At 47.0% G+C, this 67,406-nt stretch overlaps 3 protein-coding genes across 5 annotated transcripts in view; 2 read left to right on the top strand and 1 right to left on the bottom strand.

Annotated features, from left to right (window-relative positions):
- The window catches only part of Armc8 (armadillo repeat containing 8), an 88,376-nt gene extending 83,612 nt beyond the window's left edge, over positions 1 to 4,764 (top strand). For all 3 annotated transcript variants that reach the window (XM_028788051.1, XM_028788054.1, XM_028788052.1), the window contains one exon: positions 2,374 to 4,764. In XM_028788051.1, coding sequence (XP_028643884.1) covers positions 2,374 to 2,407 — 34 coding nt within the window. In that variant the 3' untranslated portion in view covers positions 2,408 to 4,764. The remainder of the gene's footprint in view (positions 1 to 2,373) is intronic.
- A 1,962-nt stretch (positions 4,765 to 6,726) lies between these two features.
- Nme9 (NME/NM23 family member 9) lies at positions 6,727 to 29,751 on the bottom strand. Its single transcript, XM_028788045.1, has 13 exons — positions 29,719 to 29,751; positions 26,601 to 26,658; positions 21,848 to 21,951; positions 21,051 to 21,122; positions 19,061 to 19,177; positions 17,005 to 17,026; positions 14,877 to 14,918; positions 14,252 to 14,269; positions 13,813 to 13,895; positions 13,326 to 13,415; positions 12,252 to 12,406; positions 11,105 to 11,241; positions 6,727 to 6,794 (listed from the first exon to the last, which is right to left on the bottom strand). The coding sequence occupies exons 1-13, from the start codon at positions 29,749 to 29,751 to the stop codon at positions 6,727 to 6,729; spliced, it is 999 nt and encodes a 332-aa protein (XP_028643878.1).
- A 17,014-nt stretch (positions 29,752 to 46,765) lies between these two features.
- Positions 46,766 to 67,406, top strand: part of Mras (muscle RAS oncogene homolog) — a 53,924-nt gene continuing 33,283 nt past the window's right edge. Inside the window, exon 1 of the mRNA XM_028788073.1 lies at positions 46,766 to 47,183. The gene's annotated coding sequence lies outside the window, so the exon portion shown is untranslated. The remainder of the gene's footprint in view (positions 47,184 to 67,406) is intronic.

The raw sequence follows: 67,406 nt of genomic DNA, 5'->3' as shown, positions 1-67,406 counted from the left end.
ACTTCATAGGACGTCAGGGTCTGCAGGAACTGCTTACAGACTTCATATGATGTCTCGGGACAAGAGGTAGGGAAGGTGCCGCCTTTAATCCTGAGCAACTGGGTAGAGCGCGTTATGCTTACTAAGATGATGTGGATTTCGGTTTGCTAAGATGAAGGGAATTAGGTTGGGATGGACAGAATTGAGTCCTTGTTTTGACATGCTGACTCTAGGGTGACTGTTCAATATCCAAGAACTCAGAAAAATGTGACTGGGATGAAGATTTGAATGATGTTCAAAGCCATAGCTGTAGAAAGTCACTGAGGGAGAGTCTGAATGATAGACGTGCTAAGAACTGAGATTTAGGACCCCCAACATTTAAGGCAGATGAGAAAACTTCCAGCAAGAGAGCAGAAGGGACATCTAGTGGGATAGGCAGCTATGCAGCCGTCCTGAAAGCAAGGGCAGGAATGCTCAAAGGCAGCTAGTCTCCCTTCAGAGCTCCCGATTCTAAGAAGGCATGCCTCCTCGGTGACTATGCCAGCACCTTCTCTGCTCCTGTAGTAGTAGAACTCTGTCACACTGTCCCAGTTGTCAGGTTGTCTAGTGATTTGACCTTCTACACTTCCAAAGCGTACAGAGCGGTGAGGGCTTCTGCCTCCTGAAGATTATTGTCCCATAGGTTACAGAAGATGAGGCTGAGACATTTGTAGCCCCAGGCGCCCATCAGATGAGCCTAGGACTAAAGGCAAGAAGCCTCGAGCCACGTGCTGCAGGCTGGAGCCTCTGCCCTCCATGGCTACTGGCTTAGATGGTAGACTTTGTTAGCCTATCTCTCCTGACTGAAAGCCAGGCTGCTAATTGGGACTTTTGCTCAGACTTCTTGGAAATAGAAAACAGTTCTACTGAAAATTGTCCCTAGGAGTCCAGAGTACAAAGAAAGGCCTCATCAACATGAACAGAGTAGGTTTGGGGTCTAGCCTGTCTTACTTTAGGCCAGTCTAGTACTGTTTCTCCAAATTTACATGGCACATAAGTTTTTGGTACTTAGCACACAAACCTCTATTAAAAGAAAAGGCAGCTGTCTGGGAGTGGGGATGTTCACCTGTGATCTCAGCACCCAGGAAGCTAAGAGGAGGGTCAGGAGCGTGAGGCAGCTTGGGCTGCAATGCAAACTGGCTTACGTGGCAAGACACTGCCTCAGGAAAGAAAAAAAGAAATGAGAAGCGAGCTACTCAGCCTGTTGGTCCCCTAAAACCACCCGTCTGAAAGACTCCTTAGACAACAGGTAGTATAAACACAGTAAGCACTCTGGAGCCCAGGAAACCAAATAGTCTACAAAGACCTAACACTTGAATCATCAGGTTCCCTTGTTATTGAGGTGGGAGGCTCGTGTTTCACCCTGTAGCCCAGGCTGGCCCGGGTCTCGTGATCTCCCTCCTACCCCCACCTCTCTACTGCTAGCATAGATGTTCATAGATAAGCTCAGTTGATAGCTTTAAAGACTAACACAGAATTTTAAAATGGGTTAAAATGCCCATGTGTGCATAATGGCATGCCACAATAGCCTGTCAGCTAAGCAGGGCAATTCTTGGGCTCTACTTTAAAGACTGTAGATTAACATGTAATCCCAGCACCGGGGAACAGGAGCAGGAGGATTGTTGAAAGTTCAAGGCCAAACAAGCTACATAATGACTTTGAAACCATCATAGATTCGAGAGAGTGAGCCTCTGTGTGTCAAACACATACAGAAAATAAATAAAACTCTCTAAGACTAAATCCTTGGCTTTACAGTAGCGGCTGTAATTGAGTCTAATTTGTCACTGGCCTCATCTCCTTAGTACCACTTTCATCAGCTAATAGCAGCTGTAAGTTTTAGCCTTGCCTTTCTGTAAGCTAGTCGGAGAGACCAGTTCTAAAACTGGACTTCCTGACTCCATGGTTGTATCTTTATAGTTTGCCAAACTGTAGGCTTCCTTCGTAGTTCTGAGGCATTTGAACCAGGAGGCAGCTTAACTCCGCAGGCTCATGGCCCCTTTTCATGGCCTCAGCACCTTTGCCTGTATCAGTCCCCGGTGTCTTCCCTTCGTCCTGGGCATTACTATAAAAAATCCACATGGCAGTTAAGAATAAGGCAGAATTCCAGACTCATCTCAGCTGTAGGAACACTTCAGACTGTTAGCGTATGCCAGGGAGTGAGTGTGGAATGTTGCCAGGCAACAGTAGGCTCAAGAGTAAGAACTGTCCAAGGGGAAAAATGCCTGGTCACCATAGGTCTCTGCCCCATAAGGTATGCTCAGTTGGGCTCAGCCTAGTTCACTCCCAACTCCACTAGCCACAAGGGTTACCCCTGCAGTTGTATGGTGGTAGCTAACAGGAACTTTGTGATTTCAGGGCAAAGACGGCGCTGCAGCAGTACCTGGCATGACGGGAGAGCCCTGGGCACCTCCAAGCACCCCACACCTTTGTAAAAGGAAGTACAGGAGCTAGCCTCATTTGACTCCTTCTATTTGCACATGTCACCTTGGACTGCAGGGAGCTGTTTTGCAAAGCAGTTTAGTAGGCTTAGATCTCAAATTCATCTTGAGAACATTTTTTGAGGTAGTAATTTCCTCAGAGGACTGTTGTGTTTTGTTTTGTTTTGTTTTGTTTCTGAGCTACCTGGACTCTTTATTAGAACAATCAATCATTTCCTTTGGACCTACAATTTTTTGCCTATGCTGCAGCCACTTTGTGAGCAAGAATGGTGTGTGTGTGTGTGTGTGTGTGTGTGTGTGTGTGTGTGTGTGCGCGTGTGTGTGTGCGTGTGCACACGCACGGGAGTTAGAATGAATGACTGTGTGGGTGAGGGATACCTCAGATTTTTCTTTTCTTATTTTGTGTGAAAATCTCTTTTTTACAGATTTTCCAGGGTTTAAGCATTGCTTGCTGTATAAAAAAAATTTACTGAATTATATACAGTTTGAATGAAATGTTATTTTAAAAGCAAAACAATTGTTTAGTGTTCCATAAAAGTTATGTTGAATTTTGATCAGATGAATATTTGTAAGTAAAAAAATATATGCATTTCTGAACCTCAACTTACATAGATTTTCTTTATAAAAACAAAAAAGACAAAAAAGATAAAGAAAACGTTGGCTACAGTCTGCCTGAATAACAGGCACTGTACATGGTGCTGTGCAGATAGTAAGCTAGCATCTTGCTGCCATCAATATTAGCAGGTACAAAGCCTTTGGGTTTTGTTTTATTTTGTTTTGTTTTTTCTAGCCTAATTCAATAAGTTCTCAGGCTTCCAAGTCAGAAGGATGGTAGAATGGAGCAATGTAAGAAACGGTCACTGTAGGTTTTGAAACATCAAAGGGAGAGAGAGGCTGGTAGTAGAAGCCTAGCGAGGACCAGGTGGGCTGGCTTTGACAGGACTGGGGACCGAAAGCCTCCTAGCATCCCTAAATCCTATCGTTAGTATGGCAGTATCTGTCTGGGTCTCAAAGCAAACCTGGAGAGCAGGTTGCCACTTCCTGGAAACAATCCAGATCACCGGATGCTTCCTGCATCTTCGTGTGTTGCTAGGAGACTAGCTTGTTCTGCAAACATGTCCTAAAAAGAAGCTGCTTCTTAAGTGTTCCAGAAAAAGGCCATGCAGTAGTGGGGGACTGCCGGGTGATGCGCTTACCTAGAATGAAATAGGAAGTCTTTTCCTGAATGAAGCTAAAATACTTCATGTTGAGAAAAGGGAGGAGAATCTCCCTGTAATGACTGAAATGCCTTTTGGGCGGGGTAGGGGAGCATCTGCTTTAACTTCTGGTCCCTTCAAATTGAACTCAACAGAGGTAGGAACAAACAGCCTTCCTTCCTTTGACCAGGAGGTTGGAGGCATGGCAGACAGTGTGTGTAGCTCCTGGGGCCCACACCCTCCCACCTTCTGACAGGGCTGCCCCCCTGAGAGCTGGTCTGTCACCAGCCTCCACCTTCCTCGGAAGACTTAACTATGGTTGATTGCAAATGAATGTTTTTAAAATGTTGTATTTAATGCAATGCTTCCTGTTCTCCATATGGCCACCCAAGATACAAACACAGAGATTTCCAAGTTGTTTTTTCCAGAACATTACTGACTTTAAATAAGCTGTCACAACAGAACTTGGGTTTTGTGTAGACATCAGAGTGCTAATGTGAGAACACCTGGGAATGAAGCCTTCCCCGGGCCACTTATTGCCGCTGCTGGTGTTGAGACTGCACCCTTCAATAGATAGCGTTTTGCAACAAGATGCTTCAGCACCAGTTTTAGAAAGTACCAGTAAATATAAAGAAACCAATAACACGTTGCTGAGACAATCGTGAACCCAAATAGCATGAGAGGGCTGAAGACCCCTTGAACTCTGTGGATAAATCTCGCCTGTGGGTATAAGCAGTGGTCACATAAAAAGTGCTTTACTATAATTAATTGTTCTGATTTGAATGAAGGGAAATGTATTTATTAAAACAAAGCTGTTTGCTGCTTTAGGCAGGTGCAGTATTTGGTCAGTAAGGAAGTGGGGAGAGTGGGGCGTGGTCGTATGTCTACACCCAAGTACTTAATGAAGCTTCTGCCTCCAATACTGCATTCTGTTTCTTCTTTTGTGCCCTGATTGTAACCCAAAATTTATAAACTAGAAAAGAATGTCAAATTTAATAAGTTGCATTTTTTTTCCTTAAGCACTTTATTCAGAACAATACATGTTCTTCTGGTAGTGTTTGGATAATATGATTTTAACACATGCTAATAAAAGCCAAGAAAAGTCATGGCAACTTCTTTAAAGGAGTCTGTTTTCCAAGTGACTGGAACATTAGGAAATGGCGGAAGAGAATATGGACCGCTCTGAGAGGCTGTGGTTTGTGTAAATGAAGGACTGTGAGATGGTTTTTGCATTGTGGACTGGAGGCCAATACCTCACCAGTGTTGGCTCTCTCAAAGGCACCTGAATTGATCTGAGGGCTCCTCTCTCTGGCCCCTGGAAGGGCCTGCAGACTCTAGGTGCCCATTCCCAGCCACCAAGACCCATCTCCAGCCTGCTATGTTGTCTCTCCTCCTTCACCCACCCTTTATCACCATTGCCACCACCTGCTAAGCAAGACTGAGTTTGACAGTTGACCAACTGCTGTCCTCTGGAGGGACACACAGGTGTTCCTTCCCCACTTCCTTACTGTGTTGCCCCCTGAATCTAACCCTCACCACAGCTCCCAGTTCAAGGCCTTGATAGAAATAGAAAGCCAGGGGTACCTGCCCCAGAGCATAAGGACAGAAGAGGAAGACAATGAGGTCGGTGTTAAGGGATGAGAATTTTGGTGGCGTGAGTCTCTGGGGTACTCAAAGTGACCATAGATGGATGGCCAAGTGGCCCCCTTTTCTTTTATAAGTTCCCTAGAGAAAATGTGCAAGGCCTAAGGAAGGGGACACTGACACTCCAGGTCTCTGGAGAGACCCAGCAAAAGTGGTCCAACACCTGCTAACTGGGGTAGGTCTGGCACCTTGCCCTGCCCCTGCCATCCCCTCATCTCTGATCAGAGGCTTCTTCTTTTTCGTGAACCATGTTTTTCCTCAGATCCCATCCTCAAGGAAAGCTGAGGGGACTGTACGGGCCATGGTGTAGATGACAGTGCCACCGACTGTCTCTGCAGCTCCAGGATCCAGCTTGGTTTTGCCAGGCAGTGGGGCACTCAGGGAGAGGGCAGGCCACAGTCAGCCCTTAGAGTAGAGCCAGCCCTTTACCACCTTCCTTGAACAGAGGAAATGAGAGTTCCAAAACGTCTGTTCCAGAAGCTGCCTTTGGCTGATTTCTGTTAGGGAAGAGTTACAAGCCAAAGAATGGTCCCTTCTAAGAGTGCTGTTCCCAGAGAGTGGCCCTACATCAACAGCCGCTCACTGGAGCCTCTTGCCAAACTCCATTGTTATTTTTTATTTTTTATTTATTTATTTTGGTTTTTTCGAGACAGGGTTTCTCTGTGTAGCCCTGGCTGCCCTGGAACTCACTCTGTAGACCAGGCTAGCTTCGAACTCTTGAAGTCAGAAATCCGCCTGCCTCTGCCTCCCAAGTGCTGGGATTAAAGGCGTGTGCCACCACTGCCCGGCTGCCAAACTCCATTATTAAGCTGTGAATCTTACGGATTCTTCAAAACAACACAAGGCTGAGCTACAACATTCTCAAGGCCAAAGCAGTAAAGGAGTGTGTCACCATCACTGCATTGAGCTCCACTGTGCAGCTACCTCCTGAGAGGGGCTCAGGTGGCTATAGCAACCTTCTCACGCTCAGACCCACCCCACCCACTCTTCCTTCTTTCCTAGCTTTTAAAGACCTTAACTGCTCCAGCACTCCTCTTGCCAGAGATGAGCACCCTGGCATCCTGACTTTGGGGAGATGGAGTAGCTACCATGTGGGTGCACTCCTTCCTACAGGTAGTCTGGAGCTGTGCTGCTGCCTGTGGTGTGGAGAAACCATAACATGGTAGGCCTCTCAAGCTCATACACAAAAAGAGCATGGCCTCACTGTGCTCCACGTGCCTGGGGTTTGGAAGAGTGGATCCTAACTGTAGCACACAGTGTCACAAGGGAGCCCGGGACAGCCTGAGGAATATCAGGGGAGTATACATCAGAGGTGACCTAAGATCATGGAGCTTTGCACCATGTTTCATGCCTTTTTCATAAAAGCCTGCCCCATCCTTTTCAGAACCAACAGAGTGCTCAACAGAGTTCTTAGACAGAACATAATTCCCTCAGTGAAGAGCTGGCTTCTGAGAGCAGACTGCCCACTGAGAGCCTGCAGCCACAGGCGTGAACTCCTCTAGAGAAGACCAGCAAGAGGGTGTAGGCATTTTCCTCATGGTGTGGAAGAGCACAGCCTTTCCTGAGTGGAGGTGCCTGGGCTGGGCCAGCTCACAGATAATGCAAGAGCGGGGTGGTTGTGGATAGCCATGTATGTATGGTAACGTCACAGGGTCCTAAATGCCTCTTTATTGAAACCTTAAATCCCTCAGAAGAAGGGCAGCTGAGTCAGCAACTCAGTGAAAACTGAAGGCTGCCTGGCCCCACAGGAACACATGGTCAGGTCTTAAAACTGGGCTTCAGCCCAATCAGAAGCCTAAGAAATAGTCAAGTACTCATTAGGAACGTGCCCCATTGTGTGGTGAACTCCACCATTAGTGACTGCCCTTGCAACCTGAAGGTAACAGGCAGCACCGAAGCCAGTTGATGCCTGTTCTGTGGCGGTAGGTGGCAGTGTCATAACTATCAAGCTAATTTCAGATCCTTGGGTTACTGAGTTGAGGCTGCCGAGATGGCCCAGCAGGTAAGGTTCCTGCAGCATGCCTGATGACTTCTAGATACCCAGGTTCCATGTGGTGGAAAGAGACAGTTGACTTCCTTAAGTTGTGCACGCACCACACACATACACCAGTAATAAATGTTTTTAAGGTACCAAGCTAAGATCAAAGCAGTAGATTTATTGTTGAAGAGACTCAGTGTCTTCTGAGGTGACACCATGCCTCAGCAGACTACAGTGACTAGAGAGTAGGGTATGTTCTACAGACTATTTATTTAATAAGGCAGGGAAGTATGGACAGTTGTTTTCATTGTCCACAAAATAGGGTTAAACCAAGAACACATCTGTGCCCTGAAATCGTCATCTGCGGGTCCCTCTATGTACCAATGACTCCTCTTGTGGCCTCGTGACCTTGATTCTGGCAGAAGACAACCCAATCATCAGATACACTCAGATGCAAAGGTCCTCCACAGGCCCCACCATAGTTTGAGCCTCAGCACCTGGGGGGGGGCAGGTAACATTGTTCTATAACACCCCTTAAACAGCCAGACCTCCTGCCACCACCTCCCCCCAAAACAAACAAACAGAGATCACAGCTGGAATTTGTTGGCAGGTGAGATAGCCAGGGGATTCCTCATGGGTGTGTTAGGAGGGATGATTACAGGATTGTAAGAATGAACAATTCTGGTTGGTCAGTTACAGGTTAGCTCTTTCTGTCCTGTCTCTTTTCATCTTCACAACTGTGAGGAAGATGGTGGTTTGGGGGTTTTAATGGTCATATCATTGTCTCCATTTTACACAAGAAGAAATGGTCCCAGCGAAGGTAAGTTCCAGAAGCTGTTCAGCTGATGGTCAGTGGAGACAGGATGTATCTCCAGAGGCCAGAATGGGGGTGAGGTGGGGGTGGGGTGCTGAGTAAGTGAAGGTGCATCCTCTTCCCACTGAGGCTGCATCACAGAAGCCATCTGTGATCTGGGCTCAGTCCCTTCTAGATCCATCCCCATCGCTCTATCAGCTGAGGCCAAAATGTCAGATCCCAGATCTCCAGCACCCCCCAGGAACCCTGGTCGGCTCTTTCCAGCCAGTTCACTTCCACCTACCCTAGGCTGGTCCAGATTTACACCTTTATGCTTCCAGTCATGCCCCAGAATGGACAAAGATGTATCATGGGCTCTGAAGGAAGCTGGCCTGGCAGGGCTGTCCACCAAAGTGAGAGGACCAAAGGACACATGTGCTTGGCTGTGTGAACTTGGGTCTCAGGGCCCCCCACAGAGCCATACTCCCCGGGGTTTCCTGGCTCCCTGAACTGGTGCTCCCAGCGTGTTCCTCAACTCCCACCCTACCCATTCTGACATCCTGAGTTTTAGATCTTGGTACCCTAAGCACAGCAAACATTTAGGCAAATACATGGGTTAAAATCTAAGCACAGGCAAGAAACACTGGATCTGTGTTGCAGCCTCCTCTTTTTTTTTGTTTTTGTTTTGTTTTTTGTTTTTTGAGACAAGGTTTCTTTGTGTAGCCCTGGCCATCCTAGAACTCACTCCATAGACCAGGCTGGCCTTGAACTCAGACACCTCCCTCTGCATTCCAAGTGCTGGGATTAAAGGCTACTACCACCACCCAACTTCCCTCCTCTTAAGAAACTAACCTTCACAATCTTGGGCTTTTCCTAGACTGTTCATTTTGCCCTCTTTCGCTCACTGTAGCCTCAGTGCTAGCCAGACCCAGTTCTTGGGCTAATTACAGAATCAGTGTTCTGTGCACCTTGGACTCTGGTTTCTTACACTTATCTGGAAAAGGTGATAGCCTGGCCCATCTTGCCCAAGCACTGTGTCTCCTATGGAGGGATAGATAGAGATAGCCTTCATAGCCCACTCTAATATGGGCTGAAGGGCAGGAGGCCACAGCAGGCTCTAGAAGGAGCCCTTCTGTGCAGTCTGGTTTCTCAGCAAGCCTGTCAGGGAAACAGAGGGCCCGGGGACAAGAAAAGAACATCTGACTTTGAATAAGTCTCAGAAAGTTACTGAAGTCTCACTTTTAAAGGTGCTTGACAAACTTAACCATTAAAGAAATGCAGACTAAAACCACTTTAAGATTTCATCTCACACCAACAGACTGGCTTTTGAGAACACCAGTAGCAACTAATAACAAATGGTGGAGCAGATGTGGGGACAGAAACCGTTGTACGCTGTTGACAGGAACGTCAACTATGGCAGCCACTCTGGAAATCCGTCTGAATGGTTCTCAAAAAACAAAACAAAAACAAAAAATAAACCGTACCACTCCTGGGCACGGACGCAAAGGATTCTAGGCCCTATGACAGGGATAAGAGCCCTTGTTCATTACTGCGCTATTCACAGTGGCTAAGAGATGGAAGCAGCTGATGAATAATAAAGGTTTGTACATACACAGTGGAATATTGCTCGGCTCTAAAGAAAACTGAAGTCTCCAAGGAAAAGGTTAGGATCGGAGAAAATTAAGGTAATCCAGGTCCACATGGACAAATGCCATGTGCTCTCAACAGGGACCACAGTGTCCACTGTTTAGTACAGTTTGTAGCACATGGACAGTGAAAGCGGGGAAGTAAGGCGGTGTGAGGCAAGGATTACCTTAAGGCAAAGCATACAGTATAATATAATTAAATAGAAGGGGGGCCAGCATGAGCGGAAAGGTTTAGGCAGAGAAGGAGGCCTTGAGATTGGGGAGATGAGGGTCTGGGATGGGCAGAGGATTAACATCGTCAAGTACGAAGAAGCCAGCCATTAAAGAGCAATGTGTGCCCAAGTCCTCAGCAGCAGCTTGACGGCTGATAGAATGGTCATGAACCATCTGCATGGCTTTAAGCCCCTCTCCAAGAGGATAGGACCAGTGCCTGGTGGCCTAGCTAACAACCCAGGTCTGGGGAGAAGTAGGCCTGTGAGGGGAGTGTATTTCTCATGGTTAACTAAACTGAATTATTAATAACTGCCTTCTGAGTACCAGTGCTGAGACCAATAGACAAAGGTGCCACTATTCAACCTTAATCAGAAACCTCTCCTGACAACAGTGAATAAAGATTCATGGCTGCCCGGGATGCAGAATGTGAGTGACAGGAGTGGGCCCAGCCCTAGGTAAATCATATACCACCCCCTCTAGGGCTCTGGGAATGTCGTGAAAGAGAGGCCCAAAAGGCTCCATGCCCTAAAACTGCTGTAATCATTAGCTTGCATCAGCTGCATTACCTGCACTGGGCCCTCACGAGGTCAACTTCATGAGGTTCCGATCTTTACCTCTAAACTCCCGACTGTCAGTAGATCCCTCGAGAGAGGGAATCACTGTCTTTAGTGTGGTGTACTCTCTGAGTCCTCCAGGCATTCGCTAACAGATAGCTTCGAACCCATGATCCACAGATGGCCCTGGTTAATCTTGGTGGATGGCAAAACAAAATGAGCAGACAGGAAAGGAACACTGGAGAGAGATTTGTGGGGAAGGGAAAGTGGGTGGGGGGTGTCAGTGTGCAAAGGACGCATATGTGAAAGTATACAAATAAACTTTTAATTTGTTTAAAGTCATGGGATTTTCCCCGTGGTTTGCAGAAAGAAAGGCAAAGTGTCTTACTAGTGGATCTAGGACTCCACAATAAGCGGGGGTGGGGTGGCGGGGGGGAGGCCCAGTGTGGTATTAAAAAGCAGCCCTCTGCTCTGTGAGGCTTAATGCTGACGCCAGTTTCATGGTGACCTGTGTTTCAGAACAGGACTTATTGGCTAATTAGGAGGCAAGTCATGAGTTTCACACACAATCATTAAATGGCTTTCACCTCAGATTTAATAAAGAAAGCTGCCTTGTCAACTTACCCTGTGGCCCTTCCATGTCTTTATCTGCAAACTTGAAACTGGGGAAGAGCAGGGCCAGCTCTCTGTTGGCGTCCTCTCTGTCCCGGCTTCCATGCACAGCATTAAAAGGCATTTCTGTGCCATACTGAGCCCGGAGACTAGGAGCGTTGGTACATTGTAAAAGAAACAATTGTTTCACTTGAAGAGAAATGCTTTGCTCTCTGGTAGCAGGACCACCAGCTACCAATTAGCACAAGACTGCTTTGCTCTTTGTAGAGAACCGGAGAACAGTCGCCATGCCAGCAGCTGCTGCCCAGGGCTGTTAGACACAGGGTCCGGCTTCATCTCACTTCTGCCCAGAGAGAAACTACAATTCCCACTGTGTTGGGTCACTGCCGAGTTCTAGCACCTTGCATCACGTCATGCAGCTTTATGACTGATCTTGATAAGAACCATAACCCTGGTTGAGCTAGGTAGGATCTATGTGCTGAGAACCTCTATAAATATGTCTGTCTGCCTGAGGGTGGATAGTCTTGCTTTACAGCCTAGGGAAGTGAACTGAACTGAGCAGAAGCTGAGGAGGGACTTGACCCTTTAGGTGGGAACCTAAGGTCTGAGCCCTTGGCCACTTTGCTTAACCCTGTTGCTTCTTACACACTCTTCTCCCTCAGGACTGCAAAGTACAGCTCTAGAGCTTTGGGATTTGTTTGTTTGTTTGTTTGTTTGTTTGTTTTGCTAAGTTCTCTCTTGTTGTCTGACCATGGCTCTGTCAGCTTCAAAAGCCAGGACCCATGTATTTGGTTCAGTTGACTCCAGGCTAGCTGCTCACTGAGTCACAGAGCAGGCTGAGCAGGTCTAGGTAGGTGCGCTGAACAGGAAGATGACTCCAGACAGCTGTGGCTCTGGGAGATGAGTCCACAGGTCAGGTGGTACTGCTGCCTTTGGCTTGGCAGGCTAGACTGGGTCCCTGAGACCTGTGCCTGAGCCAAACTTAGCAGCAGCCTTTAGAAAGCATGGGGCGGGGGAGATCCCATGTTGGGGAGTAGGAAGATGTCAAAAATTTCCCAGATATATAGAAAGGTGCCTCCTGGCTACCAGAGAGCTGGCAGTATCACCCCTGATTCTCAACCAAGCTTGAGGTATTTGAAAGGACTACAGCTGTTGTCACCTTTCAGGATGTTCCCTTCTGGCCACATTAGGGTCACAAGGTCCCAGGAAGGTTCGCCAAGCAGTGACTACATCCTCGGTGCCCTCAGTCTTGGTGATGATCAAGAGGTGGCTGGGTCCACTGCACATGTGATGGATTAGCTTCTCAAATGCCTCCTAGGCACAGGGAAGAAATCAGTGACTTGGGGTGGGAGCTACTGAGACCTGAAGCAGGCCAGTGCACCCAGACGACCCACGTACTGGAAGGGAGAGTTAGTAAGCAGCCTTGTGAGCTCGTGGACACTCAGCCATGACCTGGCCACCTCTGCCTGCTTGTGGTAATGAGGACCAGCCATGCCCCAGGACCTCAGGAAGGTCAGCCATGGTGGGACATGAGTTAAGTTGGGTAGTGGCCTGCTAGAAGAATATGTTTGGATACGTAATATGTGGGTGTTGGGTCTCCAAGGGCACAGTGTAGATGGCACCACTCCTCCCCATGCCCTGTGGCCCTTCTCCTTCAATACCAGTGCTGCGAGTATCCTTTCGGGAAGACCCCTTCCTCCATTTCACTTGTTCCTCATTTCACAACCATGATGCTTAGCAGCTATCACACCTCTGACCTAGAAAGTGGTGCTATGGCCCACAAGCCGTCGGCCATACTCCCCAAGTAGGCAAAGCAGAAGCAGAACCAGCAGAAAAAGCAAGTGGACCTTAAGTGGCAGGTGGTGACGTCTTGAGTGGTTTGCCTAAGGCTTTGGCGCCTGTGGGCCCTAGACTTTTCTTGGTTCCTCGTCTCTCCAAGCCTCTTTGTTAACCCTTTTCATTCTGTGCCATCAGTTCTGGGAGTTATGGGGCATCCTTCTAATTAACATCTTTATTCCATTGCTGACTGTTAAATAGTTTCCTGGCAGCCATGGCACTTGAGTGGTACAGGCTCTGATCACATTCTGAGTTGCAAATCCATTACCCACCCACCTGCTGTTCGTGTTCTTGTTCTTCATGTTATTTGCCCCGAGCTTCTATCAACCTATCACCAGAGTGTTGGAGGAGGAAAGAGGAGAAAAGGAGGTGGGCCAATAGAAGCCAATGAGCTGACCTCTCTGGCTTGTTGATAAAACGCTTGCACTTCTGCCTCTGTCAGGGTTCTCTCTTCGTTTAATAGTATGTCAAATCCTGCTTCCTGAATCTGCAGAAGATATATCATATATATATATATATATATATATATATATATATATATATATATATACACACACATACATACACACACAACAAATATATTTATATATTTATATACACACACATGCATACATAAAATTGTGTATTCTGCCAATGTGACTCCAGGCCACGTTTGCAGTGATCTTAATGGAAAGATAAAAAGAAAAGCAATACAGGTCCTTAGCACCCTGAGCACCCACCCCCGGATCTAACACTGTCGAACCTTGAATAGAATCTGAGTTAGAACTCATCAGAAGTCTTCTTTCCTTGGTGCACCACAGCTCCTGCTGCCCCCCCCCAATCCCTGTGCATCTACTGCAGGGGACCCGAGGACAGTTATGCAAAGTACGTCATGTGCCTCCCACCTTCATGATGATCTCATCAGCCTTCCCGTGGGCCACTGCATCTGGCTTAATGATGCCTAATGTACAGGTCTTTCCTGATGACGCTGAAATTAACCAGGGGAGTGCTGTCAGATGGTTGGGAAGCTATTTGCAGGGACAGTGTTGTTTCTATGCCGGCTCCATTGCAGCAAGTACCAGGTATAGGCTTGGGCCCCAGGTCTCCATAGACTCAGACTCTAGGGAATGGCACCAACCTGGCACTAGACCACAGCCAGAAGCCCCAGCCTGACTTTGGTGGGCAGAGTCTAACTCTCTGAACTCTCTGGTCTGGGAGAAGCAAACTTAGAATGACTGAATGAGCTGCCTGGAGACGGGTTGAACAAGGAACACAGGAGCAGAGGTAACAGGCCTGGCCACCCTCAGGCCTTCCTATCCCCCTCTTGTGGTCCTCAGGTTTAACTGCTGTCTTCTTGTTCTCCTGATTCCTTTGCTTCTGCAAAATAAATTTATCTGTATGGATATCTTTCCTACATGTATGCCTGTGTACCATGGCCATACAGCACCCACGGAGGCCCAAGAAGGCACTGGATCCCCTGTGACTCAAGTTACAGACAGTCGTGAGTGCTGGGGAAGAAGCTGAGTCCTCTGGAAGAGCAGCCAGTGCTCCTAACTGCTGAGCCACTCTACAGTCTCCTTCCGGTTTGGCCTTTCTTGCGTGTGACAGAAATAGTTTCTCCGAGCCCTGCATCTGAATTTTGTGCTTCTTAACTGTAGCACAGGCTACCAAATCACAGCTTTAAACCCCTCTGTGCCCCTTCAGGTTTCCTGCGAGAAGGAGTTCAGACAGAGCATCTTGGGCCTTTTTAGTTTGTTTCAGTTTTAGCTTTAATTTTGACAGGCTTGGGGTCAGCCTTGATAATCAGAGGCCACCTACATCCAAGCTATGGGAATTCTGTAGGGAGCAATTTATGTAGTTCAGGAGCCCATCTCTATTGGGCTCCTATGGACAGGAACTTGCCCTTGGTAACTTATCTGCATCCTCTACAGAGTCAACATTTCCCACCATCTATTTTCTGCTTCTCAACCTTTATTTCTGCCATGCCACCATGAAACAAAACTATCATTATCTAAGGAAGGTTTCTACTGGGACTATCTATCTGTAAAGCCTGCACTAAATAGATATATGTTATCCATTGAACAAATGTTGCCTAAGGACCCTTGGTCCCCAGCCTGTGGCCTTGTTGGGAGGTGGCTGAACTCTTGAAAGATGGGGCCTCCTGACAGGCAGGTGGTGGCACTCTTGCATCTTTGCTTCCTGGCTGTGAGGTAACTGCTCAACTGTGTGTTCCTGGAGCTGCTCTAAAGCCTCTGGACCAGCTGATCTTGGGTGGAAGCCCCCAGAACTCTTGAGCAAAGGAAATATCTTGCCCGTATAAGATGATTATCCCTAGTATCCTGAATGGTGGCAAAAGCTGACTTGCATGGTTTATGTCACCCTAAGCAACAGCCTGTTCATTTTTCTATGGCTGCCATTTCTGATAAGCTGGGGACACTTGATGTTAAGGCATTCCTATGACTGAGTCTGTGTTGAAGTGGTGGGCTCATGAGATCACCTAAAGGGTAGAGGGAGAAAAGGCGAGTCCCTTGCAGGCCTCATCTTCAAATTTCAGTTCAAAGGACAGAACCCAGGAAAAGAGGCCAGAGAAAGAGAAAGATGTTATCTCAGAAGCTGGATAGAGGGGACTTGAGCTGTAGCTCAGAGGTTGAAACATTGGCCTAGCAAGTATGAGGGCCTGAGTTCTGTCTCCCAACACACACACACACACACACACACACACACAGAGAGAGAGAGAGAGAGAGAGAGAGAGAGAGAGAGAGAGAGAGAGAGAGATAGATAATGGGGCATTGAGAAGGAAGGCACATGGGAACAATGAATATCAGCTTTTTCTGATTCAAGAGACTGTGGCCGTGGCTGGACAGCTGGCCCAGTATTAAGAGCACTGACTGCTCCTCCAGAGTTCCTGAGTTCAATGCCCAGAAACCACATGGTGGCTTACAACCATCTGTAGTGGGATCTGGCGCCCTCTTCTGGTGTGTCTGAAGAGAGCAACAGTGTACTCATACATTAAATAAATAAATAAATAAATAAATAAATAAATAAATAAATTTTTAAAAAACAGACAAAAAAGGAGACTGTGGCCTTTGTCAGCAGGGTGAACCTTTCAGGAGTGTCCTTTGAGGAGCAGTTCAGGGCCAGGCCACAGCAGGTCAGCAGGAGTGGAGGTGAGGGGTGGCCCCAAGATGTGAACAAAGTTCACAAATCTTAGCTAAGAGGAAGAGAAAGGGTTTCATGTGGTGTTCTGGGTCAAAGAGACTTGACCGCGGAGGATAGAACAGAGGAAAGAAGAGGCAATAGTATAGAAAGGCTATTTCCTGTGAGAGCCAAAAATGGCAGTTGGTCTTCTCCATGGTTCCCTGGCTTTCCTAAGCCATGCCTGTCAGATTCTGATCCCACTGGTCCTTACTGTGCACCCATGAGAAACAGCCGTGTATCTCGAGCTTCCCTCCACCAGCTGTATCCAGTCCTGGTTCCCTGGCATCTTGGCCTAGCATCTTGGCTGTTAATGCAAGACATCTTCCCAGCGGCAGCCTGCCTAACTCTCTGGTCCTCAAATGCAGCTGGGCCACTCTTCTCATAGGAAGGCTCAGGAAGGGACACAGCGCAGTGCCTATGAGACTTATGGCTGATAGCAGCTAGAGAATGAAGGAGAGAGTGGGTGGCGCTGTTATCAGAGGATGTGAGGCTGTGGAAGGGACGGCTTCTGGCGTTTTAGAGGGAGACAGTAAGGGAAACCTGAACTCTCCAGCTCAGACAGAATTCATTTCTCCTCTTCTCCACTATTACTGAAATTTCTAGAAGGATCATTTCCTGATGGCCAGTGATTGCCACCCAAGTCATATTTGAGTATCATCAGACAGCTGTCAAATGTACCTATGATGCCACCAATGGGCAAAGGGAGATCTGATACCATTTGTCTGAAGCCAAGTGATTGAAGACAAAATGCTCATGGCTAGCTTCCCAGAACTGAGATGGCCCAATAGCCTGGCGATTCTCTTGCTTAAAATGCACAACAAGTTGCTCATCAGGTCTACACTTACCTATGTCCCCATCGTTGCCACCATCCTTTTTGCGAGGAGGCCACTTGGCTACACCCAAAAGATCCTCATCAGTAACCTAAGACAAATCAGTCACTGAGAGAAAGCACTCAGCCAACGCAAGTTATTGTGAAGACTTTTGACATCTTCAGAAAACAGCATCAAAATACAGAGGTTCAAAACATGGAGCACAGTAAGCCTTGGGGATGAGGACAGGTGATCAGAGTTTGGGCAACAAGGGCCTTTTTAGTACTGTGTGTGGGGTTGGGGGTGGAATCCTTGCTGGTCTTGAGTTTTAGAGTCTGCCTCTTAACCCAGTGCAAGTAGAGACTAAGGAACAATAAAGAATGGACAGTTGGTGTGATGGTGTGTCACTATGGGTATAGGCTTTAAGACACTCATCCTAGTTGCCTGGAAGCTAGTATTCTGCTAGTAGCCTTCGGATGAAGATGTAGAACTCTCAGCTCCTCCAGCACCATGCCTGCCTGGATTTTGCCATGTTCCTGCCTTGATGATAATGAACTGAACCTCTGAACCTGTAAGCCAGCCCCAACTAAATGTTGTTCTTATAAGAGTTGCCTTGGTCATGGTATCTTCTCACAGCAGTAAAACCCTAATTAAGACAGTTGGCATTCAAATACAAGGGATGAGCCATCCAGTGCAGAGAACTCAAGGGACAGCCTATTTTCTATGGCAGTGTGAGCCTGTGGTTTTCCTTCGTAGGGAATATGGCCAGTATCCTTAGAAACATGGAAGTATGACCTGATTCTGTATGTTCTAGAAAGGGGCTGTGCTCTTTGGAACTCAGTGTGAAAGCATGGACAATGAACACCCAAGGGTGGGGTGCTGGACTCTCAGCAGATGCACAAAGTGCCTGGAAATACCTCCCTACGCCTATGCTGCATAGACGTTTAAAAGACTGCCAGTTAGCTGTGATGATGGCGCAGTCTGTATTACTGTGGGCATGGTTTCTCAAAGCCACAAGGTATGCTGATCCTGCCATGGTAATCAAAGAGCTAAATTTCTACACTAAGGAAATGGCTTAAAGAACTGTAGGAATCTGAGTGTGTGTCACTGGGAAACATTTCACCATGAGGCTGGGGGAGGGCCCTCCTATAATTTGTTGTATTTTAGGTTTTCCTCAAAAGCCTATGTTTTTTTTAATCAGATATTTATTTTTATAACTACATTTATCTTCTTTCTTTTTTGCATCTTGACCATAGTTGCTTCTCTCTTCTCTCCCGAAGTCTTTCCTCTGTCCCCACGTCTCATCACTCCTCTGTTTCTCTTCAGAAAAAGGACAGGCCTCCCATGGATAGCAACCAAACATGGCATAGCAAGTTACAGTAAGACTAGGCACCTCCCCTTTCTCCTTGTATTGAGGTTAGACCAGCCAACCCAATAGGAGGAAAGGGTCTCTAAAGCAGACGAAAGAGTCAGAGGCAGTCCCTGCTCCCACTGTTAGGAGTCCTATGAGAAGACCAAGACGGTCTCATGCAGGCTCCCTGATTGGTGGTCCAGTCTTTGTGAGCCCCTATAAGCCAAAGTTGGTTGATTCTGAGGGTCTTCTTGTGGTGTTTTTGACCCCTCTGAAAGCCCAGATCTTAAACTCACCCTGGGAAGGTGAAGAACCTAGAGAGATGGACTCTAAAGGTCACTAAGGGAGTGAACGTGAAGGTGACTGACCCACTGGGACCAGCAGCCTTCCCCACGGGCTATCTTGACAAGGGCTCAAAATCAGCAGACCTAACTGGCCATGGACCAAAGCCTAAGGTGTGAGCCAAAATGAACCTTTTCATCTTAAAAAAAAAATCAATGGCCTCAAGTATTTTGTTATGGAATCAAAAGGCTGCCGAAGTCACTACTCAGTTCTGTTGATTCTTCTCCATCCCTGAAGTCTTTCCTAAGAGTTTAGTTGTCACTGAAAGGAGAAATGGATGGGAGACATTCCAGGGACTCTGGAGAGGAAATAGGATCACTCCTGAGAGACTTCTAACTGTACACCACCACCCCCAAAGCCCTGGGTGAAGAAAAGGCCCAGGTCCACATGGAGAGGGGGTCCCGTGTGAGCGTTCTTGTGAGCCCGCCAGTTGGACAGGCGACCTCCACTTACCATGTTCCATTCCCGGCCTTCAGCTAGAACTTTCTTTTCAACCTCCAGCTGCCGTAGGATGGTCTTCTGAAGCAGGATGGGGTTGGCTCCCTTCACCACGGCCACCAGTTCTCCTCTCTGGAATGTGACAGGCCACGTGAAATCCTCCTCACAGCTGGTCATCACTTTCAGGAGGCTGTGCCTCTGGTCAAGGTCCATCAACCCTAGGCCCACATCCTCCGCCCTCACCCCAGCTGCTAGTTGCTGAGGCCCATCCCAGGTGAGGCCCTCAATTTAGCTCTTAGCTCTTCAAACGATTTCTCCCTGATCTCCACCTTCTCCCTGACGTCTCTCTTGTCAAAGCTCCCTTCAGGGCAGCCAGGAGTTAGTTAAGGGAGGAACAATCCACAGAGGATTGTGTGGCTAAATGTGACTTATAGGTGGCTTATTAACAAATATTTGTTGAGCTCTTACTATACCGAGCACTCAGGGTGAGGCACAGAATATAACCGCTAACCTTAGAAAGACACAACACCTCAGTGAATGTGCAGTGGCGTGGTCACTCCAAACACATTAAACAATGACTGCAGTAATAGGGGACTCTGTCTGAAGCTCACGAACATGAATGTGGAAGAAGGAATTCACAGTGTGGGCTGTGGTAGTCAGGGAAGACTTTTTCACAGTGGTCGTGCTCAGTGTGCACCTGAGTTTTCGGCTCTTGCTTTCTCTATGTACATCACTGAGAAATGAGTCTGAAGAGAAGCTCCTGTACGGTGGCCCTGATTCCATCTCTCTCCATCCCTCTGTGAACTGCCATGGGTTGGAGACTGTGGCCTGAATCCCCACAGATGATTGTTGTTTTAACCACCATTGGCCTAAGCAATCAAATGGCTTTGATCACGAGTGTGCTCCATGACAGCTCTGAGGGCAGCGTGGCTGGATGGACATGACCGTCTCCTTCCTGCCCAACATTCTTTCTCCCGCCAACCACAGCCATATAGCCATCCCAGAAGCTGGGTCTCCCTCCTGAAAGACAAAGCTCAGGTGGTATCTTAGCCCAAGTTGTTAATGTGGGGCTGGCAAGATGGCTCAGTAGGTAAAGATGCTTCTCACCAAGGGCGATGATTCGAGTTCCATCATCCCCAGGACCCACGTGGTAGGAGGAGAGAACCAGCTGTCATCTGATCTGCACATGAGTGCTGTAGCACACGTGCGTGCACACACACACACACAGGAAAGATAAATAGAAATCTAACAAATAATTAAAATAAGTCTCTAGTGTGTGGCACTCATGGTGCAGATGCTAAGAGATGAACTAAATCACCCAGCTCTGGCTGTCAGGGGTCCTGGAAGAGTGGACCCTGGTTTCCCTGACTACCATGAGTAGGCAGGGCTGAGTCTGAATCAGCAAATCCACCAGTTGCTGCCTGGGTCTGGCCGGCAGCCTCAACCTGAGAACAAAGGAATGCAACTGTAGGCACTAAGAAACAGGAGCTGGTCATGGATGGCACATCCAAAGACATCCACGTCACCTGTCACCACAGAATCTTTTGGTTCCCTGGGAGCTTTCTTGCTTTTTCATACTGTGGTTATCTAGGCAAGCACATAGCTTCTCCCTATATAATGTATTCATTTCCACTAAAAGTTCCCCTCGGCAGAGAAGAGAAATCTCGAAACCGTGCTCTGAGAGTAGAGCTACAATCTAGGGTGTCCATCAGCCAAGCCAAACGTGCATTCTAGGACATGTGTGTCCTTTGCCATGCACAGTCACCTAGGAGGGCTGTCCAGCCACCAGCAGCCACCATGGAGCTGAGGGTTTCATCTCCTGTGGAACAGGGCCCACAGGCAGGAACGAGCACATCTGTGCTTGCCCATGTCCTAGGGAAGTTCTTCATGAACAGAGTGAGTCAGTTGGCTGAGGCCCCATGGTGGCTCCTGAGACCTGATTCGTCTATCCGAACCCCAGTGATCCACAGTCAAAAAACTGTTCTGTATCTGAGAAGATACTTACTGCATAAAACAGAAAGGTTGGCTCGCACTTCCCTCGGTACTTTTCCAGAACATCAAGGCAGTCTGCCTCTGCCTGAAGAGAGCAAGCTGTCAGTGGGCACCCTAGGTGCAGCTAGTGCAGGGTCATAGCAATGCCATGCCCTCCCCCCACGATGCATCTCCCAAATGAAGCCTTGTCAACACACTGGTGACAGCTGTGCCAGCGCATTGGCTTGAACAGTCACATGAGAAGGAAACGAGCTGCTTTGGCTCCCCATCCAACTACTGGACTGGTCCAGGGAACCCCACTATCTGACATCCTCCTGTGGTTGTGCCTGAGGGTCCTCAGACATCCCCTTCATTGTCTATGGTACTTGGAGTCTGACCTCCTGAGAGATTAGCATAAGCCTTGTTGGCTTCTGTTCTCTTTAGAGTCTATGAAGCTCACCATCCACCAGTGTGCAGGGTGTCAGTGGGGTCTCTCTCACATCTCCATAGAATTCCCTTTTCTGTACTTTAGGCAAACATTTGCTCAAACATTCCCTTTATGACCTAGAAGACAGAAGTCTTGAAACTCTGGGCTCTGGAAGTAACATTCTGACCAAAGTTCTCTCACTAACCAAGATGGATATGCTGATGCATCTGAGTGTCATGTTTTTGTACAGTTTGGTGGTGAGGTTGACTGGAGACTACATGACACAGTAGTGACAGCTTGTGCCTTTATATCTGAAAGGCAGCGTGTGCATCCTGGCCCTTGCTTCTTCCATGGTTAATTTGTTATGCTGTTGTGTGACTTTTTTTGCTGAGAAGGAATCTTACCGAGGCAAAATGGAGAAGGTCCATACCAACCTCAATCTTCATCTTCTGGAAGAGGCTAACCACAGGTTTGCAGGGTCCACACCAGCCCTGGTAGACGTCCACAACTGCCGGAGGCAAGGAATGACAATGCTCACCAGACAGCCACATCCATGCACTATGCTCTCCTCCCTCCACCCCTGCAATGGACATGCTTGTGGGCTGGGTGTAAGCCTCGTGGATTAGGACTGGACACGAAACATAACCCTCCCTCATCCCAGCTCAGGAATTTGGATCTGAAATATAGTGAATATAAGTGGGCATGGTGGCTCACAACTGTAATCTCAACTCTTGGGGGACAGAGGCAGGAAGATTGGGTGTTCAAGACCATCCTCAACTACAAGCGAGTTTGTTTTACATGAGAACCTGTCTAAAAGTAGAAGAGGGTGGGATGGGGAAGGAACAGCTGAAGTGAGTACAGGTGGAAGAAGAGACATGTTTTAAGGTGATCCTTTTACCTTTCGGGGATCAGGCCTGATGCAAAGTGTTACTCGATGAGTATCTGAAGGGAACACAGATTACTCCAAAGTAGGTCAGTGTAGATGACCAGTAGCCTCCAGGTGACTCTTATCCACTGATAACAAATGTGGCTTTCTCCTGACGAATTAAAAGCCACTTGTTCTCATGCCACTCAGATGGCACAGTGGTCAAGAGCACTTGCTGCTCTTGCAGAGATCCAGGTTCTGATCCCAGCTAACAGTTACCTGTAACTCCAGTTCCAGATCAGACACCCTCTTCTAGTCTCTATGCCCACTGCATATACATGGTGCTCTTACATAATATGGTCAAAACACTCATACACATAAGTATTTTAAATAAAAAATTTAAAGCTTCTTGCTTTGGGTGAAGCAGCATTCATTTACTTGTAAAGTCAACATCTTTCTCCTAAGAGGTGACCTCCAGAGGGAAATTTGGATTTCTTTCATGCTGTCCATTTTAGTGGGTGTTGGAGCTGGGTTTGCTGGATCACTCTTTCCCCCCATGTGACTGAAGCAAACTGTGAAGAAGCTGCACAGATTGAGTCAACTCATATGGACCAGAACCATACAGGACCTGGCCTGTGCGATCAGAGGGAAGCAGCAAGTAGCAGCCTGTGGTGGTCACATTGTAGAGGAGGGATATTTACCAGAAGACCGCAAGACTCAGAAGTCTGTGCCTAATCCCAGAAACTAGCAACCCTTTTCAGCAGTTAGAGTAGCACTGCCATGGGGAGACTGCGAAGAGCCCCTAGGAATGACCTCTTAATTAATTAATTAATTAATTCTCTCTGTGATTTATTTATTTATTTATTTAAGGTATATGAGCGCTCTATCTACATATATACCTGCATGCCAGAAGAGGGCATCGGATCCCACTACAGATGGTTGTGAGCCATCATGTGATTGCTGGGAGTTGAACTCTGGACTTCTGAGAGAGCAGCCAATGCTCTTAACCACTGAGCCATCTCTCCAGTCTCAGGTCTCTTTATCCTATAAGTTTCCACATTTGGCTTTTAAAGGAGCCATGCTAAAACATTGCTCAGCAGAGCCAAGTTTTAAGCCAGAACTCTGACACCATAACCTGAGTTGCTTTCAGCTGCTTCTGAAAATGGGCAGTGGTGGTTAGTCTGGCAGAGTAAAATAAGTTTGCAGAAAATGAGACTCAAGCTGGGTCTGGGAGGGATGAGGAGGCCATACACAAGAATGGCAATGGAGATCGAAGGAAGAAAAGGAGGCATCTCAACACCTTCAAAGGAATGAAAACAACTCAGTGTGCAGGGTGCGGGACTTCTCTTCTGAGACACATGGAGGAAGCTGGGGAGTAGTTGGCGAGCAAGAAGAAGGCGTACTTGATTCTAAACAGACTGCATTTCCAGTACCAATTAGAAAACCTAGGACGAGAGCTCACAAAGGCCCTGAGACGCTGGAGGGAAGGGGGTTTGAGCCTCCTTGTCATCTGTTCCGAGACCAAGGCTCTTCTTTGAGAACAAGACCTCACAACTGACAGAAATTTGGGTTCCAACACACCACAGGGAAAATTGCACTTGGACCGAGGAAGGGAAATGTCTCCGAAGGCAGAGGATGCTGAGAACAGCTTGACTGAGGAAGGGAAGCTCAAGACCCAGAGGAAAAGATATGGGGACCCAATTAAAGTCTCTGCAGTGTCTGTACTGATGCCTCCTGCTGGCTTCGGTCTTGTCCATACCTTCTCCTGGATTCTCATCCTCTTTTTCTCCTTGGCTCTGGGAAGAGTGGTGAGGACAAAGGTTGACTGAGTGTCACGGAAGGTGTAGGGAGTGGGGGTGTGAGACGCTGGGGAGGAAGAGCATGAGATTTCACTCAGACAGACAGGAAGCAAATCCGAGGGCACTCAGGAGGCTGATGATTGTGTGTAAATCTGAAGGCAGGTTGGAAAGAGCAGCAGCAGATGAGGATGCTAGTGTGGGCGCCTTTGGAAACAAGTTTCTACTGGCTTCAGAAAGAAGGTAGAAGGCCATTCTCTCTCATCTCCTCCAGTCCTGCGTGTGTGTGTGTGTGTGTGTGTGTGTGTGTGTGTGTTCATTCCTCTAACTTATCTAATGAGAGGTCTTAGAAGATCTTTCCACTTTTGAACTACTGAAAGGAGGCTTGGCATAGTCAATGCTCAGGAAATATTAGCCATGGTCACATAAGCACCCATCGGGGCAGCTGACACACAGCAGAGTCTCAAAAAAAAAAAAAAAAGAATTACATGATGCTTGTTCTTTCACCATTGGTAAAAATGTAATAATTCATTTCACCCTGGAGCTGTATTTACCTTCCTAGACTAGACACATGGGTACAACTGTTAGCTCTTGGCACCATCAAAAGGGTTCATAGTCCCTTGACTGGAGTTTATGTCAACATACACACAGACACGCACACTGGATCAATGGAACTAGCATTATTTGGTATCCATTTGGCCCCAGGCTTGGGTGAGTCTGCTACAGATGCCAGATAGAAATGTTAATACTGTTGTATTAGAGTCTGGGGTGACAGACAGAGTATGCCAAACTGGAAATATGGTGGGGACCTTGACAGAGCCTTAGGGGGCTCCCATGAAGAGAAAAGTGGAGGTGAGGAAAGATTTCACATAGTTAGGCTACTTTTGAGGTGAACCTTGGAATGAGAACTGTGATTGTCCATAGAGTAGAAGAACATAGAAACAGAGGGAAAACCTAGTACGTGCTCTGGAAAGCCATCTGAGTTCAGGACACATCTCAGGAAACAGTGAAGGAAAGGGTTGGAGCACTGTGGGAATTTCAAGAGAGGGAGCACTGTTGAATGCTGATGAGATATGTAGATAGAGGAGGATAACTGGATGCAGAGTTACCTGGAGAAGAGGAGAACATGGTCATGGGTAGGAGAGCATGGTCATGGGTAGGAGAGCATGATCAATTCCAAGACTCTGGCCTCCTGGTATGCACACCATCATGTCTACCGCAGCCCTTGTGAGTGGGCTGGATCTCATGATGGGCTTCTAATAAGCACAGTAGAGTATGAAGGTGACTTCTAAGTTAACAAAGGCTGACTTGCAGTGATGGTCTCTCAGTGCCCAAGTCTAGAGCAAGCAAGTTACCAAGATGTGAAAAGCCTCACACAGAAACCAATGGCAAGGAATTACGTCTCTGGCCAACAGCCAGTGAGGACGTGAACCCTGCTGATAACCACCGAGTGAGCTTGATCCACCACCTGCCATATTAAAAGAGCTTGGAAGTCTGCCCCAAAGCGAAAATCTATCTGTGACACATAAACAACCTTGGTAAAGCCTCTGGGGCCAGAGACACCCTGCTGGACTGCACTTCATCTAAGAGCTGCAGATACTGGAAGGTAGCCCATGTTAAAGCCACTATTACTTGGGTAGAGTGTTACCCAGCAGTGGTAACTAATATAAAGATAGCTGTGGACAATGATTGTGCAGTCCCTGGTTGGTTCCAGTCTCTGTGATGTCTTCATCCTGGGAGTTCCAGGAAAGCCCATTTTCCTTCCAAAACATTCTCCTTTTGTGCATCAGATCATTAAGATTCTCTGTGCCTGGTCATCCAACTGAGTACAGCAATCAGCTCAAAAACAAGAGAACCCTGTTACCTGACAGTACTGACTCATTCACTGAGTTGAGTTTACTGATGTCCAACTACGTGAAGTACAACGATACCTGGTATTCTCAGGGGCTCCGCTTCAAGACACCAGTGGGCAATAGAAGCTGGATCGGACTGGAGCTGATTTCAAGGTCTGAGACAGCCAGTTTGATAACTGGTTTCTAAGAGAATAATGAGCAAGTGATATGTACAACATTGGGAGGGCAGGAAATTTCAGCACTTCTCAGAATGCTGTGTAATTGTAAAATGATGAACTTATACTTTTGGAATTTTCCATGGGACTGCACAGGTAACTGCACCGGAGAGTAAAAACACAGAGAAGGCACTGTGCACACAGACACAAAGAAGTCAGCTGGTTCCTTTTCTGTTTGTACATTTTGAAACAAAGTCACCGTAGCCCAAGCTACCCTCAGACTTGCCATGAACCTTGAACTCTGGTTGTCTGCTTCCAGCTCCCAGACGCTGGGGTTACAGAAGTATGCCACCATCCCTGGCTAATGCAGCACTATAGACTGAGACCCAGGCTTACGACACTCATGGTAGCCCCTTCTGCACATGCATCATTGTGTGGTTTCAAAAAGAATGGCTCAGGGGAAATGGTTTCATTTCAAATCAAATCACCAGTCAGTCCTTTGGAGCCAAGCATTTCCTCCCAAAGCTCCTGGGTTTTGATGTTGACCTGCAGCCAGAGAGAAGCAAAAGCATTGTCAGTAGGGGCAGAGATGGCCACCTCTCTCCTCTCTCTGTGTCTCTCTGTGTCTCTCTGTGTCTCTCTGTGAGTTCTCTCTCTCTCTCCCTCCCTCCCTCCCTCCTTCCCTCCCCCCCTCTCTCTTTCTCTCTCAGCAATATTCCCAAATGCAGTTCTAAATGTCTTCTGTTAGCAATCTTCTTTCTTTCTTCCTCCCCCCCTTATATGACAGGAAAAGTAATTAACCTACAAACACTGTGTGCCATTCTCAGACATTAAAAAGTGTTCTGTGTATTTGTGCAGGAATCATAGAGGAGGTTGCTTTGTGTTATTAAAAGAAGCAGCAGTGCAGTGCAGGCTCCTTTTGTAGTTACGTTCAGTCACTATCAGAAATTATGGAGTTTTCGCTATCCACTCACATTTGTCTTATTTATAAAGACTTCTGGTATATATTAGATATGACATACAAGGAGATACGAATATTATTATCCCTCTACACACACATACACACACACACACACACACACACACCCCATGCCCCATGGTTTCTGGAATGTTTCTTTTGTATAGTTATATGGGATGAGCAGGTAGGGTATTTTTGCTTGTTTATTTTTGTTTTCTTTCTTTCTGTTTTTAATTTTTATGTATATGAATACACTAATCTTCAGACACACCAGAAGAAGGCATTGGATCCCATTACAGATGGTTGTGAACCATCATGTGGTTGCTGGGAATTGAACTCAGGACCTCTGGAAGAGCAGTCAGTGCTCTTAACCACTGAGCCATCTCTCCAGCCCCTCTTTCGTTTTTTCAAGTCAGAGTTTCTCTGTGTAACAGTCCTGACTGTCCTGGAACTCATTCTGTAGCTGGCCTCGAACTCACAGAAATCTGCCTGCCTCTGCCTCCAAAGTGCTGGGATTAAAGGCGTGCGCCGCCACCACCACTTGGTACTCGCCAGCTGTTTTATTTCTATCACTTGACTCTTTGGAGAGGGTTTGGCAGTTCCTCTGTGGACTGACCCGCAGTCCAGCATGCCTGTTTTCTGCTGCTTTGGCTCCTGTGGTGTAGCCCTGGGTTGGTTTGCATGTTAGAGAAGCCGCAGAGATTTGCCCTCATTACAGCCAATCAAGTGATACACTGTTTCCAGCTGCCCATTAGAGACCACACTGGCTTGACCACTCATGGAAGTCAGCCAGGCTCCTCCACTAGACAGTGACTTTCTTGTTCCTTCTAATTAACATGTTTCCATAGGGAGTGTTGCAGTTTCTCAGTGAGATGCATTCCATAGGCCCCTGCATTTGAACACATGCTCTCCAGCCAATGGTGGCATTGTAGCAAGTTCTGGGGCCCTTACAACATCGTACAAAGTTGGCACATATAAGCCAGTCCAGATAGGCATTGAAGTTATACAGCTCAACACCAACTTCCAGAACTGTCTCAGTTTCCTGTCTGCCCAGATGTAACAAGCCAAGTTGCAAGCTTTCCCTGCCAAAGATGGAGCCATTAACTGCCAGTCATCTCTGCTATCTATCCCCTGAAGAGTCAACCCCCCCCAAAAAAAAAACCCATCTCTCTTGAGTAGCTTCTGTCTGGTATTTTGCCACATCAAAGAGAAATATAACAGATATAGGGCATTGGATTGACATTATTCAATTGAAAAGATCATGAAAATTACAGCTTGCTCTTCTTTAAAGGTTTTAAAAAAGATTTATTTATTTTTATTTTCTGTGTATGGGTGTTTGGCTTCCAAATCTGTCTGTGCACTTTTTGCTTGCCTGGTGCTGAGAAGGCCAGAAGAGGGTGTTGGATCCCCTGAAACTGGAGTTACAGAAGGCTGTGAGCTACTATCTGGGTGGTGAGAATTGAACCCAGCTCCTCTGGAAGAGCAACCAGTGCTCTTAACCACTGAGCCATCTCTCCAACCCCCTACAACTTGTTCTTGATAAAAATATGTAAAGGTCTATGTTAGGATGTATTACCCACCAATTATGGCAGGAAACTATACAAGGTTTACAGATCTTCTACTATAGTTCTCTATTTTAAAGGAATCTCTCTCTCTCTCTCTCTCTCTCTCTCTCTCTCTCTCTCTCTCTCAGCAGATGGGAGCACTTACTTTGGGTACTGGGTTATACTCAGAGCTCTGAGGAATAATACAAAGCACTACTAATAAGTATTACTTCCCCCCCACACACACACACACCAGGGACCTATGGCATTAAAGAATGAACTGAGAAGCCCACAGGCCTGTTATTGTGAGAGACATCGAGAACATGCATGCAGGCGGCTTGGAACTGTCCAGAATCTCATCCATAACTCTGCAGTTCATGTCTTACTCTACCGGCTTCTGCACAGAGCTCAGAGGTTGAGGAAGTGGTTTCCACAACAGTCATGGGGGAACCCAATCCTCAGAATCTAACACAGACGATCCCCCACACTCAAGTCCTAGTATGTCAACGCTGCATGACTCTTTGGATATTCACCAGTCTCACTTCATGGGTGAGCTACAGAGAGGGACCCCGGCTCAAAACCAATGAGGGAGGGGGAGGAGGAGGAAAGATCTGCCTTGTCCTATGTGCATGTGAAGTAAAGCACTCTACGCAGCAAACGCTCATCATACAACACGTCTCAAACCACAGTGTGAACAGAACAGTGCCGGGAAACTGGTCTCCACAGAGCACACAGATGTATGCCCAAATCCAAAGAAGCTGTATATATCCTGTACACTTTCTGCAATTACTATCCAACAGAAAATAAGCTTGCTTCATCTTCTCTCGGGTTTGTGGTTTTATACTAATGTCCACTTGAGTCTTACAGTTGGTTGCAAAGGCCCATTAAGAGCTTGTGCCTTGGTCGGGATATTTATTATAAAAAGTTGCCATTATTGGGTGCTCCAGATAATTTATTTCTACTTTATCACAGAAGGGTTGGGCACTTGGGCTCCCAAACACTGTCTCACACTGCTAGTAAGTGGAAAGTCATCTTGATCCTGCACCCCACTTCCGCACCACCCTCTCAAATAAGTGCCAATAGCTAACGCCTCACGAGGCTTACCTGCAGGGCAATTTCCTTCTTCCTGTTTCCCATCGTTCTGCAAAGAAACCAAACTATTACCTGGGGAATGAGCAAAGAATGAGCAAGGTAGCTGCCTCACAACTTCTGGGCAAACCAAAGAGCCTCCAACTCACTCTGCAGCGTCTTTGTCGTCTTGGCAACCCCGCACCCAACCCTCCGCCGCCAGTGGGCAGCTCTCATTGGTCGAAGGGAGTGTCGGTCTGGAGGACACTAAGGTAAAGATCCCACCCTTCCGTGCTTGGTGCGGCTCATTCCAGCCTCCTTCCTGCTTGTCTGCCAGAGTTGGTGTGCAGCTTTCCATCCCTGAAATCCTTGAAGTAGTGCCTCGCGGGAGATGGCTTTTCAGGAACATAAGAGCTGTCTTTTAAGTCTGCAAGTAATTGTGAATTCAGAATTAACTTCGAAAGTCAAGTTCACATATTCCCAAGAGGTACAGATAGTGATTATTAATCCAAGCATATCAATAGTCTGATTTGATTAAAAGGCCATTAAAAGACAGAGACAGAGGATGTGTGGCTGAAGAGATGATTCAGAGGTTATGAGCACGTACTGTCTCACAGAGGACCAGGGTTCAATTCCCAGAACTCATGAAGTGGCTGACAGTCCTAGCTCCAGGGGATCGTAAGTCTCTTCTGCCTTCCTCATTTTCTTGGCACCATACATGGTACACATACATATATCTAGGGAGAACATACACATAATATAAAACAAACAAATCTAAAAATCAGAATTTAACTGTACTGTTTGAATCATGTCTCCCCACTCCCAAATCCGTCACTTTGAACTACCATGCTTTTTATGCCGTTATTTAAGGAATGGGGGGGGGGAATTTATTTTTATACGTATGTTTTGTCTGCAATATGTCTAGTGCTCAAGGATGGCCAGATCCTGTGGAACTGGAGCTACTGAGCTGTCATATGGGGTGCTGAACTGATCCCTGGGTCCTCTGAAAAAACAGACAGTGCTCTTAACAACTAAAGTATCTCTCCAGCCCTTGGAACTTGGTTTTTTTTTTTTTTTTTTAATATATGATAATATTAGTCAGTGATATTGTTCTGTCCAAAACCAAATCTCTGGAAAACATACCTTCTAATTAGACTTATGCTAAGGAATGCGTGTATTATTTTGCTTTGTTTTAATGCAAAAATGTCAAGCTTTAGTCTGAAAGATTAACTTTCTCCTGCAAGTCATATTCTTTGCCACAAGGTGGTGGTTTGCTCAAAAGAATCACAGCTGAGGCCCAAATTAGCAGCTGCCCCTTCATCAAGCCACCCAGAGCTGACAGAACGGTGTGGAACTAGAATGGAGAACGGGGCCAGGTGGTTCTTCTCCCACTGAGACCACAAGACAGCGGAGTTAGGGGATTGGATTCCATAGACAGAGAACAGCTTTAGAGATAGATATCCCCTTCCTGTTGTTTGGGACACACATGAAGACCCAGCTGCACATCTCCTACATATGTGGGGAGCTGGGGAGTGGTTAGGTCCAGCCTGTGTATGTTCTTTGGTTGGTAGTTCAGTCTCTGAGAGACCTCAAGGGTCCAGGTTAGTTGATTCTGTTGGTCTTAATATGGAGTTCCTATCCCCTAAGGGGCTCCCAACCCTTCCCCCAACTCCTCAATGTGCCAGTGTGGGGGATATGGGGTGGGGTGGTCTCCACTCTCTCAGAAGAGAAAGGGATGGGGAGGAGAGAGAGACTGTGGAAAGAAAGGACTGGGTACTGGGGGCAGGACAGAGATTGTGATGTAAAGTGAGTTTTTAAAAAATGGAAAAAGCCAGCAGTGGTTGCACACCCCTTTAATCCCATCACTCTGGAGGTAGAGGCAGGTGGACCTCTGAGCATTCAAGGGCAACCTGGTCTACAAAGCAAGTTCCGTAACAGTCAGAGCTACACAGAGAAACCCCATCTCAAAAAGCCAAAAGGAGGAGGAGAAGGAGAAAGAAGAGGAGGAGAAAGAGGAGAAGGAAAAAAGAAGAAGGAGGAGGAGGAGGAGGAGGAGGAGGAGGAGGAGGAGGAGGAGGAGGAGAAGGAAGAGGAGGAAGAGGAGGAAGAGGAGGAGGAGACTAAATCTTTTCTGGTCAGGTGGCTGGCTCCCATTTCTGCTTTCTTCCCCTCTCTAAGTCTGAAAAAGGGGCAGGCAGCCTTCTTCATCCTTGGTTTCTGAGTTTTAATGAGGAGTATAATTCCTGACATCCTGGGTGCTGTGGAAAAGACCATCCTTTGCATCTCTGGACACTAACAGCAGTGTTGCCACTGCTGTTGGAGTCATGTCCTCTTCCACAGAGGGAAATGGTGCTGGATAGCAGCTCCAGGCAAGGACTGCAGTGGTGCCCCTCCCACATCCCTTGTATCCCGAGGGAGCTATTTGATAAATTTTCCCCAGTCAGATTGGAAGAGGTGAGTGGCACTCTTTTCTTTCATTATGAAGCCCAGGCTGGCCTTCATTTGTGATTCTCCATGGTGCTGGGATCACAGGTATAAACCACCCTAGCTTGATGAACTACAATTTACCAGAATTGTATGCCATATTCACCGCTTGGTTTTGTCCTAACAAATCTTTGCCTGCCCACAGGTCATTGCTATTATCGTTTTCTACAAGTTACACAAAGCTCTAATTCTTGGAATTTTAAGAAAAAAATATAATGAAAGTAAGCATTACAAAGTTACCTCTAGAGGCCTTTCGGGGCTGGAGGGATGACTCAATGGTTTAGAACACTTGCTGCTTTTGCAGAGGACCTGAGTTCAGTTCCTGGCACCCACAAGGTGGCTCCCAACTGCCTGAAACTCTACTTTCAGGAGATTCCATGGCCTCTTCTGATCACAGCACACATGTGGGCACATCCATATACTCAGGTGCACACAGGTACTACATAACCAGAAAGGGTTACTTCTCCGTTTAGGCATACAGTTAGTTCCCTGTCCCTTAAGTTTTCTTCTGTTGCTCAGGCCGGTGGAACTTAGGAGTTCAAATAACCCTTTAGCCTCCCAAATGGCTGTCTTTCTGAGTACACAGGACTCTGTCTAATTAATTTCAGGTTTTACTCTGATTCTTGTTTTTTTACTGTAGTTGTAGCAAATAGCACAGAGGAATTTTTTTGTGTGCTCTGCCCGGGGTTTCTCTCAATGGTAACAATTTTTAAAAATATAATACAGTATCATAAAGAGACTAGTGATGGTGATACAATTTACTCACCTCAAATAGCCTGGGTACTAGTTGCTGCTCTCTGTCTGTCTCTCCATCTCTCTGTCTCTCTCTCTCTCTCTGCCTCTCTCCCTCTCTGTTTCTGTGTGTGTCATATAAATATTTTATAAATTGCACAAGTTGGTGTATTCACTGCTATTCAGTATTCTGAACATAACAAACACTATGCTGCCCTTTATAGCTGTGCCCACCTTCTTCCTGGATCTCTCCTCAGCCCTACTGGTAGCCTGTATTTAAACTTTTGTCATTTGAAAAAAATTACATAAAAGTTATATAAATGGTTGGGTGGTGATGGCACATGCCTTTAATCCCAGCACTTGGGAGGCAAAGGCAGGCGGATTTCTAAGTTCGAGGCCAGCCTGGTCTACAGAGTGAGTTCCAGGACAGCCAGGGCTGCACAGAGAAACCCTGTCTCGAAAAACAAAACGAAAGTTATATAAATGATATCAAACAATATGTAATCTTTTGGGGGCCAGCTTGTTCATCTGGTCTAATTCCCTTGGAATTTGAAATTCCCCTGGCCAGCATCCCAGTTGTGTGTATTCATCATTTAATTCTTCTGCATGGCTGTGCATTCCACAGTCTTGGAGCACCATACTTTGTTTCAAACTAAGTTTTGTGTGGGATGTGAGGGAAGGGTCAAGGCTTATCCTCCCACTTATATTTCTGGCTGTGTGAGCTGATGTTGAGAAGGGTTAACGTTTATTTCACTGAATTGCTTTCTCTTTTGAAATTTTCTCAAGAAAATTTGACTGGCTAAGCCAGCCATGGAGGCACACACTTTTAATTCCTAGCACTGAAGAGGCAGAGGTAGTTGGCTGTCTATCAGATCCAGGTAAGCTTGATCTACATAGCAAGTTTCGGGCCAGCTAGGATCATAAAGTGTTTAAAAAACAAAAATCCACTGCTGGGTGTGGTGGCACACTTGGGCAGGGGGCAGGGGGCAGGGGACAGGGGGCAGGGGGCAGGGGGCAGGGGGGAGATCTCTGTGAGTTTGAAGCCAGCCTGGTCTATAAAGCAAGTCCAGGACAGTCAGGGCTGGTTACACTAAGAAACCCTGTCTAGAAAAACCACCAAAAAAAAAAAAATCCATTGATTATACTAGTGTGTGTGTTTGTTTGGACTTTGTTGTTATTGCTGTTATCAATCATTAGGTAACAATCAAGATTATCTTAAAATCACATAATCAAAGTAGTTCAATTTTATTTTATCTTTTAGCTTAATATACAAAGCAGTATGTTAATTATAGTATTTTTCATATATGTTGTTTTCCTTTTCAACATCCCTTTGGTTATTTTTAATTACTTTGCTTTTCGTATAAACTTCAGAGTCAGCTGGCTAATGTTTTTTGGAAAATTCTGTTAAATTTGAGTAGAATTGTGCTCAAATAGGATTAGCTCAGGGAGAACTGGCATTTTATTGATAGTGATTCACCAAAGCTGCAAACAAGATCATCTTTTTATTTCTTCTTCCCAGTGCTGGGGATAGAACCCAGGGTCTTGGGCATCTAGATCAGGCTAAGTCATCAGACTTCTGTTTTTCTTTTATTTCAACAATGTCTTCTAGTTGTTGAAAAATCAAAAGTCATTTGCATTTTGTGTCCCTCTACATTACTATTGAAATATTTTATTTATTTTTAAAGAGATTTCTTTTTAATTACGTATATTGGGGTAGTGTCTGTGGAGACCAGAAGACCCAGCTTCCCCCACCGCCATCCCCACCCCCTGGCCGAGAAGCTGGAGCTGAGAACTGGACTCAGGTACTCTGAAAAAAACATCCAGTACTCTCAACCAATGAGCCATCTTTCCAGCTCTGAACTATTTTGTTAACTTCATTTTTCAGTTACTTGCTGCCAGAACATGGAGATGCATTCATTTGTTTTGCATACCGACTGCTCTTCTGAGATCTTGCTAAATTTACTACTGATTGCTAGTAGTTTTAAGCAACACGTTTATTTATTCTTTGACAATTTCATACATTTACAGAATGTATAAATCATATACATTTTTATCATATCATCCATGATTACCTACCTGCAGCCTAGTGCTCCTAGCTTGTCTTGTTCCCACTTGCTGTTATTAATAAACTCATTAGTCTAATTAGCACGCTCCATATACAGGATTTCATTGGTGGTTGCTGGGTGACTTTTGTTGCTCCCGTTGTTTGAGATAGGGTTTCACTATGTAGATCAGGCTGACCCTGAACTCATAGAGTCTGTCAGCCTCTGCCTTCTTCCTCCCAGAGCTGGGATTAAAGGCATCTGATACCTGGACTGAGATGACTTTGCCACCCATAAAATATCTCTCTGAGCCTGACAACCTATGTCCATTGGACTGTATTTTCCTCAAACTGCAAAGTTAGTTAGCATTACGTCAAAGTGTTGAGTCCTGCTGGGACTTCCTAGGGCATTTTCTACCGGAGCCTTAGGTTGCCATTGAGACCAGAGCTAAAGAGCCCTGTGCTACCCACAGTCCTGGCTTCTTGAACATTAGAGAGGCAAAGAGCTGTCCTATGAGCTGTATGCCTTCTAACCCACTGGCATATATTTTCCTAACAACCTCTCATGTTTGACATGCTGTGCAAACAGAAGTGCTGAATGTCTTTCTTCCCGATTATCTTTTCAGGAATGCTCTACAGCCTTGAAAGATAGAATGCTTTTCTAGAGCGAAGCAAAGGTTTGCTTTATAACCTTGGAAGGGAGAGATATGCCATCTTCTCTAGGAGCACGTTTATTCTCTATGTAGGAACATTAGTTTACTGGAACTAGAATTCCTATCCTGTGACACACCCCAGCCCCCTTTTCATGATCCTGTGGTGAACTGAGGAGATTTGGCAACCTTGGTACTGTTTTTGTTTTGACTAATAAATTCTTCTTCGTCTCTGACCTAGAAGCTTCACATCTTCTGTCAGTACCCATGAAACTATGGAAGGCTAATTGCTAGCTTGCAAAGAAGGTAAGAATCACAGACCACAATGGTTTGCTTGGGATGGGTTCAGAGTATTTGCCCAGGCTGACCTCAAACTCCTGGGCTCAAGTGAGTCCCTGCCTTATCTTCCCAAATACCCAGGACAACAGGCATGAGCCACCATAGTGGCACCCACTTCATAATCCTTGACAACCTCAGAGAGGTAATCAACAGTGTCTATTGATGGGGTTAGCATTACATCCAGAAGGCACGACCTTCTTGACTCTATTTGCAAGTCCTTTCCCAACTCAGGTGCCCTGACCAGCCTCTGAGGCAGGACTGTAAATCACCCACTCCACAGGCTTCATTATAAGGACTTCCTTCCCCAACAACCCCACAAGCTTCCTCAAGTTGCCCCACCCCCTCCTGAGCTGAGTGCATTGTCTAAATGGCCCACTGGGATCTCCAAACCTCATTAATATTTATCTCAAAGATTTGTGTGCATTTTTGAATATTACACGCTGTATTTAGAATATCGCTTAGACTGATTCGTGTCCGGAGGACCCGACACTGATCGTGTGGCAGGCAATAGCCTTCACTCAAGCTCAGTCTGTCAGCAGCTACTGGGAAATGTTCGCCAAGGATTTTAGTGTTCAATAAAGAAAGCCACCAGATGCTTTTAAAAGTATTGCTTAATTTCAATGCTATCATTTTTATCAAATGTAAATTACCAAAAATGTAGGATTCTGAGTAAATGTATGTTTCTCAAATAATCCCTACTCCTCTTTACCCAACTCTCAAGATTTGGGAAGTGATGACATTAATGTCTAAAGACATCAAATTTGCCATCTAGAAAATCAGCTGTTCCCCACCCCCTGCCCCTGCCAGGCACAGCAGTGGTGTGTACAGAAATGCCAGTAGAAACCCATTCTCCTAAAGGCACATACTCTGGAATTGCGCCTGTTCTCCTGACACGTGTTCACCAAATCAATCCCTGCAATTTCCCAGGGAACTAGAGCTCCAGGCTTTCACTGTATTCACCATATCCTGCCTTTGCAGGAGTCCCTGAGAGTGTGAGTCACAGAAAGGGGAGAAAGCACCGGGCATCCAGTTTGCATCTGTCGACAGGAGAGGCGTGAAAAGCAATACCGCAATCCAGCATTCAGGAGGTGGAGGCCGGAAAAAGTTCAAGGTGATCCTTGGCAACATAACAAGTTCAAAGCCAGTCTGGGATCCATAAGATGCTGTCTGTTGTGAATAAATAAGAAGGGATTGGAGAGATGGCTCGGTGCTCCCGACAACTTGAGACTCTTGAAGAGGACTAGGTTCAGTCCCCAGCACCCACATGGTGGCTTACAACTAAAGGCAACCCCAGCTGCAGATGGAGTTCCATTCTCTGAGAATATGAGACACTCACATGGTGTACATGCATGCTCATATACATAAAATAAATATGAATAAAATCTTTATTGAAAAACAAACAAACCAAAAAAGGAATGAAATTGCAAAACTTTGTTCTTTTAACTCTTATAATGAAGCCAATATTATTGGAAAGCAAGCCCATTGCCAGTCTATGACTGAGCCCATGTGGAGAAGCACAAATCCAACAGCCAGCCCTGGTCTGGAGGCTGGAGGCTCCTTGCTCTGTTTCTGTCCCTCTGGCCTCTGCTCCAACTCTTTTTGTTACAGGGGGAGTATGAGAAGGCTGTTTTATTCACACTCCGACCATGGTGGCTATATTTAAGATATGAGCTCATCTTAGTGCTGGGCCTGGGTCTTGTTTCAGTTTGAATTGTTTTTCCCAGTGTGAACTGAGAAGGGATACAATCCCAGAGGAGGTCTGCTCCTGAGAAAGGCCCGGAGAGAGAAACTGAGCCTTGGTGACAGTAGGATCTTGACAAGGATATAAAGGGGCTAGGTCCCCTGCTCACCTGCAGGATCAGGCTGTGACTTCAAGGGACTGGACAGGTGAACTTGCAAGCCTGCCCAAAGCATGTAATATCTTGGGCAGAATTTTATATAGGAAACCTGTGCAAAGGCATTTACTGGGTCCAGTGCTGTTATTCATTTACCTAATCAACTGCCCAGCTGCCACCACACCAACTTGTATCCCATGCCACGGTCTGTCCCAGTCTTCAGTTGGGCAAGAACCAAGGCCTGGCAGGACCTCCATTGCATGTGCTGTAGTAGGAGTTGTGGTAGTCCTGGCAACCAGTTTGGGCTCCCAAATCTTATTCTGGTCTGTTTTACCACCTCTGAAGGCAGGTGAAGCCCCAGTGCATGGAGAAGCTGAATGATCGAAACCAGAACTGTGGTTGAATCCATCCTGAGGATAACTTTGACTGAGAGACAGAAGCAGCTCCCTTTCCCCTCCTAACCCAGTGACCCTTTAATACAGTTGCTCTTGTTGAGGTGACTCCGCCAATCATAAAATTTTTTTAATTGCTGCTTCATAACTGTGAGTTTGCTACTGTTATGAATCGTACTGTAAGTATCTGTGTTCTCCTATCATCTTAGGCAATGTAGTGAAAGGGTTGTTCTATACCCATGCCCCTCCAAAGGAGTTGCAATCTACAGGTTGAGAGCTGCTGCCTAGTAGCATTTTCTAAGGCTCCAGGGCTCCAATTGTTGTCCAGTGTAGACCAAAAGCACTCGTTTTCTTATGAACCTGTGTGTTTGAAAACATTGTCAGAAATATAGACACCTTTGTATTTTTCCACTATGTCATAATTTATTGAGTAACATTCACTAGCTTCTTCATAAGTTTCCTCTGAGATTGAAACATTTCATCCTGCAGGAAACTCCTTGGGAAACAAGGAAGTAAATAACTCAAAACAGTTTCAGGAAATCCCTGAAGCTGACCAGATTCACTTGGCCCCTCCTTACCAGTGTAAGCAATTCAAAAGCTGAGCTGAGAAAAAGCTGACTGGGCTGCAAAGAACTGAGATCAGACAAGTTGCTTGAAAGAAGCAGAGGCCAGCTGAGCAGCCTAGAAGTTTAGGCCAATTGAGGAACCTGGGAAGGGCGATCTCTAACCTCTTAAGCTGCCTGCAGACTGTGTGGTGAGCTCCAGCTTCCTAGCATTTGTGAGCTGTCATCCATGCTGGGGTGGGCCTTGGTGATGCAGCTGCCTTTGGGTCATTTCTGCTCCTGCAAGTAACTCTTCATACATACTTCTGTAAGTAACCCTAGTAAAACTCATTGGTTCACCAAGTTGGACTTTGGTGGGATCCATACTTTGGTCTGTCTGGGTTCTCTGTCTGAGATGAGTAGACCTGTGTGTGTCTTCCCTCAGGAAAAGTTTGTCACACAATAGTTACTTTAGTTTTGTTTAGCTCCAGATTTTCCTTGATAACATGAACATTGGAAAACATGGATCTTTGTTTTTTTTATTTTATGTGCATGAATGTTTTGCCTACATGTATGTCTGTGCACCACCTGCATGCCTGGTGCTCAAAGAAGACAGAAGAGGGTATTAGATCCTCTGAAATTGGAGTTACACACATTTTTGAGCCACAGTGTATGACTGCTGGGATTTGAACCCAGATCCTCTGAAAGAACAGCTAGTGCTTTTAACCACTCTGAACATCTACCTAGTTCCTTGTGGATTCTTTTCTTCCAATCTTAATTCTAATATTAACTCTTAGACCATACATTACTCTTTACACAAAGTGTGTGTGTGTATGTGTGTGTGCACCCTGAGCCATACCTCTAGTAGATCTTGAGAGTTCTCTGTCTATTGGGTTCTTAACATGGGTGCCAGGTGGTCACATGACAAGTTAGTATAGCATAACTTGGCCGTGTTAGAGTTCTTTTCTTGAATGGGCCCAGGTGAGGATGTTGTACCCTTTATTGATCTGCTATGTTGGGAAAGTTCAAAGGTCTGGCTTTTTGGAAATGGCTTTAATGTGATAGGTTTATAGGTGGGACCTTATACTGACAGGAATAAGTCATGTGACTCATGGATGGTGTCAGGCAGGTGGTGGTGTCCACTACACCCATCCCACCTCTGCATTTGCACTCAAAATGGGGCCAGATGCTGCTGTGTCAAATGGAATCCCCAGGGCAAAGTACAGGTTGAAGCTGTTACTTACCCAGCTTGGAGCAGATCCAGTGAGTGGAGACATTTTTCACACACTCCCCCACCTCCCCGTCCTCATTAACTTTAGCCTTTCCTTTCTGCTGCTCTGAGATTATACCTTCCTTCTTTGGACTGTTAGCATATATGGTTAGGTTGGGCTCTGTCTTCTAGATGATAGCTAGAAAATCCTCTTTCCTCTTCCAATCACCCCACAGAAAACATTCTGACAAATTTCTCTCTCTCTCTCTCTCTCTCTCTCTCTCTCTCTCTCTCTCTCTCTGTCTCTGTGTGTGTGTGTGTGTGGTGTGTGGTGTGTGTGTGTGTGTGTGTATGTATATACTTCAGTCTATATCAGGTTTATGAGTTCATTTCACACTGGTTTCTTACTTTCTTCAGTTACGTTTCTAAGATCTCTACATGTTGGTAAGTGACCAGCTCTCACAGAGGCTCCCCGGCCCTCTATGACAAGCACTCATCTTTCTTCCCTTTCCCACTTTGCAATAATGAGCACCAAAATTTTCCAGGCCCCTCCTCCCCAGCAATGCTACGCAGCTGATTTGTATTTGAAACATCTATTCCTTCCAGTGTTAGGATTAAGCTTTGGCCAGTCGCATTCCTAGCTGGTATAGTTGAGTTGGTCTCAGTTACTTACCACTACTCCGGGCTTCCTCCTAACGTGAACCCCGTTGTTGGAGTTACCTTGCAGTTACAGGGAACTTATTCAGTGTCACTGAGCAGTAGAGAGGCATTTGGTACTCCTGGTACTTGCTACCTCACTGCTCCGGCTTCTGTAGCTGTATCGGGTTGTGAGTCCACCCACATGGCTACTACGTCTCTGGTCACAAGGTTGTAGGGGCCTTTGGCCTGTTGTCTCCGTATCTTCTTGCCCACATAAGTGCACAGTTGCCCTGTTATGAGCATCCTCCACCAGTGTCTGTCTCATAGTTACCATGGAAATTGCAGCATAATGACCCATCAGGTATGTTTGTGACATGTTGTCATCTACAAAGCTCATAAGAACTGTGCAATGGAGTTACCAAAATACATTATCTAGTGCTTAATTAAATTTGTATTGGGCTACATTAAAAGCTCTCACTGGCTTGCAGGCTGCAGATTGGACATGTCCACAACATAGTTCGTTCTCGGTGGTGTTCTTTCAGGTGCCCCTCACTTCCTCCTACACATCCACATTTCTGCCTGGAACTATTTCTTTCTGGCTAGAAGCTACTTCGTTTACTGCCAGTGGGTAATGAATTTCCCCAGTTTAAGTCCATTTGAAAGTTTATTTTGCCGGGCAGTGGTGGCGCATGCCTTTAATCCCAGCACTTGGGAGGCAGAGGCAGGTGGATTTCTGAGTTCGAGGCCAGCCTGGTCTACAGAGTGAATTCCAGGACAGCCAGGACTACACAGAGAAACCTTGTCTCAAAAAACCAAAAAAAAAAAAAGTTTATTTCACTTCATCATTGGAGGATATGGTCAGTAACCATGGGATCCAAAGTTGGGGTTTCTTTCCTTTTGCAACTTAAATAAATGACTCCATTTTCATTCCCACTGTATTGTCAGCTTAAACTTTGCTTATACCTGCTTTTGTGCATATGTGTGTGCACACCTACTGTATATGCACACCCATTGTGTATGCACATGCACTCTGTGTGCACATGTACTGTGCATGTACATGTACTGTGTGTATACACACATCTACTATACATGTACATGTACTGTGTACACACCCACTGTGAATGCCCATGTACTGTGTATGCATGCACTTGCACTCTGTGTGCATACCCACTATGTGTGCGCAGGCACTGTGTGCACATGCACTGTGTTTGCACACGAACTGTGTATCCACACCCACTGTGGAGGCCTCTCAGCACTGACTCATCTGGATGACAGTTTTGGAGTTTGGTTGGTTTATTGCTTTTGTCAATTATCTTTCATTTTTCAGTGACTTAACTATAATAGACATGCATGTGAGGTCTTGTTTTTGTTTTGGAAAATAGATTTTAAAATATTTGCATTAGCTTACCAAAAATAAATTTTCATTTTGGCATTTTTTTCATTTGGTTTTCTTTCCCCCACCCTCCTTTGGGCCCTTCTACCCCCCAACTACCTGCTTTCATGTCCTGTGCAGCTATGCTCCACTTTACAACACCTCTTGCTGCCCTTCCTGGTCTCCTATCTACTTCCCCAGTCTACACTCACCTGGATAAACCCCCATTTACACACATAAATATGTAAGAGTTAGGATCTGCATGTAAAAGTTTTCCTTTTCGAGACTAGAGCCCATCACTTAATATAATACCTTCCAGATCCATTTATTTCTCTGCGAGTTTCAGTTCTTTTAACAGCTGAATATAATTCTATTGTGCACACATGTCAGGTTTTCATTATCCATTTGTCCGTGGATACGCACCTAGGCTGGGTCCATTGCCTCGCTATGGTGGGTAGACAGACCATCTGTAAACATGGATGAGCAAGTATCTCTGTGTAGTGCACAGAGTCCTTTGGGAGTGTGCCCAGGAGTGGTATAGCTGTGCCATATGGGAATTCTATTTTTAACTTTTGGAGGAGGCTCCACACTGATTTCCATAGTGGCTGTGCTGTATGCACGCCCGGCAGCAGTGGGTACGGGCCCCTTTCCCCACGTCTCACCAGCACTTGTTTTTGGTGCTGACGGTTCTCATCACAAGCCATCCTGACTCACGTGAGACAGGGTCTCAGGTGGTTTTTGTTATGTTTGTGATTTTGTTTGCACTTACTGTTTTCGGGTGACAAACTCCTCAGATCTGTGTATTGATCTTTTGTAAACTGTAGAAAATCCTCTCCCTGTAGCTCTCCCTTTGCCAACAGTATTCTCTGTCATTCCTTCCCTGGCCCTCCCTCCAGGATCCTGGTGCTATAACTGTTAGATATTTGAGTGTGTCCTGTGTAACCTCTGTGCTATGATCACTTGGGATTCTTCTCTCTCTCTCTCTCTCTCTCTCTCTCTCTCTCTCTCTCTCTCTCTGCTTTAGTTTCAATGTCATCCTTGGATTGTCATATAGGCCATCAAGCCTTTACACAACTGTGTTAATCTCCCATTAAACTGACCTAATGCAATCTCGATTTTAGTTATCATTTTAAATTTTTATACTTTTTAGACCCTTTTGCGTACTTCACTTTCCTCCATGTATTAATCATTTGTGTGGATATTTAGAGTCATTACTGCATGGCACGGTGTGCTGGCAGATTTACATGTGCAGATGTGATCGCTGCCCAGACATAGTACACATCTGACACTTTCCCACTTGATTCTCTACTGCTCTCCTGTCTGAGCCAGAACTACTGCCCCAACTGCTACCACCATCAGCTAGTTTTATTATTTTTTCAAAAGATTTTTTTATGTTAACTTCATGTGCTAGGTAGGGAATATATATTATATTATACATACACATACACACACACATATATATATGTGTATACAGAGACACACACATATATGTATATATACATGTGTACGCACACACATATATATGTATATATACATGTGTATACACAGACACACACATATATATTTATATATATACATGTGTATACACAGACAGACGGACAGACACACACACACACACACATATATTAGGGTTAGGTTATATATTTGGAAGCCAATGAGGATGTCAGATTCCCTCAAGTTACAGGTGGTTGTTAGGTGGATATGAGTGCTGAGAATGAATTTGGGTCCTCTGTGTGCTATGTGGGACTGGACCTGAGACCTCTTTACATCTAGACGAAGGCTGGTAAAGCCTCAGGCACAGGCCCCTAGAAGGTCCATACAGCCATCTTTATCTCTAGCAGCTGGCACATGACATGTGAGTGCTCAGAAGCTCAGAGCTGCTTTTGTCTCAGAGACCGTACTGAGCCTGGGGTCTAGAGGAAGATGAGCTATAGCGACCTGGATGGTTTCCAAATCCTGAAGGCCCCACCCACTCCAGGTGTCTCACTCACTGAACCATTAGCTCTGGTCTGTTCTAATCCATTGTTCAGCAATCCCAGGGACCGTGAGTGTCCTGCTTTGTCATTAACTGGGAGGCCTCGTTGTGTATTAGCCTAACAGCTCTGACCTTTATTCTATTCCAGGAATTGGCTCTTGTCCCACTGACTAGCCTTGGACCTTAAGGCATGAAATCTGGTCTGTGTTCTTTCTGGGTCCTCAGCCAGAAGTCTCTGGTGTGCCATGCTTTAGACACACCTGATCAACCATGCAGATCTGCTATTTGGAAAGGCTTCAGCTCAGTCACACCTCCTCAGTATTCAAGCTTTTGTTTCATGCCGCTTAGCCTGGCTGTTGGATTTAGTTACACACACACACACACACACACACACACACACACACACACATACACACACACCCTTTCTGACCTGGCTCAGTCATCAGCTCTCCCTTGTTCCCTCTGCATTGTAGGCGCCCCACAGAGTCCTCTCTCCCTAACACGTCTTACTCAATGATTGGGAGGTATATCCCTGTTCCAAGCCCAGCACTCAGTGAGTGCTCTGCCCCCCACCCCACCCACAATGAACTCTGAGAATTTGCTTTTGCTGCACAGTCATCCTGTTTTAAAAAGACTGTTCAAATGCAACTAAGCCACAGCTTTATTTCAGGGCTCAGGGAATGGAGGCTGGAGGGGCACTAAATGAGATATCCAACCGGAGCCACAGAGCTGAAGACTCCCAGGAATATAATGATGAAGCGGTGTGAGACCCATTTCTGCGTAGATGTGAGAAGGATTTTGTGTGGAAACAGGGTAACTATATCTACATTCTTATGAAATACCCCCTGCCCACTTTCCCTGAGGCCTGTGGTAAACAAAAATGAGAGAAAAAGGCAGTGCCAGGGCAGGACCCAGACAGCCAAGGTGGACTTCTGACCTTCAAGACCCCTCTCCTTACTCCATTCACTCCCTACTGCCAGTGAAAGACACTTCCAGTAGCATCTAGTATGGTCTCTGCCCTGAGGCTCCTGAAGGCCACCTGGGCTTTGAGAGCAGCAGATGGAAGTAAGTAAGTAAGGACTACAATATCTCTTAAATGGGTGGTGGCTGGGAGGCCAATGGAAAACTGCCTTAGGCAGAATCTCTGGCCAGCTAGCAAGATTCAGAGCTTTGAGGTTTCCTGAAGCTAGGGTGTGGAGAAGTACTCAAAATGGTGGGCAGTCCCAGATATGTAAAGCTAGTCCCAAGTTATCAAGGCTCATTTGCAAAAGAATGTCCTCAGAAATGACCCAGAAGTGAAAGTGGAAGTACAGAGACCCTATCTTAGGAGAGAGAGAGAGAGAAAAAGAGAGAGAGAGAGAGAGAGAATTTCATTGAACTAGAGGCCTCTTGACCCCCACCCACACTCACACACTAGGGATGTAATCATCTGAAAGACGCATAAAAGTGTTGGCAAGAACAAGAATGGAAATGGGCTGTCTCTAAAGTCAGGGCCTCCCTACCTGGGAAGGGAGGCAGACAGCCAGATCTCCTAGGCTTGTAGCTCAGCCTACTCCGCCCATACCAGGTCAACGAGACCCCTCAAAATGAACAGCCACAACCACAACCCCCAGCCAAAGATCAAAACAAAGCAAAATGGTGACTGACACCTGAAAAGCAACACCCAATGTTGTCCGTTGTCCTCCACAGCTGTGTGCATGCATATGATTGCATGGACAGGTACATGCTTATGTGCGCACACATACATAAAGAATAAGGGGTGCGAGTGGAATATGCTGTGGCTGTTTTGGAAACATATATCCCCCAAAAGAGTTGTCCAACTGACCTGGCAATTCCACTGGAGGTGTATGTATCCAAGAGAAATCAACATATTTACATAAAGACTGGTAAAGGTCTAGCTGCTTCATTCACATAGGGGAAAGGAAAAGTGGATAAGGATCGACTGATGAATGGCTAAACAAATGCTTCATATACACACAGTGGGAGACAAGCCTGTCTGAGGCGTCGCTGCGTTGCTGCACGGAGCCACGTGCATCCAGCCTGCAAACGCCGTGGAAGAAGCCAGTCACAGAGACCACATGTTGTATGACTCCATTTATAGAAAATGTTCTGAATAGGCAAATCCACCGAGGCTGAGAAGCAGATTACAGGTTTCCAGAGGCTGGGAGGAGGGAAGAATGAGGAGAGGTTACCCACAGAGGTTTTATATTTATTGGGGAAGGGAGTAGTGACCAAAATGTTCTGGAATTAGATAGATAACTACGGTTGCACAACTTTATTATACCAAAACCCCACTGAAACGTACGCCTTTCAAAGTATACATTCAGTGTTATGTGATCATATCTCAAGTCTTGTAAAAGGGAAAGGGTGTGTGTGTCCAACCAAATGGAACAGCTAAATGGTGTGCTACCGTCACCGCCTCCTGTCCAGGTCGCTAGCCAATTCGTATTAACTTTGAGGCCTGAAGCCCCGCACCTAGCTAAAGCAAGCTGCAGGCCCTCGGCATCTTGGGGTTCTGAGGACTTGGCTGAAGCGACAGGAGTCTTCTAGGACTGGGGAGTCGTCCGCAGGTCCCGAAGTTGGCAGCCACAGCAGAGAGTTAAAGATTGAAGCTCCAGCTCTTTTAAAGTCGCCCGGGTCGAATTCCTCTTAGAGGACCCAGGCTCGTTGGCTGCTCGCAGGCTGCAGGTCGATGCGGTGAGTGCGTGGAGGCGAGGGGACCCTTGCCCGGTGCTAGCTGTCCCACTGCCCACAGTGGTGCTGTTTGGGGGTCGTCGCAGCCACTTGGAAAGCGACCGAGGCGCGGGGTGCGCGGTCGCTTTAAGGCGGCGGCGGGGCGGGGACGGCGGCGGCGGCGGCTCGGCTGGCTGGTGCTGAGCCGTCAGTCGGCGGCGCGGGGCCCGGCGGGCGCGGGCGCGGCGCTCCTCCCGGTGCGAGCTAGGAGGCGGTGGCCGAGGGCGGGAGCCCAGCCCGGGCGGGAGCGCGCGGTGAGCCGCCCCGCAGCCCTGGGGGGAGGAGGCCGCCGGGCGCTTTGTTCCGTTCGGGGACTGGAGGTGTGGCCGGCGGTGTGGCCCGTTCTGCGCTCGCCTGCGCTCGCTACGCTGCACTGGGCTGCACTCGGGCGGCGGCGGGCTCTGGCTGTGCGTGGCCTCTGTCCCTCCCACCCACTCTGGCGTAACGGTGTGCAGCGGAGAAGTCGCTCACTACTCTGATCCAAGTGGGGAGGGCCTAGCCGCCGCTCAGACAGACTCCTTTGATTGTAGTCATCCTGGGGTTCCTCGGCTGCCCGGGTAAGGACTCTGCAGGGAGATGGGCAGCGGGATCGGGTAGGGGCTCTCCGGGCTTAAAATGGCGTGAACCAGGGTAAAGATCCGTGAAAGGGTGGCACATTCATGTGGGTAATAAAAAGCAGCTTGCTTCATAAACAACTCTTTACTGCGCCCCGGGTTCGGGTTGCTGGGGCTGGCTCTCTCTCTCTCTCTCTCTCTCTCTCTCTCTCTCTCTCTCTCTCTCTCTCTCTCTCTCTCTCTCTCTCTCTGGTCACAACTGGGGCCTGAGCTCACACATTAAACTGATGCGGCCCGGTGCCCATCATGTGTCAAGCTCAATGCCAAATCCTGTTCTGCCCGGAAAGCAGAGGCACAAACTGAGTGACAGTCTACTGTGGTTAGTGGGAGAACTCAAGAGCCCCTACTCCAGGGTTAGGTCAGGGATGACTGTTCAGAAGAGCATATGTGAACATCTGAGTGGGCCTCTTGACATCACGTTAGAACCCTCTGCGGACCTGAGGTGGCTTGGGGCGAAGTGCAGTCTGGAGAATAGGACAAAGGCAGGTCACCTGAACTCTGACCTGAGCGCTGGGGCAGCTCCTGGTGGTGGGGAACCTTCTTGGGTTACAATGGCTTTTGATTCTCTGGACCAAATTATACAGAGACTGACTGATGACGCTCAGAACTGTGGCCTCCAGAGGTCTGCCTGACCGAGGAGTGAACGGAGAAGATTTAAAAGCAAAGCTTAGAAAGCCCTGGCATTTGATGGAAATTTGCCCATCTTCAGAAGGGAGAAGTAGCAAGTTAACCTACCAAGGACTGTGCCTAAGCCTGTGCTTTCGACCCTGTGTTTGTTCTGATCTGTTGTGAGCGAGGCTCTAAGATGCTGGGTTTAAGGCTTGTGCAGCCTGCGTCGTGTATTTATAGTGTACCAGTCCGCACGTCCTACGGTGGTGGGTTGAAGTGTGGGGTGGCAGCTATGTATATTAATAACTGACGCATATCAGGGCTTCGTAAGAACAAAGCACTTTCACTGAGGGAGTTCGTAGACTTTCTCCTGCCCCTTTTCCCAGAGAAGAAATCTGAGCTGCTAACATTCTGTAAACCTTATTTCCTGTAAATTGCATGCATGTCCCTGCTGACTGGGGCTGAAAATGTTTCAGGCCGTGGTGTTTACTCATGGGTATCCTCATACTACCCAGCAGGCAGTTAGCATCTCTGTCTGTGTTTTTTTTTGGCATGGTTTGGCTTTTCTCTGCCTGGGTGGGAGGTGTGGGGCTCTGGTGCTGTGGCTTTCAAGGTTGGTCTCTTTGTAATGGGAGGTTAACCAAGTCCAATGCTCTGGTGAAAACTGCCACCCCCAGATGTGACCTTGACATTTCCTTTTGGAGAGGAAAGGCCCTCTGGGGAGGCAGGTGACTGACTACCCTCTAGAGCATTCGGCCTTGCTCCTGCCTAAAGCAATGTCTATAGCCTTGGCTGGCCTGGAACTTACTGTGTAGACCAGGCTGGTTTGGTCCTCTGACCTCTGCCTCTTGACCTCTGCCTCCTGAGTACTGGGATAAAAGACACACACCACTATCCTTGGCTGCATTTATAAGATTTTTTTTTGATAACAAATACAACTTTTATTATTAATTTTAGGCCCAGACATTCAATACCCTTTTATAAAGTGACAAGTTACTTTCCCCCTGTGGTTGGTCCCTGAGCTCCAGTGATGACCATCCAGAACCAGGGAGGATGTTAATGAATTGAGCCCTTTGGGTGACAGGTCCTAATACCACGTGTTTACCACCCTCCTGGATCTACTCAGTTCTCAGGAACTTGTGATCTCCATCCTATATCGGACACAAGTTGTCACTGTAATCTTCTCTACCAATAAAATGCCCCAAACAGTGTGCCTTCCTGGAAGTACCTGAAAACATACTGCTCCTGAGTACTGTGTTGTTTGTACAAGCCATGCTAGGTGGGAATTGGTTTCTTGTGCAAGGCTGGAATGCTCACTAGTATCTAGAGGGTATGAGTGCAGGCATAAGCCAGCTGTGAGGTATCGGCACCTTTATATAGAGATGGGGAAATGGAGGAGATGGGTGTGAGCATCTTACAATTCGGGGCACTTACCAGGCGGCCGTGATACAGATGCTGAACAGAGCACATGGTCGATAGACTCTGAAGCTTTACCGTTAAGGTTTAATGGCTCTGTGGTCCAAATCTGCAGGGATGGATGGCACTGTACCCTTCCCTCGAGTTACTGTGTAGGAGAGTCAAGAAGGGTGAGGCTTGGAGTTTAGAGGCGTGGCTTTCAGGATCTTGAGAAGCCACTTTCTATGTGTATGAGAAGTCGGAGAGCGTTGTTTGAGGTGCAGAGCTGAGCATGCGCGTTGGTTGTTTCTCTGGTGACCTGGAAAAAGACTGGAGAGGAGACTTAAGGAAGGGTTCATGTTGACAGACGGTTTGAGAGTATAGCCCCTCTTGACGGAGAAGGCGTGGTGATGAGGCGGCAAGAATGAGATGACTGGTCACACTGCATCCATACATACAGAATAGGGGAGATGAGTACTGCTTTCAACTTACTTCCTCCTTATTTAGTTCAGGGGCACCAGCCCATTGGTGATGCCTATATTCCCTCCTGCATTAAACATACCCTCATAGATATGCCCAGGGGTGTCAAGTTAACAAGTCGTAGCATATGACTGGGGGCAGCTACAAATCTCTGAAAATGAGCCATGGGTTGGCCATCTCTGGTCTAATGCCTGTTGTTTCAGCAATGGATTTGTGTGACTCTTTGTCACAGCTGGGCACTATTCATCTCTAGAGCATCCTAAAGGGACAGAGACAGAATCCAGAAGCTACAGTGACTGGGATACTGTCTCTAGGCTGAGGTAAGGTCTGTGCTCTCAGCCTGCACCCTTCCCTGGGAAGGTCTGAGATAGGAGCTGTGTTGTCAATACAAAGCCTAGGACCAGGCTGGAGTCCATGCTAGCTGCTATGCAGGCCATAGCATCTTTTATCCCATAGGTCCTTGATGGTGTCCCCTCACCAGCCCTACTTGGCCTGCCTGTCACACCTCCATACTTCCCTGTGAACCTTTTTAGTTGGCTTGTGTGCTCCAAGATAGTTTTTCTTCAGGCATTTCTCTCATGGGAGTCATGAGGTCACCCTGTGAATTTAGCCTATTATTTTTCTTTAATATGCCTGGCAGCTTCATTAGATAGGCTTGAGGATGGCCACATGGCCAAATGAAAGTCTGGGTCCCCTCAGCTGCTAAGGTGACACAGTGAGTCTCAGAAGGGCCTGGAGAGCCCTTCTGTCTGGAAAGCCTGGCCTGAGGCTACCTCCCAATGGAGAAAAGCCATGATTTATATTTTGATTGTTCCGTTAGTGAGATTTTGGAGACCACCAAGAATGGAATTGATTCTGTAGCAAGGAGTGAGGGGCTAGAATGAGCAGGTAGGAAGCTCAGTCCTGGTCCTCTGAGACGGTCTAGAGGGCCTGGGTGGATCCTGCGCTGTGCAGGCCCAGGCTCTGTCTGTGGCTTCTCTGCCCAGGGTTGTCATGGGGATTAGATGAAACACACAGATGAAATACGCTGGGAGACCAGAAAGGCCAGGAGAAGAAGAGCATAATCAGTGTTGTGGCTATCTCAGTTAACAGAGTCCTGACCCAGCAGGCCCCTCCAGCACACTAAATGTAGAGTCACATTTGGCAGAACCGTTCCTCATCATAATGGGAGAGTTAATTTACGACATATCACAGACAGATCTCCCATTTGACCAGTTAGTAGTTGTTACTATGCTTTACTAAAAAAAAAAAAAAAAAAAAAAAAAAAAAAATCAGACATCGTATCAGGTTTGTTTATTTGAATGGCTATCTTGTTTAGATTAATGCTTCAGAAAAAATTAGAGACAGGTGTGGTAATAGAAGTCTGTAACCCCAGCACATGAGGTAGAAGCAGGAAGAGCAGGCATTCAAAGTTATCCTAAGCTACACAGCAAGTCTGAGGCCAGCTTTGGGCTACGTCGTGAGATTGACTCAGAAACTACAAAGAGGGCCAGTGGGATGGCTCAGTAGGTAAAGGCACCTGCTGCCAAGCCTGTTGGCCCGAGTTCAGTCATTGGGACCTGCAAGGTAAAAGGATAGGACTCACTCCTGCAAATTGTCCTCTGACTCCCATGTGCACATATCCGTAAACAAACACATAAATGAACAAAGAAAATTTGATCAGAACGGAAAGGAAAGAAAAAAATTTTTATTAGGGAAATAAAAGTCTAACTTTAAAAGTCTAATTTTTTTTCCAAGACAGGGTTTCTTCTCTGTGTAACCCTGGCTGTCCTGGAACTCACTCTGTAGACCAGGCTGAAAAGTCTGATTTTAAGGTTTAAGTGGACAGATACTGCCTGAGTGTGAAGTTGCCCTCTGTGTAAAGGCTAGGAAGCTCTCTACAGAGGACTCCTACATCTGTCATCTGCTTCAGCCGAAACCTTGTAGAGGCAGGGCACCTACTGCCCTTCAGGTTGGTCTGCTATACTGGGGAGTTTGCTCATTGACTCAGAAGTCTTTCCTTTCACCCTTTACCCTGACCCATACAAACTGCTCAGAGTTATATGTTTAATGGAATGGACAGTTTCTTTCTTCAGCTTCTCTTCAGTGGCTTGGTTTAAAGATATCCTGTCTGTGTGTCCATCTATGTATCCACCCACTGATCCATCTGTCCATCCATTTGTCTTTCTATCCATCCATCTGTCTGACTGTCATCCTCCTGCCCACTCATCTCCCTACCCATCTTCCCTTCAGCAATGACCTGTGGACTTGCCCTGTTCCATACACTTTATAGTCACCATCTCAGTGGTGACTATCGACCATGACAGGGTCCTGGATCCTGGTTGTGGAAACCAGGATTCAGGAAGGTTAAGCAGGTCTCCATCATCGTGAGCTTAGAGATGCAGTGCCAGGGAGGAGTCTGAGCATGTTCTATTCCAGGCATGTGTTACTTCTGCTGTGTCTGCTGTTCCCAGAACCGGAGGACCAGACGACACGGTCCCACTCTGCTGGTGCTGTGAGGTCTTATTCTACATAATAAATGCCATGGGGCAGGGGCAACGGGTCAGGAAAGAGGTGGAATACTTTTTACATGAAAACACTGGAGGCAGCAGAAACTAGAGAGGTGAGGCTGTGGCTGATCCATGAAGGGCAGGGTGGACTGACTGTCAGGAACCTTGGCGCCATTACTCAGGTGCCCAAGAACCCTAAGACCACTTGCTCATTTTATTGTTTTTAATTTTGAGAAAGAAAAAAAAATATAAAGGCTAATGCAATGAACACTCTGAAACCACAACTCAGAATGAACGGGTATGACTATTTTATCTGCACTTGAGCCTTCCCATGGTGGCACCAGACTTAAAGAGCCTGGTCATTTGGCCTGGTGAGTTTGGGCCCAGCATGAGCCTGTTGAGGGCTGTAGCTGGTTTCCATGTGTTAAACCTCTCTTTGCCATCATACCTAGGTAACCACGGAAAATGCTAGTGAGTCCCCCACTGAGGTGCTGATAGAAGTACCGCTCTCCTCCAGTGGGCTTTGACTTCTCTCAAAGGTCTTTTTCAAGCCTGTCCATCTGTCTTTGATAACACCTGCCTTGATCTCTGGGTTTCAGAGCATAATAGTCACCAGTGTTCTAAACCACCTGTAATTTAAATGGAGACTGGAACAGGAGGTTGGAAAAGACAGAAGAACTATGGTTGTCCTGTTAGAATCCATGATTCATGAAGTTCGTCTGACACAATCATTGTCAATGTCCATATTCCATTCTGAACTATAGGAGTAAGCTGGGTGTGGTGGTACGTGCTTGTAATCCTGTCACCTCAGAAGTCAAGGGATGAGGATCAGGAGTTCAGGGCCATCCAAGTTACATAGTGAGTTCAAGGCCAGCCTGGAATACACAAAACCCTGTCTCAAAACAAAAGTATAGGGCAGGTATAGTGGCTCACACTTTTAATCCCAGCACTTGGGAGGTAGAGGCAGGCGGATCTCTATGAGTTTGAGGCCAGCCTGGAGTACAAAGTGAGTTCCAGGACTCTGTAGAGAGACCCTGTCTTAAAAAAACCAAAATTAAAACAAACAAACAAACAACCAAAACCAAACAAAAAAAATCCCAAACTCGATAAACAAAAGTATAGGACTAGCTTTAAGGAAACAGACCGAGTCCAGTGGAGCTGCTTTCTGATCCTCAGCCCTCCGTGTCCCAGTTTTTCCTTTAGAATGGGCCTCAGGTGCTTTGTAGCAGATTCTCTTCTCTGCCCACCATGGCTAACCCGTGTTCAGCTGCAGATGGTGGATGGACGCTCCTGGTGACAACTGGTGGCAACCTGGCCTTTCCACCCACAGGCTGAATCTGCATTCAGCTGGGGCTTGAGTAAGAACAGCAGAGTGCTGCTTCATAGAACTGTTGGTGGGGACTTAGACTGTTCTAGAAGGCCTTCCTTACGGGCAAACCTTCTCAAGTGCATCACTAATGGGGGCGGGGGGCTGAGGTTTGAACTGGTTTTATAATACGCCATGGTGACCGAGGAGGCCAGAGGGGCCTGCAAATCCTCAATATGATCTGTGTAGGATGAAATACCTTTTATTGAGTTGGCAGCAAGAGATCAACCTTGCTGGATCTTTTTCTATCTGATGGAGATGTTACAAAAGTCCCCAAGGCTGAAAGAACTGTCTTATTATACAGGCAGCACCAGCAGAAGGAGTTACATATGTTGTGAAGCTGAGTTCTATTTGGTTATACAGAAATATATGAATGTTTTGTGTTTACAGACCTATTTGCCAAAGAAAAGTTTGGGTTTACAAGAATCTATACCACATCCTGTGTGTTGGGTTGCCCACAGTGTATACCAACATTGAGATTAGAATTGTTTGTAGTTATGTGGAGCTGTGTGCAGATTGGTAGACTCACCAGCGATTGAGAGGGAATTTGGGGCCACCTGGCTCTTTAAGAGTTCAGAGGAACCTGAGGATAGGCTCCTGCCTCCCAAAAGTGTCACATGTTACACTCAGTTCAAAAGAAGAATCACCTTCAAGTTATCTACTCTTTTTTGTCCTTTTCATCCTTTAGAATTTCAGTATAGTTTCTGGAAAATTTCCCCCTTTTGTAGATAATCACAAATTCACCTCCTCATGTTTTAATTAACAAGCTTCAGTGGAGAGATCCAGAGCAATGCATCTTTCTCAGCCAGTACTACCTCCTCAGGAATCACCCCCACAGCCCACAGCCCAAAATAGCCTCTCGTGTGCTCTTTCAAAGCCTGCTTTATCAGAGAGGAGGGAAGGAGGGTGGAGACCCTGCCTGGGGGACATATATTTCTTTGAAAATGTGTATAGGCTGTGTCTCCTCAGCCACCGTTCCACACCCGCATTCCTCAGGTTGAGATTCTTGGCAGAGTGAGAAGGTTGACCCCCGCACTCACCAAGCCCTTCCTCACTGAGGAAATCAGGCTTTCCAAAGGTCAGGTACCCTGTGGACATTTCAAGCCAGCTGGCCTCCCAGCCTCCTGTCCACTCCACCCATCGACCCAAGCTCCACCCTCCCTCCGTGGACTGTGGCCTGAGTCCACTTATCTGGGACTGGGTGGGTGTTTCCTGCATGTTTAAGATTTTATGGAGGAAATAAAAATAAAGGAACAAAGCTTTTGTCTTATTTGTGGACTCCAACTGGGGATGGTTGGAAGGATGGAAAGGGGTGCAGGGACTGGCCACTTGGCACCTTAACAAAATAACCATTCTAATAGGGAAAGCCATTCAGAGGCACTGTTCTATTTAGGATTGGTGTGGGTGAATAGGAAGGATGGGCAGAGGGTTTGGAGAAAGCCTTCGTGTGGGTGGAATGTCATAGGACAGGGTGGAGTGGCTTTGCCCCAGGCGGGGTCTCCATCAGTGCCAGGCAGGGGGCTAGGGCCACCCAGCTAGGCTTCAGAGAAGGCAACCTGCCTTTAGGGACTTTCTGGCTTGTCTTTCTTGGAAGAAGTCTCTGCTCTAATTCTGCCCACTCTTTGTTGATCTGAAGTGAATTCCCTATTCCTGTGAGCCTTTCTTCCACATGCGTAACAGAAGAGCTGCCCCCAGCTGCCTCCCACCCCTTTCCTTTCTAATCCAGTTTCTCTGGGGTCAGGCCTCAATTTCACAGGTGTGGGGAGACAGGCACCCAAGTTCTCAAACGGTATCATTTTTCAAAATTGCCTAAGCATCAGTGAAAAAAAAAAAAAAAACCATCCCCACAGTATTTCTGAGTATTTGAGAGTGAGGACCATGCCTAGTGACTGTCTAAACTCCAAGGCCAGCTACCTCTTGGCTTCTTTGCTCCTTAAGTCCTACTGACCAAGTACTGTGTTATACAACAGGCTTTCACCAAGGACTTAGGGGGTTGTTGCCCAGGGCTCACAACAGAGCCGGAGGTATCAACAACTGACATTCTCCTCTTGCTTGGTCACACCTTTGGAGAACTTCTTCAGTGGCTCTCTCTCTCTCTCTCCTTCTCTCTCTCTCTCTCTAAAGATTTATTTATTTTATGTATATGAGTACATTATTGCTCTCTTCAGACACACCAGAAGAGGACATCAGATCCCATTACAGATGGTTGTGAGCCACCATGTGGTTGCTAGGAATCGAACTCAGGACCTCTGGAAGAGCAATCAGTGCTCTTAACTGCTGAGCCATCTCTCCAGCCCTGGCCTCTCTCTTTTTTAAACCTCATTTACAACAATTTCCCAGGGATCAATTTTCCTAAATGCTTTCTTCCAGAGGTGAAAACTCTAAGCTTCTAGCACCTGATAGCAGAGCTGAGCTATCAAGTCTACTGTACACTAAGCTTCAGCCACACCCTCTCAATCCTAAAAGGTTAAAAAGCTCCTCTAAACAGAATTCAGGATCGCAGACCTACAGTAAGAATACGGATGCTGTAGCATGGTTTCTGCCATTAATAATGCTAGCATAAATTCTCAAGTTAGGCTGTCTCTCCAAATGACCAAACCAAGGGTAGATTTTCTTTTTGATAGAGGATTTGTGAAGGGCATAGGTGTTGTGAGTCCACAGATGTTCACTCAGGTCCTGCAGGGATGTGCATTGACCATGGTCTAGGGAAATCATACTATATCGTGTACATCTAAGCCTTAGGTACCAGCATGTGAAATTTGATCAAGGTAGATCACAGTGTGCTCTGGGCAGACATAACTGAAATCCCACCAAGTCCAAGGCACACTAGGAATTGGGGAAGTTATTATGGGGTTTAGTATGTGGTTAGGTTTAATAAACAGGTCTTATAATGATACATTGTGGCCACAGGCCTCAGCCTGGTTTACTTTCAGAGGGTTGCTGCTCTCTGTCACTCACCAATAATAGTTTTACATAGTTGTTAATTCGCTGAAGATTGTACAGCTAGCAGATAGGCATTATTTTTTTCCCACTACAGGGTCTCATGTACCCAGGCTGATTTCAGACATGCTGTGTAGCCAAGAATGACTATGAATTCCTGATCTTCTTGTCTCTACTTTCCAAGTTATGGGCTTATGGTTGTAAGCTGCTTTGTGTGGTTTATGAAGCCCTAAGGGACAAGCCCAGGACTTTGTGCATGCTTGGCAAATACTCTACTGACTCAACTTCGACTCCAGCCCCGGATGAATGCCTGTGAGGGAAGGTGCTGTGTAGGAAGAAGAGGGAGCTAAGAGTGGAGGCACACACCTTTAATCCCAGCGCTTGGGAGGCAGAGGCAGGTGGAGCTCTGTGAGTTTGAGGCCAGCCTGGTCTACAAAGTGAGTCCCAGGACAGCCAGGCTACACCATGAGACCCCCATCTCAAAAAAAAAAAAAATAACAACACACAAAGTGTGTGTATGTGTGTGTGGGGGGGAAGGGGGGACAAGCAAAGGATGGGAGACTGACCACCCAGTCAGTGATGACTTTTGGTTGAGCCTTGCCCTTGGAACTAGACCATTCTGCCTGTTCTTCCTTTCCCTTCCAAGTCAGATCTGCTTGGTTAAAGGGCAGAGAGAAAACAAGAGAACAGAGAAAACCATAGAGCTTGCAGGGATATATGGCAAGAACAGAGAAAACCATAGAGCTTGCAGGGAGATATGGCAAGCTGCGGCGGCTTTTTCAGCTAGAAAGCTTACAATCCTGAGCTGGAAGAGTCATGGAGAAAGGACTCTACCCTGTCACATAGGAAAATCCCATCAGCCCGTTCGTTGCCATGCCCCGCTTGTTTCCAGGAAGTTTCCCCTTTATTTGGCCCATCCATCTGGTTACTCTTTAAAAATGGAAATTAGATTACCTCACTCTACCTCTGGAAAGAGTCTAGGCCCTGTTTCTTCCTTCTTTTTTTTTCTTCTTTTGGTCAAGCATTAAAAATATTCACATTCTTTGATAACGGCATCGGATGCTTTGAAAATAAGTGAGGAAAATAATATCCTTTTTGAAATGTGCCTTTTGCCCTCCACCTCCCTGGGTCTGAGGCAGGCTGTGTGCCCTCTCTGTGGAGAACATGCCCCTGGAAATTTTCCTTCAGGCTGAGGAACTCTTGTTGCTGCATGGGGTCAAGTCCACTGCTTTCATCTTCTGGCTCCTTGCAGCCAGATCCAAGCCAGGCCAGCAGTAAAGAGTCATCTGTCTCAGGCTACCACAGCCCTAGGATTGTGTACATGATGAAAAGGGCCAAGGAGGTAGCCATTGACCCAGGGCAGAGCCATTATGAGGTTAAGGGGGTCATTTGTTTGGCTTATACTGTGATTTTAAAATTTGGAATTCTCATACAAAAACTTAGACTTCTATTTACCCTAAAAAGGTAAGCTATCTGTTGGGAGGCGGAGGCAGAATAGCAAGCTCCCCAACAGCCTAGGCCATTCAGCTAGGCCCTGTCTCAAAAACAGACCCAAACAAAACATCTGCCCTGCTACAGGCATTCTCTGGCTGCAGCCATCAGCTGGGTCAGAGTCATTGAGGGTCTGCCTTAGTCCCCTTCTCCATACTAGACAGCACCAAGCCACAGAACTCCAATCTTTAGGATTCTGGGGAGCCAGTGAATAATGACTGCCTCTGGGTATCTGCCCCAAATTCCATAGACTGAAACAAGGGCTCCACAGGAGGAGGGAAAGTGGGACCCAGAGAAAGAGGCCTTTCTGAGGCTTAGTTCAGAAGGGCCTGAGAAGACAGAGGCAGCTCCTTCAAGAGAATGTTGGAGAGAGTTTAGTTGGAAAGCCCTCACTGGAAGGCTGCCTACAGGCACCAACAACCCGAGGTCTGGGCACTATCCTTGCTCCTTGAGGACACCCTGCTGTGAATTATTGGGAGCAGAGACTGTAGTGGGTGAGGGGTGCTGAGCAGCGAAAGGAAAGTCTAGAAGGCTCTGCTGAGAATGCCTCAGATTTCCATCCACAGTTTTCCAGGAGGGTCTTTGTGTTCAAGGGCAGCCACAGAATAACAGGGCTGAAGGATTGCAGAGACCATGCTGGAGAAGGGAGCCCAAGCTGGGAGCAGACTGTAGCCACTGAGTGGGAAAGGCACACATGACAGAGTTCCTGGACCTTGGTTTTGATTTGAGGTAAATGGAAGAAATGAAGGAAAAAAGCAGAAGAGAATTAGTTTGGAACGAGGAGGTGGCAAAGAGGCCTGTCTGAGCACGTGGGAAGGGGTGCTAACCACAGGGTCTCGACCCCTCCACAGGGCTCACCTAAGACTACTGGAAGACACAGATGTTTACGTTACAATTCATAACAGTAGAAAAATTATAGTTATGAAGTGGCAACAAAATAATTTTATGGTTGGGGGTCACCACAACATGAGGAACTGGATTAAAAGGGTGGCAGCATCAGGAAGGTTGAGAGCCACAGTGCTAGCTGAATCTAGCTAGCACTGGATGTGCAGAGTCGAGCTAGGCAGAGCTGTGGAGGAGTGGTGAAGAGGGAAAAGAAGCCATGGGAGTTCAACTGAGCAAGAGCTGCAGGCAAGGTAGGGCTGCAGCCTGCTCCACTGTGGTTTGGCAGGGTAGGGCTGCAGCCTGCTCTGACTATGGTTTGGGAGGCCCCAGGTATGGGGAACCCTCCCTGCAGAGGGCCCACTAGAGTGACCTCCCTAGTCACATGCAGATTCCTGTGGCAGACTAAAGAAATTCTGTCCCTTAGCTGCATGTGAGACTGTCCCAGTACTAGGAAATTATTAACTGATGCCTGCTCCCATCTCCAAGGACTGAGAACACGGATTTACAAAGCAAACCACATCTGCCTCTCTTTTCAGTGGCCTCTCCAGTTGGAGCCCCGTACTCACAAAGCCCACGCTTCGAGGAGCTCCCTGTTCCTCACCTTTGGGCTGAGACTTTCCCATTATGCCTCCCCATCCCCCGTCCTTGATAAGGTACCTGGGACACAGTGAGAAGCAGAGCTGGGGACACAGTGAGAAGCAGAGCTGGGCCTCCTGAGGCCAGGTGAGGCCCATGGCTTGAAGGCTGCTTGTGTCTTGAGACATCGAGGCCCCTGTGAACCCTTCAGCTCTAGGAAGTGAGAATAACTTGTAGTCTTGCAACTTGCCAGGGCTCAGGGGCAAACACTTTAGCCTCTCCCATTACTAACTTGTTACCTTTGGGTAAATGCCTCAGCACCACTGAGTCCCTTCATAAAACAGAGTAGCAACCCTCCCCTGGCTTCTGCCTCAGACCCGGTGACCCCGCTGGGCCTTGCCTGGGTTACCAGTCAATCCTTCCCGGCTCTCCAGGCTTTCCCTAACCCCCCTTTCTCTAAGCTTCTGGAATTTTGAGTTTGTTTTGTGCAATCTATCCAGCCTCACACAGGCCCTGCTGGGATTTGCCTACTGTGTAATCTCCCTGTGGCCATCACAATGAGTTGGAGGCCCTGTGTCACTGGCAGCTAGCTATGGGGCAAGTCCAACTGCATGACTGTGTTAGCCTATGGGTAGGAGAGGATCCGTGGGCCTCTAGCCCATGCAGGCTCACCTGTCTAGCCTTGTAGGCTTGGCCACTGGTTCCTTCATCATTGGATGTTTCTTGAGCAGCTGCTGGATGCTGTTGCACCATGGTAGTATAAAGGTGCAAAGATAAAGGCGCCTGGCTTTTGTCAGACCCTCACTATCCTATGTGATCATATTCACATTCTCCACTGAGCCACGTCTTGTGGCTTATAACACTCACTGCGCCCTTGGCTTCACGCTTCTGAGTTTCATGGCTTTGCAGCTTCTGTTCCTTACCCGGGACATGCTTGCTCTTGTGGTTTACCTAGCTAATATGTATGAGGTCTGCAAGACTCCATTCTGGCATTTCCTTTACCAGGACAACATCTCTGTAGCCCCCAGCGCAGCTAAGATTCCCCCATTCCCAGGTTTTTGCTTTACAGCATCAGAGTATAAACCAGTGGTTCTCCACCTGTGGGTCATGACCTCTTTTGATGTTGCATATCAGATATCCAGCATATCAGGTATTATAATTACTATTCATAACAGTAGCAACATTACTGTTAAATAGTAGCAGTGAAAAATTTTGTGGTTGGGGAGTCACCACAACATGAGGAACCATAGTAAAGGGTCACAGTGTTAGGAAGGTTGAGAATCAGTGCTCTAGACTGTGCACAGATATGAGTCCTGAGAAGCTGGCTGCGCTGTCTACTCTCCTCAGGACTAGGGTATAATTTGACCATTTCTTACATCCTGTGCCTTGTCAATTTTTAATCTCCCCAATGATATACTCTTCAAAACACCAGATGCCCCAAAATGGCTTGGTTTTCTGGTAGAGAACACTGGTATTTAATAACTTGAGAGAGACACTGTTGAACACTGAACCCATTAGCAGTGTGCTATCTTCTGCATGCTTTACAGTGAGAGCAGCTGTCTGCAAAGCTCTTGGAGACATGCAAAAGATGCCATGGTTCCTGTCAGTGAGTGAGCACTGGGGGCTTGCTGTCCTAGGGAATTGCTGTCCAGATCATTGCAGGCTGAGATGGCTGCTACCCTCCAGTGCAGATTCAGCAATGAAGCTAATACAGACTATCATGAGAACCTTCCAGCAGTAGGGTAGTGAGGGACTGAGTTATACTGAGCTGTCTGTTGAACCACTAGTTTGCTGGCTACCCCTGAGCTCAGGAGCGGACTTGGAAGAGTAGGGGTTCTTCCTGCAGGAGAAGGCACTGGAATGGGTTCTGAAGGAGGAGGAGGAGGATGCTGATCACCTGGTGCATACTGGAGAGTTACTCTGTGTCAGACACTGTGTCAAACAGACAAAATGTAGCTTCTCCTTGCACCCTGAGGCCAAGTGCTGCTGCTGTTCCCACTTTTCCAGAGGGTGAGTGACTGCCCAAGGTTACCAGTTTGTGATCCATAGTTCCAGTTCCTTGGCCTGGAGTTCCAGGTGAGGGGCCAGCCCCTGGGCTCAGCTGGAAGCAACAATTCTGTATGTGGGTGGGCTGGGGGGGGGCAGGAACCAGAAGAAGAGACAGAGTCCCATATGAAAGTAATGCTATACCAAAGGAGGGTTCCGAGCTGTCTGGTTTCTCCGACTTCCTCTCTGTTCCACAAGGTGGGACCACATCTGTGCAGCAGGCTTTGTCCCACAGTGGGGGTTGGGTGTCTATTCAAAGGTCCTTACGTCTGCCCTGCTCTTGCTTGCTTTGCTGTTCTGCCTGTGGGGCCAATGATTTGGCCTAGTGACTCTGACACCCCCTCCCTACCTCACTGCTGTGCTCTCTCCAACGCTCATGCATCTGCTGTCTCTGCCCTGGCCTGACTGCACATGTATACCCATCCTCGACCAGCCACAGGGGGATGCCTGGAGTGGAGAGGTAGTAGTGGTTCTGGAATCACATTACTCCTTTTTAGCTTGGAGACCTTGGTGAAGTTATTTTAACTTCTCTGTGTCTCAGTTGTTTTTGTTCTTAATTTTAAATTACATCTATCTATCTATCTATCTATCTATCTATCTATCTATCTATCTCATGTGTATGTGTGTGCACACATGGCACCGGGTGTGCATGGACATCTGAGGACAGCTTGTGAAAGAGTTGGCTCTCTCTTTACCATGTAGGTCTCAGGGATCGAACTCAGGTTATCTGGCTTGGCAGCAGATGCTTTTAGCTCACTGAGCCATCTCATTGGCCTTGTGTTTCTGGAACTTTAGAACTGGATTAATCAAACTAGTACTTGAGAATTAAGTGAGTAAACTGGACAGGAGAGTCTCCCAACAGGTTCTGACACATTGTTTATGTTAAGCGTTGGCTGTTGACATGACCCTTAGTGTCATGACTGCAGCCAGAGGTTCCTGCACACTGCTCAGAGAGTCAGTGCCAGATGGTAAATGGTTGCCTAGGCCCTGTCCAGAAGACTCCTTATACTTGTGAGGAGGACTCAAATGTTAATGATTATGACAGAAGAAACCTGAGGTACAGGGTGAACAAGGTCGCTAGGGCCCTCTCTCTGCTTGCTTCCAGTGTTGTCCTTCTGGTTCTCTTGATGGTGGAGGATACTGAAAGAAAGAGGAGTTGTCAAGTTAACATGAGCTAATGATAGACTCATCCAAGAATGACCAAGCAAGATGCCCGTGAAGGCCCCAAGCCCTTCCCAAGAAAAAGGATGACCGCTACATCAGATGCTTGGGAGAGAACAGGATGAGTGGTGGGTTAGATTTGGGGTACCAAGTGCATTTTCTATCCATGCCAGTCACTTTGTTTCTGCCTGTCAGGAACACTAGGTAGGAAGGGACTCTAAGAGTAAGGAAGGAAAGGACCCACCCCAGATCAGTGGCATCTGCCATGGCACTGGGAAGGAGCGGCACTCAGCCACACATTCGTCATATGGACTTGGGCTTAAGGTCCCCAGTAGTGAGAACTTACATACATAGCTGGCTGTAGGATGGAGGGAGCTGGGTGCTGTTGTGGCTGTTTAGAGGTGATGAGTGGTCCAGGGACAGTGCTGGCTGAGTTGGCAAGGGGAGAGGACGATCGTCTTAGGGAGAGATGCCAAGTGCCCCAGACTCCTGATGGGTCCTGCATTACTTACACGCAGACTGTAGGTCAGCAGGGGAAAGCATCCCATTTCTGGGAATTGTGCAGAAGGGAAGGGCAGCTCCTGGAATGCAGAGCCATTTCCTCCACATGGGTTGGGTCCCTCCCCCCCAGTGTGTCCTCATCCCCCAGTGCTGGGCACACCCAGACATCAATGAGATGAGACTAGCTTCCCAGGACTGATTCAGTTCCATGTGAACGCGCTCTCAGAAGATCACCATTAATAATGAATGTGTCCTCCTCTCCCGGCCTGCTTTACTCAGAAAACCCAGCCCAACTGCTGGGCTCAGGAGGAATCGTTAAAATAATTAGCATCAAAACAGAGTGGTAAAAGAATACTGAGCACCAGATCTTCACTGAAGTTGGTGCCATCTCTGGAGTACTTGTACCCTTGCTGTGGCCTCTTGACAATCTGTGGCCTTGTCATCAATGTCAGAGAAGCCACCACAGGATGCACAATGGTTCTGGGTTGTGAGTCACAGTGGCAGGTGAATCTATGTGAGGCTGCAAATGAATTCAAAGTCAGTTCTAAGCACAACCTTTAGCATCTGATCAGCCCACAGCAAAGGTCAGCTGAGGACTGGCAGTTGCTACCACTCTAGGCACCACTGGTTTTAACTAGGACTATATGACATTGCTTTTAAAGTAGTGGTAGGTGGGTCTGTGAGTGGCCAGGGACCTCCTCAGACCCATTTGATGGTATGTGTCACCAGCACTGTTTCCTTCTAATGCACAGCTCTCTTGGAACAGTGGATAGTGGTTTGGGGCTAGTCTTCTGGGAAACAAGCTCTGTGGAATCTGTAGAACCTGGGAAGAAGGGAGCAGACTGTTGTTCTGAGCATCCTCTCTCATCCCTATGTGCAGGCGCCTCAAGACCCATGCATGGGCAAGGAATTAAACTAAGTCAATGGAACCTCGTAGGTTGGAAGAGAAAACAGGGCCAGTTAATTTCCCTGTCATTGCACATATGCCTTTGCTCAGGCGCTTCCCATGTTATTTCCACTGGGGAAATGGAGGCTCTAAGAGGTTAAGAAGCTCTATCATGGAGCATCATCTGCCCCATCCATCTATCTATCTATCTATCTATCTATCTATCTATCTATCTATCTATCTATCTATCTATCATCTGTATCATTCATCTATCCATTGGTTCTGCACCATAGGTGTACCATGTGTGCTTGAGGAAGACAGAAGAGGGCATTGGGTCTCTTGAACTAGAGTTACAGATGTTCATGAGCCACCATGTAGGTTTTGGGAACTGAATCTGGGTCCTCTGGAAGAGCAGCCAGTGCTCTTAACAACTGAACCACCTCTACAGCCCCCTGTACCCACCATACTTTGAAATTTGCTGAGTGACAAGGTTATGCTGGCCTCACCAACCAAATACCTGCTTCTTAGGGTTGTGAGCTGGCCTCTGTGAAAAAAAAAGGGACATTGTGTCCCTTCTTGGCACAAGAGAGGGCAGAAGACTAGATGGGACAGGATGGAGTGGCTAGTGAATGCGCAGACTCCTCCAGCCCTGTGAGGGAGTGGCAAGGTATGGCTGTCATGCAGTGGTGTAATGGGTAAGGAATAAAGGGTTAGAGGGACACAACACCAAGGACAACAACCTCCCCCACCCCTGGCTTCTCAATTTAAAGATGCTTGAGGTTTTATATGCGTGTTATTAAAATAATTTAAAAATGGAACATGGCCTTTTAGGAGGAAGTTTCCAGTGTGATACGGCGATACAGTGTAAGGGTTTAGGCTGCTGGTGCAGCCTGTGGGCTGGGTGGGGCTCTGGAAGTAATGGTTGCCATGGGAACCAGCTCAGCTGCCTTCCCTGCCAAATGGCTGCTGTTCCAAAAGTTGGTTCCTATGTGGAGGGTGTTGGAACCTCAGAGCCTTTCCCATGGAAACAATGCCCTAAATGATGGGCGACATTCCCACACAGGCCCGCGTCATCTGGCTGTAATGGAGATGAGGTGGCAGGGGGACTTGAAATGAGGGCGCTGGGAATCACGTGACTGAGATGGGGTGCTCTTGCCTCTGGGAGCAAAGTAAGCAGGCGAGAGAGGATGTGTGCCTTCTCTGAGCTTGGCGTATTTCGTGCCGTTTTGTTTCATGCTTAGAGCAGATCCCAAGGTCAGGAAACGTAGCTTGACCAAGGTTATACAACTGGACAGAAACACAAAAGATGAGTGGCAAACTGCTGTGAGAAACCATGCCTTCCTTAAGCAACCTCCCTACCTTCAAGGGCCACCTACAATTCCTCAAAGCAAAGAGCAAACACTCCACAGTGATTTCCACGAGAAGAAGAGTAGAGAACTAGGACCAAAAACAGGTCCATAGTTATCTAGCAAGGAGTTTGCCATGATGACTTCTGTCAGAGCCTTTGAGTGGTATTTATGAATCTCTTTCCCTCTACCATACAGAGACCAGCTTATTTTGTAGAAGTATGGCATGTACCCAGCCATCTTTGTGCCTCCATCTTATCAAAAGACTTCATTTGATCAAAAAAATTTTTTTTCTGGGTGAAAAACATGTTCCTCATCTTGCCCACACCAGGAGAAAACACACAGCCAAAATCACTTCTGTATTGGGGGCTTTCTGGATCCATTTTGTCCTGGTGAGCCTTTTGGTTCACACTTATTTCATATCTGTGTGGTTCATCTGACCCCTTGGATACAGTCCCAATGCCTGGGTGAGAGGATTTCCCATAGTCCTGTGGATGCTGGGGCCAGCACCGAGGTTGGCAGTTTGTCTGACTTTTTTGTAAATGCCCGAGCTTAAGCCCGGGTGTGTTCAGCCTGCTCTGTGCCAGGCTTCGTAAGGACAGGGGGTGGGGGACACAAAGACAGCCCATGCCCTTGGGTGATAGTGGCTTCTTCATGGGGACCACAGAGCTCAAAGCACAAGGTTCAGATTATGTCTCCCTTGGGAGGTGAGTCCTGGCCCTGGGCTGACCAGAGTTGTCTATGTACTTTACTTCCCTGCATACTGCCATTCTGCATACATGGTCATTTTATAACTATAGGGACACACCAGGAGAGCAAAGGCTAGTTGGGGTGACAGAAGAGTGTGTGTCTGCTGCACAAGTGTGGCAGGAGTGGTCACTGAGGGCTACTGGTGACAGGTTGCTGTTAAATGCTCAGTAATGCAGAGTTGACTCATCAGCTGTGGATGGTATGAAAAGGGTTTTTAGCCTGTGGACCCTGTTCTACTGAGCTCCAGTTAGAAGGAAACTCCCATAGACAGGAACGCCTGACCTGATGTGGTTCCCTGGAGCCTGGGGTTCCTCAATCTCTGAGGTCAGAGCACCATAAAATGGAGGGGGCCCTCAACTGACCACTTCCTGCCAGTTGCCTTAACAAGGAGAAGCTGTTTATACCAAGTCCCCAGGTAATTCTGCTGTGGGTGGTCTGAACTCTGACTCAAGGGTCAAGTTCATGTCCTCTGTGACTAGTGTGTGTCTTACCTTGTATTCTCTGAAGAAGTGGTTGTGTTTCCTCCTCCTTTCCCATTCTCTAAGCGGTGTTTGCTCATGTGGTTTCCAGCAGAGAATGGAAGAGTCTTTTTCATCAGTGCTTCTGCTCTGGCCCAGTGTCGTTGTCCACTGGGGAGAGGATAGTAGCTGTTAACAAGGGGCAGTGGTACCAGGCTTCGCTGACCAGAGAGGCAAAGATGCCTGCCCTTCCTGCCTGCCCCTGTTTCTGTGGTCCTGCAGCTCTCCTATGACCCTAGTATGTGGCGGCACAGACCCAAGCCATAGCTCTCCCCATTGTTCATTCTGGGGCTACAGCTACAACCAGCTCCTCCTCAAAGAGCTTAAATGAAAGTGGGAAGAATATTTTCAGGTAGCTGAGCATTCTATTTTGTGAGGGATGTTAATACTGTCGAATTGTTCCAGTGTGCAAATCTGCTCCAGTCATCCATTGGTATCCCAGAATGCAAATCTATTAAGTCATCTGCTGGTATCCAAGGCAGGGTCAGGCGGTTTCAAGACCCCACATCTGTAGATGCTCAAGTCCCTCACATATTACAACACCTTCTCATATACTTTAAATTGCCTCTGCATTACTTACATGCTCAATACAATGTATATGCTGCACAAATATCATAGTGCTTAGGGAATAATGGGAAGAAAAATGGTCCAAGTATGTCAGGAGAGAAGAAATATTTAGAGGCAGGATCTCCAATTTACTATATAGCTAAGGACTACCTCGAATGTC

The sequence above is a fragment of the Grammomys surdaster genome, unplaced genomic scaffold, assembly GCF_004785775.1.
Source record: "Grammomys surdaster isolate TR1022 unplaced genomic scaffold, NIH_TR_1.0 125698, whole genome shotgun sequence".
NCBI classification, from domain to species: domain Eukaryota; kingdom Metazoa; phylum Chordata; class Mammalia; order Rodentia; family Muridae; genus Grammomys; species Grammomys surdaster.
The sequence above is the reverse complement of the archived record's forward strand: the minus strand, read 5'-3'. Positions and strand labels throughout refer to the sequence as shown.

Coding starts and splice junctions, on each gene's coding strand:
- Nme9 (XM_028788045.1), bottom strand. CDS start 29,751: ATGGGAAACAGGAAGAAGGAAATTGCCCTGCAG. Junction 21,952..26,600: donor TGGCTCCAAAGGACTGACTG/GTGATTTGATTT, acceptor TGCCTCCGGCAG/TTGTGGACGTCTACCAGGGC. Junction 19,178..21,050: donor CAACCTTTCTGTTTTATGCA/GTAAGTATCTTC, acceptor GTCACATTCCAG/AGAGGAGAACTGGTGGCCGT.